This window comes from Sorex fumeus, unplaced genomic scaffold, assembly GCF_029834395.1.
Source record: "Sorex fumeus unplaced genomic scaffold, SorFum_2.1 ptg000095l, whole genome shotgun sequence".
NCBI classification, from domain to species: domain Eukaryota; kingdom Metazoa; phylum Chordata; class Mammalia; order Eulipotyphla; family Soricidae; genus Sorex; species Sorex fumeus.
Window position 1 is genome coordinate 693,488 of NW_026606152.1, and position 67,328 is coordinate 760,815.

Sequence of the window (67,328 nt, forward strand, 5' to 3'; positions counted from 1 at the left end):
CTCCCTGTGGTCGGAAGCAGTCGTTCCCTCTCCTGGCCAGCCAGTCCTCGGACCATCAGGACCCAGGCAGGAAGGTGGTACCTTGGGGTGCTTATAAGGGTGGAGACTGAAGACGGGAGGGCATCTGGGATGGGAAACTCAGCTCCCAGGGAGCACAACCCTCGGGAGGTGCCCAGCTGCAGCTCCTCTAATTGGTGTCTTGTTACTTTGTTTCCTCTTACTTTGTTTCCTCTGGGCCTGCTAGGGGCGGGAAAACGCCCCACGGCCCCATCTTTTGACTCATTTTTGGTGGTGCTGGGAGTCCCAGCCCCCCGGACAGGGCCAGGACCCCTTCTCCCCTATTTTACAGACTTTCATCTTGGCCGGGCCGCGGCCAACAGCAGCGCCAGGCTCTCGTAGAAACCGGGTTTTAATAGAATATTCAAGTCTAGCGTTCGCTATTTACAACAAATAAATATTGCCCCTCCCCCACTGGTAAACATTTTTCTTTTTGCCTTTTATACAAAGAGTCAGCGCCCGTCCAGCCCCACGCGCCCTCCTTCCCCAACGCCGGAGGCGCACGGTCTTGCAAGGCCTCCCAGGTCTCGGTCTCGGGAGGTTTCCGTGGTCTTCCCGTGGTCTCGGGGAGGACATGTGCTCCCGCAGCGGCCAGGCCGGAGTGGGCGCGGCTGCCCCGTGGCAGGATCTTTGGTGCAGGCGGCCTGGGCGGCCGGGGCGGGCCGTGGGCACAGCTGGCAGTGCCCGCCGGTTCCGGAGGGCGGAAGGCACCTACGGCAGGGTGGGCGTGGGTGGCCAGGTCGGCCCAGGGGCGTCAATCCCGGCGCGGCCCCGCCCTAGAAGATGCCCTTGGCCATCCGCAGCCCCTTCTGCTTGACGCGCGGGAGCGTGGAGCTGGCACCATGCCGCACCTTGGCGCCCTTGGCGCCCGGCCGCTTCCGCAGCACGAAGTCATAGTTGGCCGTGGAGTTCATGGCGTAGAACACATTGGCGTTGTCGGGGATCTTCAGCTCTGGGGGCGCAGGGGTGAGGGCAGGTCAGTGGCGAGTGCCTGGGACCCCTGCACCAGAGGCCGGCCCCTGACACCCACCTCCTCCCCGCAGCCTCGTCCTCCCCCAGCCAGGCCCTGGGACCCAGCACCCCTCATCTGGTCTGCTCCAGGGGGATTCAGCCTGCTTGTCCTTTAAAGGCAGGGGTCCCACCTGCCCTGCCCCCTTCACTGAGGACGTCTTAGGACAGAGCGTCTAGGGATCAGGGTGGTTTGTGTCTGGTGGAAGGACCCGGCAGTTGATCAACTGGCAAGAGGGAAAGGGAGGACCGAGCTAGGTGGCTGCCAGGTGCTCCTGGGGCCCTGTGCGGCAGGTGACTGTCACCCTCACGGCAGCCTCACCGACTCAGGACTCGCTGGCTTGGTCGTGTGGGGAGAGGAACCAGCGCTGAGGGCCCCTGCCTGGTGCCCGGCTGCTCTCTCTGCCCCTCTCGCAGCCTCTCTGCTGTGTCAGCTGCTAGTTTCGTGTCTGTGTCCCCAATTCTGACCTGGGACTTCCCTAGCCCTGGGTGTCCAGCAGCCCCCACTCACTTCTGTCCTCCGAAATGACCTGCACCAGCTCGTAGTCGTCGGGCTCCTCCTCATCCAGGTTGTGTTTGTCCATGGCCTTGCGGATGACGGCCGGAGCCTTGTCCTGGCTGGTCACCTATGGTGGGGGGAACAGACAGGCCATCAGCTCAAGGGTCCAGAGTCACCCCCGAGTGCAGCTCAGAGCCTTGGGCTGGGGCTGTGCCCTGACCCGGCACCTCCTGCCAGCTGGCCCCGAGCAGCACGTTCGACAGATCCCCCAGCCCTGGGTGGCGGAGGAGCTGGCTAGAGGCCTGGGGTCAGCAGTGCTGGTGGGGTCCTCTCGGGCCCGACATGACTGCACAGTGACCAGTGTACCGCACAGCGTGGGCGTGAGGAGGGGCACCTGGTGTGGCAGGCAGCACGTGTGGGGGGCCGGGCCTCCACCCCCAGAGCGGGCCAGATCCCAGTGGCACAGGCTCCGTTCCACTCAGCGTCTGGTCTGGCCACTCACCTCCACGGCCACCAGCCAGGGGCCCCACGTGCAGTGCCCCCCGCCCCAGATGCCCTTCCCCACCCTGGGCTGCAGGCTCCCTCTCTCCAGATCCTGCCCCCGGCCTGTTTCAGGGCCAGCGGCTCTGTGCTGCCCCCCATGCCACACGTCCGCCCGCCCACCACGGCTCACCAGGAGGCTCTTGTACATGTTGCCGTTGTCCACGTCCAGGCTGACCCGGATGATGCAGTGGTCGCCCACCTGCTGGTTATAGAGTGGCAGTGCAGAGGTGGAGCCGCAGATCCCCGACATGGACCGCTTGTGGCAGCGCGTGGAGGCCACGGGAGTGGTGGAGGCCGAGGAGGAGGAGGCGCTGCTTGAGGCGGAGCTGATGCCGGATGTCTCCGGGGACGATTGGGAGGCCACCTCCCAGAACTGCAGGAGGACAGTGTCAGCGGCCGCGGGCCGGGCGGGGGCCAGGGAGCAGGGCGCAGGGCCGGGCCGCACCTTCTTCTCCTGCGCGTCGGGGGACTCAGGCACGAAGCTCAGGTTGATCTCCTCCACGTCGGAGCTGGAGGAGCCGGCCGAGTGCACGCTCAGCGCGTCTGCCAGGTCCCCGCTGCCCAGGGAGGGCCCGCACCGCAGCTGGTCACACGACTTGGAGTGGGAGCTGCCGCCCGTGCTCGGCTCGGCACTGGGGGCCTGGCGGCTGAGGGAGGCGGGGGGTGAGCTGGGCGCCCCCCACCCTGGCCCACACCCCCCCACCGAGAGGCACCCCAGAGGCTGCAGGCACCCCAGCCCACACTCACTCGCTCCAGCGCTTCACGATGGCTGTGCTCTTCTTCACCTTGAGCGTGCTGCTGGCCAGCTCTGACGGGGGCTCCAGCTCACACGAGAGGTTGTAGCTGGGGGCGGGAGGCGGGCCGGCCGTGAGCCCCTGGGTCCCGCTGGGCGCCCCACCCGAGCCGGCGACCGCCCTCACCTCTCGGTCTCACTGAGCCGCTCCACGGCCCGGAACCAGGTGGCGAAGGCCTCCTCGGGCTCGATGCTGTAGTTGTTACAGGCCGACTGCAGCAGCTTGATCTGCGCGATCACCTCGAACTCCTGCGGGGACGCGGAGACTGCGGCCCTTTCTCGCCCTCCCCGGCCCCCCACCCAGCGGGGAAGGCTGCCCGGGCCCCGCCGCTCCCCGCGGGGCTGCTCACCTTCCTCCTCTTCTCGAAGTTGATGAGTCTGCCCTGCAAGGAGAGGCACCTTCAGCACGCTGCCTCACCCGCCACACCCCACCCCTGCAGCTGCACTGCCGCGCGCGGACACCAGGGGGCAGGGCCTTCCCACCACCCTCCAAGGGCCACAGATCCTGGCCCGGCGTGGGGGACATCTGATGGCAAAGGGTCGGGGAGGGACATGCCCTGTGTGGCCCAACTTGGGGGTGGCTCTGGCCGCAGCAGTCGTGTGTTCACTGCTGAGCTGGGCCCCCAGCCCATCCCCCTGCCACTCACTCACATAGAGGTAGTCCTTCATGGCCGTGTCCAGCATCACCAGGTCTGTGAGGAAGGTGCCCAGGTAGGGGACAGTGCCCTGGATGGTGCCCTGTGAGGCCGGGCGCGGCAGGTAAGCAGGCCAGGGCCCCTGGGTCCCCGGCCCCGCCATGGACCCTCCTTGCCCACTCAGCCCCCCAGGCTGCTCCTGGCACCTCCCTGAGCGCATGGTCCCCAGCAGCCCCTCACCCTGGAGCCTGCCCCCAGCCCGGGCTGCTCCGAAGGCACGGCGGGCATGCTTACCGTCTCCTTCGGGCGCTTCTGAGCTCTCTTGGGGTTCATTTCCAGAGTGGCGAACTTGGAGGTGCCCTCCTGCCGGGGTGCAGAGTGTGCTCAGCAGGGCACCTCCCCACGGCACCCGGGGGCTACTCTGGCCTGCCTCAGCTGTCTCCCCACTTATGGGCGGTGTTTGGGCCACACCTGGGTCTTTTCAGAGCTTGATCCTGGCTCTGTGCTCAGGGGACACCCCTGGAGGGGCCTGGGGGATCTGCATGGTCAGCACATAATCCCTGCCCTGCCTCCCCGGGTCCATTTCCCTACCTGCAAAGCGAGGCTGTAGCCGGCACAAGCAGTAAAGAAGGGGGGAGTCGGGGAGGGACGGGGACCCTGGGGTGCCACTGAGCCCCATTAAAGCTTCCCCTCCCCATGAGCCCCAGAGCATGGCCCTTGCTCAGAGCTCGACTGTGTGCCGCCTGGGCAAACATGTCCTTATTCTTAAGGAAGCATCTGGAAGGCGCCACCAGCACCCAACAGCCCACGGGGCACCAGTCACGGACGGGCGGTCCCAGGTCCCAGCAGCAGGGCCCTCCCAGGGAGCCCGGACAGGAAGGCGGGGGCTGAGTCTCATGGGGCCCCATGAACCACCATCACTGCCGCCCCCACCTTGATGAGCAGCTCTCTGCTCAGGGAGTAGTTGTTCTCATCCGAGAAGATCTCCGACAGCTTCTGGAACACTCGCAGGCTCTCCCTGTGGGAGGGAAGGGGCAGGAGGTTAGGATGGGTCCAGGTGTGCAAACGGGGCTCCCTGGGGCAGGGCGGGGCGAGCCCGCAGCCCTATGCCCGCCTCAGAGCAGTTTTGCGGACAATGTGGATGGCGAGTGCGGCTGGAGAGACACGGAAGCAGCACGGGCGCCCGGTGGCGGCTCACCGGGGAACTTCTTCCCACGTCTTTTTCAGGCGGTGGATGGCGTTGCTCTGCAGGGCAGACAGGATGGCGTAGAGTGATGAGAAGTTCTTGAGGGCTCGGCACTCCTAGGGGGGAAGGGGGCGGTGAGTCGGGAGACTCCAGGCACAGACCCCGATGGGAGAGACGGGGGTCCTCCGGGGCCTACCTTGGCCACCTCGATCCAGTGCTCCAGCACCCGCGCCCGGTCGCGGGCCGACACACTTCGGGCCCCCAGGCAGGTGGTGATGACGCAGTTGGCCACGCTGTTGAACTGGGCCACGGTGGCGCGCACGGTGGGTGCCAGGTGCTCCTTGCCCTTCTTGTCCCGCTGCGACCAAATGGAGCCCAGGCAGTGGTACGGGACCACCTTCTTGAACAGCTCCTGGGGAGGACTGTGGTCAGTGGGCACCGGGGAGCAGAGGACGAGGAGGAGCCCGTGAGAGTCCCCAGTTCACTCCTGCACACAGGCTGGGGCCACACACAGAAGGGGTCTCAGGGCCCCACCTGGCACCGTGGGCACATCTGAGGCGGGTCACTCCCACGCAGCGGGGCCCGGCCGGCTGCATCTCTGGGCACAGCCCCTCCGCTGAGTGCATTGGGGTGCGGGGGGGGGGACCCTTCCCGGTGAGGACAGAAATGCGAGGACCGGGGCCTGGCAGCAGGGCCGGTGCTAGGCTGGCCACTCACCGCGTCCATCAGCGTGAACTGCTCGGCCACCAGGTCCGCAGGGAAGGCCAGGATGTGCGGCCTGTCTGGCAGCCCATCCTCGGCAGCCGCGGGTGGGGGCCAGGGGGGCTCAGGCGCCGCACAGGCCTCCAGCTCCAGAGTCTGCAGCAAGGCGGCCTCCAGTTCCGTGGCCGGTGGTGTGGGGGCTGGCGCAGCTGTCTCGAGTTCCGGAGCAGGGCTGGGCGTGGGGGCCGGCACTGCGGCCTCCTCGGGCTCCGGGCTGGGTGCTCGGGCTGGTGACGGGAGGATTTCTGGCTCGGGACTAGGTGCTCGGGCTGGTTTAGGCGCTGCCTTGACCTCCAGAGCCCAGATGGACTCAGGCCCCGGAGCTGGACCCTGGGTGGACTCAAGCTCCGGAACTGGACCCGGCACCTGGGTGGACTCAAGCTCCGGAGCTGGGGCAGGCCTGGGAGCCGGGGCTGGCGGGAGCTCTGGAGCGGGTTTCACAGCTGGCGCTGGGAGACAAGAACACCGCCGCTGAAGGCGCTGAAGGCTGGTCCCTGCAAGTCAGGAAGCATCCAGAACCTTCCCAGGAAGGTGCCTCCCCCGAGGGCCTCACCCCCAGGCTCCAAGTCCGTGAGCTCCGCGTGCTCCAGCTGGGCCAGGAGGAGGTGGGCGCGCCGCTCCAGGTCCGAGCCGGGCATGTTGAGCTGGACATAGGCCACCAGCTGCTTGAGGCAGGGGAAGTCGGGCGGCTGGCAGAAGTCCTCCGAGTACTGGTCCAGCCAGGTGCCCAGGATGGAGGAGATGGTACTGGGGGTGGACGGCACTGTCAGGTAGGGCGGAGCACGGGGATCCCCTGCCCTTGCCAGAGAGGCCCCGTCCCCCAGGCCCGGTGCCCACTCACTTCTTGAGCTGGTCCTGAGGGCCGCCGTCCCGGCCGGAGTAAGGCAGGATGCATCCATATCTAGAGGGGGCCGTGAGGACGTCACAGGTGCGGTACCTGCTGGGGGCCGCGCGTTACCGGCGGGAAGGGGGCGCCTGATGACCCTGGTCCACCCGGGCCCCTCCCTCCCTCCTCCGTCGAGGCACGGGGCGGAGGGACTCACCTTTTGAAGAGCAGGTCAAGGACCCGCTGGGTGGTGGTGAAGGTGCGGTAGGTGCAGAGGAAGATGGTGACGTAGGAGAGGTCCCGGCCCTGGAAGGCGGGCACCAGGTGCTCCACCAGCTTCTCCAGCGTGCCCGCCTTCACCGTGCGCACCTTGCACGTCTCCAGCAGGCTGAGTGCGGACTCATTCTCACACTGCGGGTGGGGGGGCATGCCACATGTCAGCTGCAGCCTCCGGGCTCCGGGGGTCGGGGGGGATGCACAAGGGGGGGGGCCCGCCTCTCATGTTTGGTGGGGCGCCTGAGTCTGGCAGAATGGCCTGTGCTAGAACGAGGGGGGTGGGGGAGGATAGGGCCTGCAAGTGGACACAGAGAAGCATCCCACAGCGGCAAAAAGCTGGACGGCCACGGTCAGCGCCCTGCCTTCTGGAATATTCCATCCAAGTCAGGCTGCTTCTCCTCTGACACGTGGGGCTACCAGAGGGCGCCAGAGACCGGACAGAAACACACTGCAGGGCAGGGCCGGAGGGGGCAGAGGGCAAACACTGATGACCTGGCCTGACCCCTGCAGAACCCCGAGTGTTCGGTCATGGGGAGGGGCTGCAGCTGCCCTGGAGCCCGCCCCTGCACTTACCCCCAGCCAGCGCTGGCCCCGGGGGGTGCTGTGGTGCGCCTGGACCCTGCGGAGGGAGATGGAGTAGATGACCCCGTTCACCAGCTCCTCGCTGATCTCCTGCGTCGAACCCTGCCGAGACAGCGCGGGGTGGGCGGGCTCAGGGCCTGCCGCTGGGCCCTGGGCACGGGCCCCTGTGGGGCAGCCCCTCCCCCCCGGCGTGGTGGGAACGGAACAGCCCCCCAGCGCATTTGGTGAGCACTTGATGGGGCCACACTGGGGCCACCACGGCTGCTGGATTTGGGGGTTTGGGAAGGACTTGACTCCCCAGATTTGGTCTGGGAAGGAGTGGAGCGATAGCACAGCGGTAGGGCGTTTGTCTAGAGCGCAGCCAGCCTGGCCGAGCCGGGTTCGATTCCTCCGCCCCCCTTGGAGAGCCCGGCAAGATAACATGTTTGTCTATCTGGGGCTGTACCCAGGCATGCTCAGGGCTTCCTCCTATCCAGGGATCGAACTCGGGCCCACTGTGTGCAAAGCCAATGCCCTCCCTGCTGTACTATGGCCCTGGGCCCACGGGGTCCATCATTGGGCACACACAGCCGGTCGCGCCCGTGCCCTGTGAGTCCCCTGCCCTCCCCGCTCAGTACATCCTGGTGCCATGCAGGCAGCCAAGGGCTTCCCCATGCCTGCATCCACCACAGCATGTGTAGAACAGAGCCAGGGCCAGCGGGGGCCGGCGAGCCTGCCCCCCGGCTCAGGCAGAAAGGCCGTTCCCTGTCCTGGGGCCGAGCCCCCTCCTTCTGGTCTGCAGGTGCCGGGAGGGGTCCAAGGAAGGGCTGGGGGGACACCAGGGTCACCCGGCGAGTGGTCAGTGCAGGGCAGGAAGGGCTCGGGAAAGCCCCGGGACCAAGCACTGGGGCTCAGCTGGACCCCCAGATGTCAGCACCCCGGGACGTGACGCAGGGCCCGGATGTCCCTGCGTCTCTCTGCCTCCAGCTCCGGGAAGGAAGGTGTCCTCGGGCAGCCAACTTCCTCTGTCCCCACCCCGGGCTTCCCCCGCAGGACGGCCACGGAAATCCCTGCGCTGACCCCGCACTGCCTGAGCAGCTGCCAACGGGGTTCTCGGAAACGGGGGGGGGGGAGGCACAGTCCCCACAGGAGGGGCATCCTCCCCTCCAACAGAGGCCATCTCCTCCCCCGGCCTCGTGGCGACTGTCCAGCCCCCAGTTTGCCCGTGTCCTGGGTCCGGAGGGGCCCAAAGAGGTCACCTCGGGGCATCACAGCTGCGGCTGCCAGCTGCAAGCCAGACCCGGGTGAACGCCTGTCCGTATCACCCCGATGGCTTGGAGGCCCCAAGCAGGATCCGCCGCCCCCAAGAAGCCCAGCCCCCAACTGTTTCTCAACAGCGCTCCCGCACAGGGGGCCTCACATTATGCCCACCTGAAAAGCGGCTCTGCATCGTGAGAGCAAGAGAGAGACAGAGACAGAGAGACACACAGAGACAGAGAGAGAGAGACACATACATAAAGACACACAGAGACAGAGAGACATACACAGAGACAGAGAGACACAGACACACACACACAGAGACAGAGACAGACACACAGAAACCGAGAGAGACAAAGAAAGAGATAGAAACACAGAGAGACACACAGAAAGACAGAGACAGAGAGACACACAGAGACCGAGAGAAACAAAGAAAGAGACAGAGACAGACACAGAGACGGAGAGAGAGACAGAGACACACACACACACACACACACACAGATACAGAGAGAGGGAGTAGGAGCAGGCCTCTCGCAGCCAGCAGCTGGCCGGCCCGCCTGGCCGTCATGTGATCCCCAGCCCTGCCCCCACCCCCAAGGGGCCCCTTCTGCCAGCCAGGCGTGGGGGGGAGGGCGGGAGGCCACGAGCCGCACAGGCTGGAAGGGGGGCAGTGAGCACCCGTGGCACAGATGGGGGCTCGCTCCTCTTGAACTCAGGCCGGAGGTCTGGTGCCGCCACCCGCCAGGGGTGCCCCCAGCACCCCGGGACGCTGAGTCCTGCCCGCAACCCCACCGCGTGGATGCTCGTAGCTACTTGGGTCACGGCAGCCTGGTCCGGGCCCATGGCCCAGCTCCCCGGGCAGAAGGGGCTCTCGGGAGACGGAGGCCTGAGTCCCCCGGGAGTTGCAGGGGGAGCCCCCGCGCCCCCCTCGGGCAGGGATGGGTGATGAGCTGAGGCCCGGGGGTCTCCCCTCACCCCCCAAGAACTGGGGGTCCCGGGCAGGCCTCAGGCTAGCCTCGGGAGCACCGCAGGGGCTGGGGGCCAGACTGAGTCCTGCAGCCCGGCGGGGGGACCCTGCCAGCGAGGCCCAGCCAAGTCCCAGCCCATCTGGATGGAGCCAAGCACTGCCCCTTCACGCGAGAGCACGCAGGGATGCAGCCGGCACGGGGGGCACATCGGACCCCACGAGCCACGGCCCAGGGTGGCAGCTGGAGTTTAGGGTGTGGGGGGCAGCCCGAGCTGAGCCCAGCGGAGGAAGAGGGGTGAGGGTGGGAGGGCCCCACGCCCCTCCTGTTCCTGACCGCCAGCCCGCGTGGGAACCCCGGCCACAGCGTTAGAAGCCCCTGCAGATACCCCCAACGCCCACCCTGACACCTCACCACGCCCTTGGCCACACCCAGCCGGCACAGCCCAGGGCGAGGTCGGGTCATGGGCAGGCAGGGGCCGCCCCAGGCCAGGTCACTCACTCCAGGCCCTGGAGGAATCGCCTCAAGGCCCCCCCAGGGGAGCCAGGGCTGGACAGGGAAGGTTCCACTGCAGGGCACTGCCCCCCAGGGCTGAGCACGCTTTCTGTTTTGAGGGGGGCTGGGCCGTACCCAGCGGTGCTGAGGGTGGGAGTGGGCCTCCTGCCTGCGAAGTCCCAGCCCGGCGGCCAGCACCAGCCCTGGGCCACGGGACAGCAGGGCCCGCTGGGTGCCCAGGGTGGCGTGGGCACACCTCTGCGGTTCCCAGGGAAGCAGACGCGGTCACCAAGGCAAGCCGGTGGCCTGACCCGAACTCCCTGGACAGGCCCTGGGCCCTCCTTCACTGCCCAGGGCAGGCAGGGATGAGGTCAGAGCCACTCTAAGTGCTCTGGGGTTCGCCCTGGCAGCCCCATCGCTGGGTGGGGGAGGGGGGTCTGCACCATGGCAGAGCGAGGCTGGGGACCTCGGGGGATGGGGCCAGCAGTGCTGGGGTAGCTGGACTCGCTTGGAGTCCCCCTGGGGCCACCAGGCTTTGGTCCAGCCCGGCCCTCACCACCTGCTCCTGCACCCGGAACAGCCCAGCAGGCTGGCACATCCCCGGGGACGCAAGGGGGGTGGGGGCCCAGTCAGTCAGGCCTCCTGCTCTGGGGGCAGTGGGCAGCAGCCACTCCTGACTCCACGGGCCAGTGTGGGATGCCTGCGGTGTGCAAGCCCGGCCGCCCCCGACCCCATGAGGGGCAGTGACCGCCTGGTAGATACAGGCTGCCCAGCTTCCTGGGCCGCAGGACAGGTGCACAGGGCTCGGCGGGGCACTCCCACCCTGACCCCGGGCTCTCTGAGCTAGTCCCCTAGTGAGAACTTGGGGTTCAGAAGCAACAGGCCCATCGGGCCAGCACAGGCCGGCTTGGCACCCCCACGCAGAGCACGGCCAGATGTGCAAGGCCATGTGGACACGGCGACGGGGACTCGGGCCGGGGAGGGCCGTCCCTGGGGCTTTCCAGAGTGGACAGGGACCCTGAGGGAGGCCGGACCAGCCCTGGCACGAGGCAGTGACCAGGAAACCAGCCCGGGAGGGGGGGTGTGCTGGGCAGGGACAGGGACTTCCCCGCCCCCTCTGGGCCCTGCTAAATGGTCATTGTGTTGGTTTCCTGCCGCGGCTCCTCTCCTGCCAGGACCCCGCTTTCCTGGCAAGCCCTGACGCTTCCCCTTCGCCCCCAGCAGCGGCCACGGGCGAGGGGACGGGGGCACAGGACTCGGGGGCCTGGTCTGCCTCTCCGGGCGCTCGGGATGCAGATGGGAAGAGAGGGAGGAAGAGCGGGAGCCAGGAAGCTGCCCCGCTCCAGGCCGGCCCTCCCTGCACACAAAGCCGGGCGGCTGCCAGGCTAATGGAAGGCAGATGAGCGCGGCCCGGCTCCCCCTCCCGCCGGGGGTCCCGCGCGCGGCCGGGAGCACGGCGGGGAGCACGACGCCGGCTCCCCGCCCAGCTCTGGGGCGGCCCCAGGCTGCGGACCCCGAACCTGTCGGGGCACGAAGCCCCCTCGGCCCCGGCTGGGCACCTGGGCTGTGACAGAGCAGCCAGGGCCCCGGAGACGGGGAGGAGCCCCCAGGGGACCCGGCTCCCGAGCACCGGAGGCGCGAGAACTTTCCTGAGCGCGGGTGCCGCGCAGGGGAGGGGCCCCGACCTGCACCCGCCCCTCCGTCTCCCCGTCCGTCCGTCCGGGCAGTGACCCCACAAGCCCCGGCACCGCAGCGCCCCTGGGCCCCCGGCCCCCCGCCCGGCCCGTGCATCCTGGATCTGGGCGCGCAGGTGTCCCGCTCACCTGCGTCCCGTCGGGCTCGCCCCCCTCGAGGCGCGGCAGGTCGGGGTCCAGCTGCGTGAAGCTGTGCAGCACCACGGGGCAGCTGTCGGGGACGCCCACCTCCAGGCGCACGGCGTCCCACACGCTGCGGCTCCGCCGCGAGCCCGGAAACAGCGGCTCGGCGCCGCCCGCAGGCCCGGCCGCCTCGGCCCACATGCGCTGCACCATGGGCGGCTCGCGGCGCTGCGGGCGGCCGGGCCGCGGGAGCCGGGGCGGCGCGGGCGGCGGCGGCCAGCGCGGCTCGGCGCGGCCGACACTCTGCGCCCGCGGCCGGGCCCCGCCGAGTCAGCGCGGGGGCGGGGGCGGGGCTGGGCCGAGCGGGGCGGGGGCGGGGCCCGGGGCGGGGCCTCCCAGGGCCGGGGGCGGGGCCCCGAGGCCGGGCACAGGCCGGGGGCGGGGCCTCCGCTGGGCGGGGCCGGGTGCCGAAGGGCGTGGCCCGGTCCCGGCCAGCCCACAGCTGTCACTGCAGGCGCCCGCGCAGGGTGGGAGCCAGTGCCGCAGGGTGCGGAGTCTGTGCGAATGGCCGCGGTTCCTCCAGCCACCCACGAATTCTACTGGCGCCCCTCCAGCCCTCTGTGGGCTCTATCTCGGCCCTAGGGATGGGCCCTCGGGTGGCCCCAGGGGGACTCCCCCACCCAGAGACAGCGTGAAAGAAAGAACAGTGGGGGAAGGGGTCTGGGGTGGTCCTGACCGAGATGAGGCTGCTGCGAAGGAAGGCGACAGCCTCGGTTTCCCCGTCAGGGAGGGCAGGGCTGGACAGCACGTCCTGTCAGTAGGCCTCAGAGAGCCGTGGACAACGGGGCGCCAGCCAGCTCACCCTTGTAGGTGCCCACCTCAGCACCCATCCTTGCCTCTGAGCACCAGCAAAGCCTGCAAAGATGGTGGGGAGTTCCTGGGGCTCCAGAGACTTCCTGCCCTTTCACCCTCCAGCCCTGACCTTGGTGAATCCCCCCAAGGAAGCTAACCATCAGAGGTGTGGCCGTGGGATTCCATGCATGCCTCTAGCACCCACCACCCAACCAAACCACTCCAGCCCGGCCCAGGGTCACCTCTGGCGGACCCCAGCGGCGAGCGGGGGCGGGGTAACAGCACCCCGATGCAGAATGGGGGGACCGCAGTCACTTGCACGTTAGCTCAGAGGCACCTGCTCCCCAAGGTGACTGTTCCTTCTGGACAGCGCTTAGGTCGTTTCCTCTTTCCCTTGGAATTTTCTGATGTTTCTAAAATATTTTTATAGCCATGCAAATGTCATAAATGCTGGAGTGGTCTGTTTGTTTGTTTGTTTGAATCCAAAGATGGGTAGATTAGCTTAGGTAGAGACCCAAGGAGCCTGTTTCTGGCCTGGCTGCCAGGTGGGGAGGGCCTAGCTCCTGGAGGTGCCAGCCAAGGGGTGGCCTGCAGCTCCCCGGCTGGAGGTCTCCCCTTTATCTCTCGCAGGGAGCGGCCAGCGCCCATTTTATTGCCTGGAAGCAGGCCCAGAGGCCAAGTGACTCAGAGGGCAGAGGGGAGGGAATTCAAGGTCACTTCTGGCCTGTCCTTGAGGTGTTGGGGTGGGGGTGGGGGGCAGCGAAACTGCAAAGTGCTGGGGGGGCTCGTCTGCAATCACCCCAGCAGCCTCTCATCTGACCGCTGCCCCACGGAGGATGCAGGGGGGTCTCCCTCCCAATCAGGACCCCCTCTGCCACCTTCTCCCCCAGGGGCTCCCCTTGTAACGTGCCACTCGCTACCCCTGCTCTGCTGACACGTGTGTGTGCATCCAACCCCTAGGGAGGCCCTGTCTCCACGGCGGGGTCCCCCTGCTCACTGGCGTCATGAGAGAGCAAAGGGGTGCGCTCAGGCAGCCCCCTGCTCTGCTCACGGCCCCAATCTCGCCTCCTTCTGGGTCTCCCCAGGCTGGGGGTCAGTCCGTCCCAGGGCAGGGCCAGCATGGAGGCCTCCCTGACGGTGGCTGCAGGGTCCCCCCACCAAGGGCTCTCCCCACAACCCCCGTGAGCCAGGAGACCGCGGTGGGCAAGTGCCAGGCTCGGGGTCTGTCGGGCACCAACCAGCGGGCCCTGAACAGAGACACTGGGGCATGGGGGATGAGGGGGAGCGACCGTGAGATGTCAGAGCACCTCACGACAAAGGGACTAGACTGGGATCCACGCAGGGCGACTTTGAACACAGATCCACTGAGGGGGCGGGAAAGGCGCTCAGAGGGCCCCTTGAGACCCACCTGAATGGCCCCTGAACACAAAGCTGCGCGCTCCTGGGTGTGGCCGAAGACCAAACCCAGCAAAAAAGCCAGAAGTCATGGGCCCAGGGGTCCGTGGCGCCCCTCGGTCTGAGTGTTAGCCCCGGCACAGCACAGGGAGGCGGGGCGGGCCCTGGAGCACTCAGCGCAAGCATCCCCACCACTCTCTGTCCCTCGATGCCCCAGGCCTCGGGAGGGCCCACGAGCTTCAGGACCCATGCCAGGGTCACGCGGTGGGGGGCCCACGGGCTCTTCCGCGCTAAGGGAGGCCGGGCAGGGGGACAGCCTGGAGCTACAGGGCACCCCCCTCTGGGCTCTGCAGGAAGCGGGACTCCCAGACTGCCCCGCCCAGCCCCACTGGGGGGTCACCAGCAGCTCCCAGCCTCCAGCACAGGAAGCCGACTGTAGGCTGCGGGCCGACCTCAGGCCGAGAGCCAGGCCAGATCCAGCCCACACGCGTGTTTGGCTTGGCTGGAAACGTGTTTTCAAAGCTGGGAGCCAACAATGAAAGGTCAGGTGGTTTCATTGGAAAATTCGTGCTTCCGGCTTCCCCTGTGACACGGGCTCACCTGCTCATCGGAGTGTCCCAGGTACGGGGCCACGGAGGGCTGTCCCCTCCCACCAGGCCCTGACAGCACCCTTTTCTTTTCTTTTTTTTTCCATTTTGGGGCCACAACCCGTGGAGTGCTGAGAGCTCACTCCTGCTGGTGCTCAGGGGACCCTATGGGGTGCCGGGGTTGAACCCGGCCAGCCAAGAGCAAGGGAAGCGCCCTCCCCGCGGGACTATCTCTCTGGTCCCAGCCCTCTGCTGGGGAAAAGGATGCTCAGGACCAATCTCGGGGCTTTTCCTGCCTTCCACCTTCCAGCCAACTTAGGACACAGTACCCAGAGGGCCTGGGTCCAACACACATATACACACGCACACACGCACACACACACGCACAAACATACACACACTCTCACACACACACTTAAACATACACTCATACACTCACACACAGGCATATTCACATACACACACTCATACATATACATACATACACTCATACTCACATACAAACATACTTACACCCACAGACTCATATACACTGATACACTCACACACACATGCTCACACATTCATACACACATATGCACACATGTACACTCATACGCACTCTCACATATGCACACTGACATATCCACACATGCGCACAGATATACACACATACACAGTCACACATACACACACTCACACACTCATCTCTGCCCTCCGTCTGAAAACCAACCCGTCACCCCCAGCCTCACACGGCCACTGCCCCCCACTCCTGTGGCCCAGGCTCTCCCCACCCCCCACAGGCCCAACTGGGCAGGACACAGCACAGACTGGGGCCAAATCCCAGGAAACGGGGCTTGAGCGGGGCGGGGAGAGTTCTGGGGGGTCTGCCGGGCACAGCCCCTCAGAGTGGGGTGGGCCCACAGCACCGCCCAGGGGCCCCCAGGCCAGACCTCTCAGCCTTGCCAGGCCCAGGAGAATGCCAGGACTCCCTGGCCCAGTACCCCACGACAGGGACCCCCGGCCCGGCACCCCCCAACTGGGACCCATGGCTTGGTTCTTCCCTCAACTAGTACCCGCAGCTCAGTACCCCTTGATTGGGACCCCTGGCCCGGCACCCATGACTGGGACCCCTGGCTTACTATTCCCCACTGACTGGGACCTGCGGCTCGGCACACACAACCCGACTGGGACCCTCAGCTCAGCCCCCCTCCGATGGGACCCCTGGCTCGCTTCCCCAGCTCGGCCCACACCATGGCGCCCCTATCACACTGGCCCGGGCTGTGGCGCAAGTCCTTGGCCACTCCTGCGGGCGGGTGCGGTCGTCCAGTGTCTGTCTCTGTCTGTCTGTCTGTGCAAGCTGGGGAAGCCCTCTGTGGGCGGTGAGTGCACACCTTGTCAGCAGGTGACTCACGGGGAGCTCCAGGAACCTCCAGTCCCCCGCCTGGGCTGGGGTGGAGCCGGGGTTCAGGAGGGACGTGTGGGTCACGCCTTGGGAATCCGGGCAGCGTGGTCATGGCGACTCACAGTGGGACCAGGGGCTGGCTGGGCCAGACACACCCCAGCAGGGCCCCTGCTCTGCCCCTCGGGACGTCAGGACAGAGCCACCAAGTGACCAACATCCCTGTTCCGGGATGCTGGCCCCCCCGCCACCAAGTGCACCCCATGCATGGAGAGAAAACGGGTGACAGGCAGCCGGTGGCACAGCCGGCGGGGAGAGTGGCCGTGATGGCTGGGACAGGGATGGGGCAGCGCGGGCACACGGGCGGGGGAGCAGCCCTGACCTGGAGCCCCACGGCCCCCCTGGGAGCCCACGGATCTGAAAAAGGGGGACAGAATAGACAAATAGAGCAGAAGAGGGGCCCGCTGCCCAGGGGCCCCAGGGGCAGAGCACACAGCCACACAGGGAGCCCTCGCTAACCAGAAACCGGGACAGAGCCATAGCGCAGCCCCCCGACCCCCGTGGGGAGTCCGCGTGGACGGAGCCATGACCCCCAGCCCCTCCGACCCCCGTGGGGAGTCCATGTGGACGAAGCCGTGAGCACGGCCCACAGCCCATCGCCTGCTGCTGCCGTGGGTCAGCCGGCATCACAGCCCGGAGCGGCTGCTGAGCCAGCCAAACTCCCCCAACCAGTTCCCACAGGGGCGAGTGGAGAGGCCGGGACACTCCTCCCCAAGGCCCCGGGCGCCCCGGGACCAGGACCAGGACCGGCAGGCTTCCCGGCAGAGGCGCTCACTCTTCCCGCAGACTCACCTCGGGGGCTGGGGCCGGCAGCAGCGGGGGCCGGCGGGGGGGCGCACGGCGGGCACTGGCCCAGCGCCGGGCGGTCACGACCACGGACACGCAGGTGAGGGACAGCCAGGCCCTGCGCTCCCGGGGCCCCGCGGGTCGGGCACCCCGGGCCATGGCAGGTGGCACCCCGGCGCGCGGGAGGCCCTGGGCTGGTCTGCCCGTGTGTGTCCCTCTGGGCCGCGGGAGCCGGGGCCCCGAGTGCCAAGGCCTGGTGTCACCTGCATGGCTGTCATACCTGCCGCTCTGACGGGCAGCCCAAGAATTCCCGCTCGTCCCCGGCCACGATGTGGGGCGTGCTCTGTCGTGCGGGGACACGGGCCCGGGTGCAGCCTGGTGGCCATTCCCTGCCCCAGGCCCCTCACCAGGGCCAGGAAACCGGGACGAAACAGGACCTGGCCCGTGGGGAGGGACAGCCCGCTTACTCCCAGCCACCGTTTCATTCCAGAACCTTCCCTGCCCCCAACCCTCATTTCACAGGTGATGCCCCACTGTCCCCTAGAGCACAGTCAGGCAGACACTGTCTGGCCTCAAGCCCCCCCACCCCCACGTCATCAGGAAGTGATGGAGACCCCCACACATCCCACTGAACCCAGAAACGGGGGCACCCACTTGCTCTCTGTCTCGCTGCGGCCCACAAGCCCAGGACTGAGGCGGGGATGCCCCTTACCTTCCTGGGGCCCGGCTGGGCTACGGGCTGGGCACGCGGGCTTGGCAGCAGCTGGACAGGGACTCTGGTGCTGGCCAGCAGGCACATGGGGTCCCCGGGTCTGCAGGGTTGACAGGGCGCCCAGACGCCCGCCCGTCTCTACCCAAGCACTTCACATCCTCTTCCGGTGGCTTGGTGGGTGTGGGGCGGGGGGGGGGAGGGGGCGGCACCGTGCCAGGAGGAGGAAGCTTAGTTCCCGCGACCACAGCTTCTGCCTCGGGGGGAGGGTCCGGGAGCTTCCCCCACTCGCTCCCCAGGGACCTCTGTGTCAGCGGCACCCAGGAAGGAAGAGACAAGCGGGTTCCCAGTGGACCATGGCAGTGGCCAACCCGCCCCGAGGCCACCCCCCAGGGCTGTCCCGTCTCCCCGGGCCCCACAATCCCCCCGGCCTCTGGAGGGGCACTGGGCCATCTGGGGTGCCAGGTGCTGCCCCCAGAGGGGGTGCAGAGGGGACGCAGAGGGCGGTGGGCACGTGCCCCCCCTGTGGCTCGGCCTGGCCTGGGGGCCCAGGACTAGCTGCTCCTTTTTACGGGGGAGGGAGGTGTGGTCCCCAAGTGGCTCAGAGACCAGGCCAGCCTGTGTGGGCACAGGGCTCGGTGCTGGCGGGGAGCACTGCGGGGCTCGGACCCGGGGCCTTGCACACGCCCGCTCTCCCACCCCCTGAGCATCTCTCCCTGAGTCCAGCGGGGCTGCTCAGAGGACCCGAGTCCCAGGGGAGGCGGTGAGGACCAGCTGTGCCCAGAAACGTGGGCAGCCTTTGGACAGGCGCCGGCCTGAGGGTGGGCAGGGAGGGGCCACTGGGTGTGGAGCCCCCCCACTGCAGGGACCCAGCCAGGACCCCCAGGTCCTGCCCACCCCGCCCGAATCTCCACGCAGGTGCCAGGTGCTCTGGGGGCGGTCTGGGGGGAGTAGCCGTGTTTACAAACACAGGAGCCGTGCGGCTGTCGCTAGGGCCGTGACTCAGCCGCGCCACTGTTTACTCGCAGACATCCTGCCCAGGAAACAGGCGGGGACCTCGCACCCGCTTTCCTTCAGCCCGAGCTGGGTGGTGAGGGCACCCCAGCTGCCCCCACTCTGGTTTCCGGGAACCCGAGGCTCCAGGCAGAAGCTGACGGCTCCTTTGGTTCGTTCCCCCCAGTCCCGGAGCTGGGGGAGGGTGGTTCCTGTGACCTCTGACCTCTGACCTCCAACCCCCACCCTGCCTCCTTCTCTGATGATTCCCCCAGGGAGTAGCCCCTTGGCTGGTTTCCTAGGCAAAGGTCCCCCGGGAACAGAATCTGCTGGACACCCCACAGCCCAGCCCAGCTCAGGCCTCTTGGCTGGGAAACAGAACCAGGAAGTGAGAAGTCCCGGGAGGAGCCCTGTGGCGGAAATGCAGAAATGTGGGCAGTCCAGGCCCAGAGAGGGCAAACTACTTGCCCAAGGCTGCACAGCACAGGCGAGCCAAAGCCAGGCCCACCTCCAGCCCTGCCTGGCCCCAGGGCAGCCTGCAGGCAAGCTCAGGGGCGTGGGAGGTATCTGTCCCATCTGGGGACCACCTCTGGGTCCCTGCAGCTGGGGCGCTGATGTGGGCGTGACTCCACGTGGTGGCTGGGACGCGGGGCGCGGGGCTCCTGTGAGCTTTGGTGGGACCCCTGTACTAGGAGGGGCCTCGCAGTGACTCACCTTTCCCGTCCGGGGGAACCTGGGGACCCCGGGGTAGTGCCGGCCCAGCAGCGGCCCAGGAGAGGGACGGCTGGGCTCTGCCCCCCGTCCTGGGGCATGACCTGGCAGATGCTGTCCTGGGCAGGGTCTCTGCTGACCGCCCGCCCATCACCTGCCAGAAGCTGGTCCTGTCCAGCCGCTCCTGCTGGCCTGTGCCCATGGGCCTGGCAGTGCCAGAGCACCAGGAGCAGAGGCTGCCCCCCCCATGGAGCCAAGTGCAGCGGGAGCGAGCGCAGCCCCCAGTGGGGCCTAGGCATGGGTGGCCAAGACGTCACCCCTGAGCAGCCCAGGACCCCCTGGGGACCCTCCTCCCAGCCCTCCTCAGGCCAAGACCACACCAAGGGCCCTGCCAGGAAGGACGTGCGCCCCTCACTCCTGTGCCTGCACGGGCAACCCGGCCCACCAGGACACGCATGCAGGCGCCAGGCCCAGCCCGAGGGTCGGTCACACCCCGGGAGCACAGAGGAGCCTCTGGTCTGGGGTGGGTGGGCCAGCCCACGGCCACAGATGCCCAGCGGCCATGCCACACACACAGGCACTCAGACACGGGCAGAGGCAGGCACACACGCATACGTACACACACGCATGTGGGCTCCCAAGTGAGACAATGATAGACACATACATGCAGTGGGCACACATACATGTAGAAATGCACTGAGAACACACACGTAAGGCACCGTGTGGACATATATGCACACACGTGTAGACACCACTACAAGGCATACAGGCACATGTGTAAGCATACACAATGCCACGGACACACATGTAAGTACACATGCGTGAGAACACGCCACGTAAGCATGACATATAGACATGTCACAGGTCCACACAGAGCAGGTGGCACCTCCCGTCCACCTGGGCGGTACAATCGGGGACACTTCCTGCTTGTTTACAGCGGCTCTGCGGGGACAGGGTGTGGGCGACTCACTTTTCAGGGAAAGGGACAGTCAAACCCACTTAGCTGTGGGTTAAGCGGGCAGGGGGTGGGAGACTCGTCCCTCTTCCTGGAATGGGAGGATGGCGGTGGGGGGCTGGCCAAGGAGGCACGGAGGTGGCCCCGGCACCTGAGAGCTGCTCTCAGCACAGCAGGTGAAGAGACCCGCCAGCCTCACAGCTGCTGGCCTGAAGAGGGCACCAGGAAGACTTCCTGGAAAGAGGCAGCCTGGTGGGGGAAGGAGCTGCGGGAAGGGCACAACTAGGCCAGGCAGGCGAGGTGGGGGGGAGCAGGGCGCTCACGCCTCTTTCCTAGAAGTGGGGTGAGGGAGTTCCCGGGGCCAGAGGACACCCCAGCCTGGGGTGCCCTCCTTCCCAAACCCCCACCATGGTCTGGGCACAGTCTGCCCGGGGTAGGGCGGCCAGTCCTGGCCCCTCGTCAGGCCCGCTGAGGCCACAGTAAGCCCTGTGTCCAGCAGTGCCCAGCGCCCGGGACTTCGGGGCCAGAGGCACGGGGACAAACGGGCCCTTGTGGAGTGCAGAGCGCCGGCCGTGCCAGGGACACTGCGTGCTCGGTGCCACCACCCGCCTGTGCCCACCGCGGGGTCTTGGCTGGGAAGCCAGCTGCCCTTTCAGAGGGCACCTCCGGACTTGGCCTGGCCCCCCACACGCTCCTGGGCTCGGCTGGCTGCCGGGAGGCGGTGGGCAGGCGCCCTGGTTCCCACAGCTCTGTGCCCACCAGTGGCCGCTGCCCTCTCTGCCAATGCCACCTGGACTCACACACACACACACGCACACACACACTCACACTCACACACACACACACACACACACAGTGCCTCCCCGCATGCGTTTCCTTCCACCACGGTGGGGGCGCGGAGCGGAACCTCCCCCAAGGGACCCCCACCTGGAAGCGGACAGAACAATGGGACCCACCGCGCTCCAAGCCCTGGGCACCCCCACCCCACAGCGGCCCTCCACCCTGCACACGGCCTCGAGCCCATCATGTGCAAGCCCCACCCCACACAGACCCCCACCCACACTTGAGCCCCCTCCACTCATCATCCCCCACCCACACACAGGCCTCCACCCCCGCATCCCCCAGGACACATCCCCTGGCCCGCCACCTAGCCACGCCCCCGCCTGACCCCAGCCCAGGAGGACACTCCCCAAAGCTCCTTGCAAGCGCGCGGGAGGGCGGGCAGAGGCGGCCCGTGGGCCGGAGGAGCCCTGGACACGGCAGGTGGGGAGCTCCAGGCGCCGCGTGTCTGAACGGGGCAGGTAGCTGTGGGCCTCCCACACCCGCATTCCCAGCAGCTGGCGGCCCGAGGGCATCCCCGGGGCCTCAGTCTCAGGGAGTGGTCCCATTGGGCAGCCACGCCAGCTCCCACAGGTGGGACCCCAGCATGGGGCGCAAGAAGCTGCAGCTCCCGCCCCGACCTCCAGCAAGCCAGGCCCAGCCCGGGGGCGCGGGTGGAGGGGGTCGGCCGGCCCACCGGGCAGGGCAGATGCAGGGCGGATTCCCACCACCCAGGTGGCCCCGAGGCAGCGTGGGGGCGGGGTTATGCTCAGACCCCGCCCACTGGGCGGGGCTTCCGGGCCTGCGGCCACTCACGGGCCAGAACAGGCTGGTCCCGCCGAGCAGAGGCGGGGTGCAGCCCAGGCTGAGGGTGGGGGGCTCTCCCACACCCCGGTTTCCCCTGGCCTGCGGGTCATTTCCCACACCCGCATTCTCCTGGGCATTGGGGTCCCCTGTCTGGCCTGCCGCGGGGATGGGGGCCCATAGCTAACTGCCCCGGTCAGCAACTGCCTAAGCTCCCCCGTCCCCAGAAGGATCTAGAGTCCCCTCTGCCCCCCAACCCAGACAGGCCCAGCTCAAGGCAGCACGGGAGGTGTGAGCCTGGTGAAGGTCCGCAGGGAGTGACCACCCACAGCCCATCGAGCTGGTCCCCAGGCCCTTCAGGGGCCATCTGCACCCCCCACCCCTTGTGCGGCTGGACGCCCCCACCTGGGTCCTGCCTGGTGGGGGTGGAGGGCACAGCCCACAGACGGCTGGAACCTGCAGGGCCAGCCGGATGGGCCCCAGCATGGTGTGAACATCAGGTGTGGCCAGACACTGAAGTTCATCCCCTAGGCAGTGGCCATGGCCGCTCACCCCCTGATCCTGAGGTGAAGCCACCAAGAGGATGTGGCTGTCGGTGCCCCCGAGGGGGATGTATGCCCCGAGCAGGGGACACACAGGCAGGGCAGAGGGCCACAGGCGGGATACCAAGGACGTGGAGTCTGAGGTCACCCCAGGAGGGGGCCCCCTCGCCCCCGGGGCTCCTGGCAGCGGGGGCACCCACAGGTGCCTGCCCAGCCACACTCTGCTGGCACTGAAAGGCCCCACCCAGGGTGCCCTGTGCCTCCTGGCTCTGGGCCAGGGCCAACTGCCACTGGGCGCCCAGGAGGGAGGCACCGTTGCTGAGGGCAGCCCAAGGCAGGAGCCTGACCACAGCGCCGGGCAGGGGTGGGAGGGTATGAAGGGGCTGCTGAGGCCACCCCCCACCCCTAATCCAGAGTGAGCCCGGCCACGAGGGTCACACACAGACCTGGGAAAGCCCCCACTCGCGCCTGCCCGCAGGCGAGTATTTTGGGGACCTGTGGTTGCCAGGCAACGTGTCAGGTTGCCATGGGAACCCTCCCTTCTGCGGGGCTTTTTAGGGGGACTTGGTTACTTCCACCTCCTGCCCTCACCTCGGCTGGGAGGAGTCCTGGGGCCCAGCCCCTCGCCCCCTGTGCAGAGCCCCCCCACGCGGGGACCCCAGAACAGGCCGTTCGGCGCTCCAGGCTGTGATTAGCGGGGCGCGTCAGTTCTGTTTACGTCTGCGCCCCTAACCACACCTGGCTCCAGCCTGCCCGGCCCTGCCCGGAGGCCCGTGCCCGGCCCCTCCACTCACAGGCGCCCCGACGCTCACACAGGAGCACGGAGTCCGGGCAGAGGGGGACGCGTCCCTGACTCACAGCCCCTGCTCTGGAGCCGGGCCCTGCAGGTACCCCTGCACCCCCTCACTCTGCATTCTCCTGTGGGAATTCTCCTCTGCCCAGCATTGCGTCCCCCATGGCGCGAGACTCAGTGCCCCCCACCCCATGCGTCTCCGACCGCCCCCGGCCCGTCCTATCCCCTCCCCCCAGCCCGGCCACCCTCGTTCCACCTGCCGGGGTCCGTAGGAGTACAGGGAAAGCCAGACCAGTGGGCGGCTGACGATGCCCACCATGTCTGCCAGGCAATCCCACCCGGACCCTGGGCCCTGCTTTGCGAGATGCCCTTGGTGGGAACACACCACCAGGCCACAGCGCCCCCTGCTGTTCCGACCCCGCCTCCCCCAGGGTCAGCTTTGGAAGCAGCCTGGAGCCAGTCCCCTGGCAGAGGGAGGTCCTGCCCCCCCCACCCCCCCCCCAGAGAACAAGTCCCTGTTGTGCTGAATGCCCAGCTGGTGGGACTGTCCCAGCAGCCCAGAAGAACCCAGTGAACCCAGCCCAGTGAACCTCCCTGGCTGGGAGTACCCTCCATCTTGGCCCCCAGAGCCCCAGGGTCCCAGGCAGTGAAGGAGACTGGGGGTGCCAAGCAGAGACACACCTCCTTCAGGAGCACCCTTCAACGCCCGCCCTGCCCTCTGCTCGAGCTCTGGGCACACACCCCGAGTGTCCAGCTGTTGGGGTGGGCACCCAGGAGCATGCTGTTGGCCTGTACAGGGCCTTGAGGCGGGAGGGGACCGCGGGGAGCTGGTGGCCACAGGGCGACCGTTCAGGGGCGCTCACGTCCTCAGCCCCTGCCTTGGCAGGGTCTCGTCATTGGGTCACACTCCTCCCTGACCAGACCCTGTGCTTCCGGGCACCCTCCTGGCCCTGGGCACTGCTCCAGCATCTTCGGCCTAGAGACGCCGTCGGGTATGGAGGAGCTGACACAGGGAGAGGTGCTGGGCACACGGTCCTGGGTCCAGGAGGGTCTGGCACTACCCTTCCCTTTCTTCCTGCTGAGTACACCCCTTCCTGCCCCCCAGCCTGCCTGTGGGTCTCCCCCACAGGTAATGCCCCCCATCTTCCTGGGACACCTCTGGGGCACAGATGTCACCCTGGTGGTCTGGGAGGGACACCCCGGGCCGGGCCTCCCACAGCACCTGCTCATCATCAGCTCTGCTCTTTTCCTCCTGGGGGGGTCCCGGCCTCTGTCCCCCCTTCTCTAAGGTCACGTGCTCGGGGAAGGCCCAGGCGGGTCCTACCCACCCATGTCAGCGCAGGTGTGTGTGGGGGGCGGCCACAGAGCCTAAGGAACAGAGAATCTCTGTGGACTGGGAGCCAGAGGATGCAGGGGGATGTGGATGGAGGGGTTGGGGGTGGGGGTCCCAGGGTGAGCCCCGGCCACTTCCGGCTGCAGGTGCGCCAAGACGCGGGCTCAGCGGGTGCAGCCCGCCCCCTGGCGGTCAGCCCCTGCACTGCAGCCACCCGCAGGAAACCAGAAAACAAAACACACCCCTTTGTTTGGGGGTAGTCAAGGCAGCGGCTCCCCGGGGCGCGGGAGGGCAGAGAGGCAGAGCCTGCAGGCGGCGGGCCAGGGGCCTCCAGATCCGCCCGCCCCCGGCGCCCTCCCGTGCCCGGGCCCCGATCAGGGCAAGGCCCCCCTTTGCAAACGAGGTCTGCACAGCTCCCACCGGCGTGCTCCCGGCTCTGCTCCCGAGGAGCGGCCCCGGGGGTGGGGGGCTGCCGCCTCCTGCAGTCCCCGTCCCGCCGCCGGGCACCCGCGGCCTCTGCCGAGGGGCACCAGAGCCAGGAGCATCTCCAAGGACGGCCCCCAGCCCCGCAGGCTCTTCCTGGCACCGGTGTCCGGCTCCCCCCACCTCCCCCAGGCTAGAGATCCCCTGGGGACGCGCCGCCTGTGCCCCCTGATGTATGGGGAGTCGGGGGCACGTCCCGTTTGCAGGTGGCCAGAGTGGGGGACGCAGAACCCCGGAGTCTGTCCTTCCCAGGCTGCCTGGGGGTGGCCCTGGAACTTTGGGGCCCCTGACACTCCCCCTGGCACCTCCTGCTCCCCGGCTGTGGGCTCCGGCGCCTCCTTTCTTCCCGCCCGTCCCCGTGTCAGCGCCCTCTGACCCTCCCACCTGTGAACTCGGCGGAGTAGCTGTGGGCACCCACGGGAGCGGCCGGGTGCAGCCCGAGGGGCCGGGGCTTCCCGGGACCTCAGAGAGGCTCCTCTCGCAGGGAAGGGGCTGGGCCCAGCGCCCCGGGTCCCGGGGGCGGGTCCCGGCTCTCCGGCCTCAGTTTCCCCCTTGCACCAGGCGAGCAAGAGCAGAACTGCGTACGGGGACCGTGAGCACGGCCGCGCTGCCGGGACCTGCCCGCGGCGTGGGTCGTGCGGTGGTCGCTGCCGGCGGCGCGGGCTGGGCGGGCACTCACCTGGCAATCTACCATCATCCTCAGCCCTGGCAGCGCATCGCCGGCCTCAGGGCGGGGCCCGGGGCTCGCTGAGGCCGTTGGCCTCGGGCCGCGCGCGGCGCAGGGGGGCGCCGGGCGGCGGGGCTCATGGCGTGGCCTCCCGTCCCCGCCGGGCCCGCGGCTCCGTCGCCCGCGCCGCTCCCATTGTCTGCGCCGCGCCGCGCTGCCGGCCGCTCGGGCCCCGCGTCTCGGTGCAGCCCGGGCTCCCGGGCTCCGGCCCGGGGGCGGGGACAGCGGCGGCCCCGCCCCGCCGCGGCAGGCCCCGCCCTCCCCGCGCAAAGGCCCCGCCCCTCGCAAAGGCCCCTCCTCTCACAAAGGCCCAGCTCCTCCTCGAGCTAAGGCCCCACCCCTCCAGGCCCCGCCCTCCCCGCGCAAAGGTTCCGCCCCGCCGCGGCAGGCCCCGCCCTCCCCGCGCAAAGGCCCCGCCCCTCGCAAAGGCCCCTCCTCTCACAAAGGCCCAGCTCCTCCTCGAGCTAAGGCCCCACCCCTCCAGGCCCCGCCCTCCCCGCGCAAAGGTTCCGCCCCGCCGCGCCAGGCCCCGCCCCCTTTACAAAGGCCCCGCCCTTCAAGGATCCGCCCCCTCCGCCTGGATGGGCTATAGGCCCCCCCGCACACACGAGCCACGTCCCACCCACACCGCGCGCCCTTAGGTGAGAGGCCGGGCTGGGGTCGCGCTCAAGGACTGTCCTCCCGCTGTCCTCCCGCTGGCGGCCTCGGGGTAGGGGTGTCCCCCAGTCCAGCAGGCCTGTGCATCCACGTGAGCCTGAGCCAGCACACACCGTCGTGTCCCCTGTCCCCGACGCCTGCTTTGCTTCCAGGCCTTCAGTGTTCCCAGGCGGTCCCCTGGGTGTAGGCAAGGGGGTCCGTGAAGATCTGGGGATGCTGCAATCTCAAATATACATACACCGAGCAGCCACCTGAGAGGCATCTCGGGCGGGCCATGGCTGTGTCAGGCCTGGGGGGGCAGGGGAGAGAGGCAGGGCCAGCCCCACCCCCCTCCCACCCCACCCCTCTGTGCCTTTCACTGGGGACAGTCTTCCCTGCGCCTGGTGTTAGAGGGTCAGTTCTTAGCCTTACTCTACCCTGAGTATCCATGTCCAGCTGTGGACTTTCTCGTCCTGTGCTTGGGACCCATAGTCCCACAGCCTCCCGGGGGTCAGGGTTGTGGAACCCCACATCCCATCAGGAGGCAGAGGTCCTGGCCAGCAAGCTTGCGGTTCCCAGACAGTGGCAGGCACGGCACCGGAGCCCGAGGAGGGGGCTTCTGAGCTGCCCTGGACAGCACTAGGGGCTGAGGTTCCAGAAGCACCTTTCCCGTCCCCAGCAAGTGCTTGTACGATGCAGTCCCCTCATGAAGCCTGGTGCCCCAGTTTTTGAGGAGGGGCCGTGGCAGAGTCTGCCTTGCCCGTAGGGGCTGGACATGCTACCAAGGGTCCAGCCGAGCTGCCACACAGGAGGCCCCTGGCCAGGATCTCCTTTGCTCTGCCTCCCCGATGGACCAAACCAGGGCTCTCACGCATCTCCGCCTCAAAAGTCATGCCACACATCCATGCTGTGGGGGCCTCCTGGGGTTTGGGGACCACTTGAAACCTGGTCAGACACTGTTGGCATGCACCTGCGTGGGACTGGCCGATGAAAGAGATAGGACAGAGATAGGCCGGAGAGTAAGGGACCCGAGGGGGAGGTCCCTTACTTATGAATGGTGAAGAGGCATACATCAAGGAGGGCTGCCTGGAAGAGGTGGTCTGGCATGAGTTCCCAGGAACTGTTTGGGTAATAGAACAGAAAGCCTGATTTTTGGGGTGGGGGGCATAAACCGAAGCTGCTGGACCAGGCCCTGCAGCTGATCAATGGAGTTGGACTGGGACTGGTGGGAAGTGACCAGGAGCTCACAGGAGGCTGTTTTAGGGGCCATCCTCGCAGACATTGCCCAGCTATACAGCTCTTTTGGCTCCGCCCACAGTGCTCAGGTCTCACTCCTAGCTCTGCACTCAGTGGTCGCTCCTGATGGAGCTTGGGACCCTGAGGGATGCCAGGGGTTGGACCCAGGCTGGCCACGCTCAAGGCCAGCGTCCTCCCAGCTGTGCTCTTTCTCCAACCCCAGGTGTGTTTCTTCCTGAAAGTGTGGGGCGTTGCTCAGCAGTGGGCAGCCTTGCCTGGCGAGGCCACGCCCCACCCAGCGGCCCCCAGGAGAGTGCACAGCCCTGTCACCTGTCACCAAAACAAGAGCCAAAGGAGGGGAAGGCAGGAGGGTCGGGGAGAGGCGGTGTGAGCAGGGGCGCTGTGCCCTGCGTGTAAAGGACCCGGACAGACAGTACGAGGCTCCGAGGTGACCCATGAGGCCAGCTGGGTTTAGCTGCTGGCCTGAGAAGCAGTTTGTGGCCAGTCATTCTGGGGCCTCCCCCAGGCGTGCTGGGTCCATCCACAGCAGGGAGGTGCCTCTGTCAGCTCACTGGCCACCGGAGCCCCTGGACCGTCCAGGGTAGCGCAGTGGTCAGCCTCAGGCCAGGCAGCCATGGCTCAAGACCGCCCCAGAAGTGCTTGGGGCTGGTATCCGGCATCTGAGAGGCAGTGACGGTTCGGGTGCCCTCCTGCCCTCCTGTTGGCAGGGCGGTGGGGAGCGGCTGGGCGCACAGGGGAACTCTGGCGGGGGCTACAGAGTGGTCGGGGAGGGCCACCCGTCCCCCTGAGGGTCCAGGGACTCGGGAAGGCACGGCCCTGTGAGGAAGGGTAGGCTGCCTCGCTGTGATGATGGAGCAGCCTGAGGGGAGCACTGCTTGGCTGAGTCCCGGAAGGGGCGCAGGACACAGGTGCAGGTGGGCCCAGAAATGCTTTGACCAGGTCACCGCCTGGGCCCCAACGGCTGGCACATGCCTCCCCGCGGCCAACCCGAACCTGGGGTCCCTGTGTCCAGTCCCCGCGATCAAGTCTGGATGCCTGACACACCACAGGGTGCCACACCAGCCCCTCGAGTCTAGGGGACACTCAGAGAGCCCCTAAAGGTGCAGAAGACCTGGGGCACCATTTTATAGGTGTGTACACACTCACACACTCTCACAACTCACATTCACACATATATTCACACACTCATACACTCTCACAACTCACATTCACACACTCACACACCCATACACACTCTCACAACTCACACATTCACACACTCATACAGTCACAACTCACATTCACACACACTCATACACACTCTCACAACTCATATTCACAGACAGTCACACATTCACAACACATTCACACACTCATACACTCTCACAACTCACACATTCATACACACATTCATGCACATTCACACACATTCAAACACACAGTCACACACAGTCACACACATTCATATACTCATACGTATTCTCACACACATTCACACATATTCATTCACACTCTCACACGCTCACACACATGCATATATACACTCACACAAGTGCACATACAACACTCACATTTATACACACACACTCGAGACCAGAGGTGGGTGAGGGGCTGCCGGGGGAGCGGGGTGCATGGGGGCACAGTGCTGCAGGCTCGGGCGAGCAGCCCCCATAGGCCTCGAGGGAGGGCCTGGTGTGGGCCCCTACCAATGGGGCGGGGAGTGGGCCAGGCAGTTGTGGGGTCCTGGAGTGGGCCAGCTTTGTGGGGTGCTCTGGGCCAGGCAGGACTGGACTCTCTGGGGGGAAGCAAAATGGGAAGGAGGGAGGGGGGTCTCCCTGCGGAAAGTTCCCGCCTCATGAGCCTGGCCCACTCCAGGACCCCTCCTACTCACGCCCTTGCCTCCAGGAAGCCCTCCAGCTTCACCTCCCAGCATCTGATTCTGGAGCCCGATGCCCAGGTGCTGTCTCCCCATATCCCCCAGGCCTCCCACCCCTGCTTACCCCCCCTCAGCAAATACAGTGAGCCTGACGGTCAGGTGCAGCGCTGGACATGGGCGCTGTGGCAGCTCCCGGCTCTGGGGCTGACAGTCCCCTGGGAGATGGAGGAAGCCAACCAGGGTGCTCGGGCACGGCTGGTGGTGCCCAGGGCTTCGTTCTGGAGCGGCTGGGCGAAAGCCAGGTCAGCGGGTTTAAGTAAGTCGAGCACTCTGCCTGCTGTGCTATCACTCCCAGCCCATCTTGCTTACCTTTTTTTTTTGGTCACACCCAGTGATGCTCAGGGCTTCCTCCTGGCTCTGCACTCAGGAATCACTCCTGGCGGTGCTTGGGGGACCCTATGGGATGCCGGGGATCAAACCTGGATCGGCATGCAAGGCAAACGCCCTCCCTGCTGTGCTATCGCTCTGGCTGCTTTGCTGGAGGTAAAATACAAACAACGAAGGTCTGCTTGTTTTCTTGTCTTGGGCTCCACCCAGTAGCTCTTTTTTTTTTTTTTTTGGTGTGATAGGGTGCAGAGGGGGGTGACATCCGATGATGCTCAGGTTCTGCACTCAGGAATAACTCCTGGTGCTGCTTAGGAGACCCTATGGGAGGCCAGGAATGAAACTCAGGCCTGCCGTGGTCAAGCCAAGCGCCCTGGCCACTGGACTATCATCTCTCCAGTCCCCTGGGTTTCTTCTTTCTTTCTTTCTTTCTTTCTTTCTTTCTTTCTGTCTGTCTTTCTTTATTTTTTTAAGAATTATTTTGTCGTTTGGGACCACACTTGGCTGTGATCAGAACTTATTCCTGACTGTAAGGAGTCACTCTTGGAAGAGCTGAGGGAAGCATATGGATGCCAGGGGTGAAAGCCGGGTCAGCCATGTGCAAGGCAAACGCCAGACCCACTGTGCTGTCACACCCAGCACTTCTCAGGGGACACTCCTGGCTCGGTGCTTGGGGTCACTCCTGGTGGTGCTCAGGGGTCGTGCGGTGCCACGGACCACAGTCACACGCTTGGTGTAACCCTTGGGGTCATTTCTCTGGCCCTCCGGACCCTCACCCACCTCCTCCCCAGGAGCCACCACTCTCCCCTTCCCACTGGGGCCATATGCTCTGGCTAAGGGGAGTCTTAACCCGCACAACTGGGCGACCCACCTGCACTTCGGATTCAGCAGCCTTTGGAGAGCAACCTGCCCTTTAGGCCTCTGGCAGGCTTCCATCCACACGACGACCTTTCTGGTCCCTGCTAGGCACAAGAAAGGCCAGAGAAGGGGGTTGCGGGGAAAGGCCCAGGCCTGGCTCGGGCCAGCGCCAGACTCACTTCTGGGCCAGCCTACCTGTTCCCTGCCCCCAGGCCTTCGCTGAGGAGGCAGAGCCTCCGGGGAGGCCACTGCTAGGAAGGCAGAAAAGGCAAATGCAAAAGTGACACAGAAAGCGAGAGAAAAGAGGTGAGGCCATTTAAAACAAAAATCTCTAATGTCAATCCACTAAATAAATAAATAAATAAATAAAATCATTTCATGGAGCCCACAGGTGGCAAGAAAAAGTCAATTAGGCGATGAAGCGAGCACCGGGCAGAGAGGGGCCCCAGAGGCACCCCAAGGACAGGGGAGACTGGGGTCAAAGGGCAATGGGCTGGGGGTGGGGGCACAGTCGGCAAGGTGAGCCAGGTCAAAGCTGGTGATGGGGAGGCAGTCCCCACCTCTGCCATCAGCAAGGACTGGGGGTCTCTTCCTAAAGCAGGGGTAAGAGTGAGGGACCCCAGGAGGACAGTGGGGAGGGGGTTTGCCTTCCGTGTGGCCAATCCCTGGCAGCCCATATGGTCCCCTGAGCCTGCCAGGAGTGATCCCTGAGTACAAAGCCAGGAGTGACCACTGAGCATTGCCACATGTGCCCCCCTACCCCCAAAAAAGAAAAGAAAAGGAAAAGAAAAAGTGCCTCATCCTTCTGGAAAGTTCTCTGAGGGCCAAAGGGATCAAGAACCTTCCCATACCTCTGGTCCTAGGGCAGGATCTTTCCCACACATGGAAATAATTTTCTAGCCAAAACTGTTCTGGACAAACTAATATGAAACCAAGGCACAGAAACAGACCCCCACAAGGTGGGTGGTGGGACTCGATCCAGAATCCGGAGCCAGCCCCTGAGTGGGACAAAGTGGTCCAGGGAGAGACCAGCCACCTGGAAGATGAGGCCAGGTGGGCATGGGGCACTGCCTGCCAGCCCAGAGATGCCCTCTGCTCTCTGGTTGCTCGGGAGAATGCCGAGGAGAGCAGCTCTACAGAAGCCAGGCACCCGCCCCCACTGCAGCCCACCCTACTCCAGGGGCCAGCACCCAGCTCGGCGGGTGCTCATCCCGTTTCCCTGGTGGGGCCTTCCCTCTTCTCCCACTCTTATTTTCTAAGTAAAAGTCTTTGACTTCACCCTCATGTCCTGAAACTCTTTTCTGAGGTGATGACCAGTGAGTGTGGGGTGGAGGGGAGGCTCTGGGGTCCTTGCACATGGGGGCTGGGGCCGAGCCCATGAGGCGAGCAGGGTGGGCGCTCTCCCGGCCCTGACCCCACAGCACCCACTCTCCCCTCGGCTCCCAGGAGGAAACGCTCCCCTCACTGGAGTCCACGCAGACACCAGCCCTGGGCACAGCTGCAGTGGCATAAAAATACGAGAGGGGGCCGGAGCGACAGCACAGTGGGGAGGGCGTTGGCCTGGCATGCGGCCGACCTGGGTTCAACCCCCAGCATCCCGTAGGGTCCCCTGGGCCCACCAGGAGTGATCACGGAGCTAGAAGCCCTGAGCACCGTCGAATGCGCCCCCCCCCCCCCCGACCACAATCCCCCCCACCCCAAAAGGAAAGAACATAAACGGAGCAAAAGTATACGCAGGAGGGAACAGAACAGTTCTGGTCTGCTAGCCGAGGAGGGCAGTGAGGGTGGGAACAGAGCAGGACATCGCTGCCTCTTTACGTTTCCCGCCAGGGAGCCCTGTGGCTCTGGACGTGCTCACTGACTGTCCATGTGCCTGGCAGCCGAGACAGTGGCCGCGTGGGGGGAGCCTGTGGGTGGGGGACGATGTTTACCGAGTGAATGTCCACGCTGTGAGGCTGGCTGCTCAGGTGACCCTAAAGATTGGACAGTCTGCACACATGTTTGCCTCCTTCTCTGGCACCAGCCCCCCCGCAGGGCTGTGGCACCAGCCTGGCAGGACCCCTGACAGCCAGAGGGACTCAGCGCCAAGTAGCCTGCTCCAGGCCTGGCCAGGAGCCCAAGGTCCGAGATGGGGGATTTGGCGCCCTACCTATGTTTGGCAGATCCGAAATCCCCCAAATAAGGCATCCTGATCCGAACCCAGACCAAGACCCGCTGGCAAAGTGACCTAAACACGGTCCAGTCTCCCCCCAAGGGAACCCCAAACGGGCAGGGGGGAGGCTATGGAGGGAGAAGCAGCTGTGGGTCCCCCCTGCGGCTGCAGTCAGTGGGAGCGACAGGGTCCCCTCACCCCTGAGTCTGGTGACCTGAGGTCACTATTCACCCCGCAGGCCTTCTGTCCAGGACAGTCACAGAGGGGGAGGGAAGGGACTCAGCCGTGGGAAGGGGTGAAATGGGGAGGGCTGGAGCAGGTCCAGGCAGAAGGGAGGGCAAGTGGCAAAGCCAGAAGGAAGCAAAATCCGGAGTTGCAGGGATGGGGGCATGGCCGGGGGAGGCGGGCGCGGGGGAGGTGGGAGCGTCCGGGGGTCTCTGAGAGGAGGCAGGTTTGCCATCTGCAGCGAGGGAGTCCCCAGGGTGCCGCCAAGAGCGAGGTCACCACCATGGACCAACGACGGTGCCCACCAGCACGCAGCCCGGGCCACGGCAGCCTGAGCGGGGCAGCGTCCGGGCCTGCTCCCTCCTCGGCGTGGGTCCGGCGTCCACCAGCCTGGACAGCGGCTCCTTAGAGCAGGGGCCCCTCTCCCCGAGGACTTCGTGGAACCACAGGTGGGCGGGAAGATGCGCGACTGCCCCCTGGGGTGCAGACTCACCCCTGCGGCCGGACTAATGTGAAGGACAGGACGGGTGCTAGGAAAGTCGGGGTTCAGCTCCCCACAGGCCTGAGATACCGGGGTGGGGGCACCGAGCGCGGGAAAGCCTGGGGGGTGGATGGGTACCTGGATCGGGCAGTCTGCAGAGCTCAGCAGGTGGGAAGCCCCGCCCACTCACCGGCTCCGCCCTCTGCTGAGGCCCCGCCCGCCACAGAGGCCCCCCCCAGGCCCCGCCCACCACCGCGGCCCCGCCCACGCACGGCCGCGGCCCCGCCTACAGGCCCGCCCTGCCCTCAGCTGTCCTCTGGGATATTTGTGTCCTTGGATACAAGGGTTCCCACCATCACTGTGGAGCACCCCAAAGAGTGGGACTTAAATAGGACAGGGCGCCAGGCAGTAGGCCACAGCCCAGAAGGCCGTTTTCTCAACGTTTTCCACTACACAGATGGGGAAACTGAGTCTCAGATCCTGACCTGGAACCACCAGCTAAGACGAGGTCCTGGTGGACCCTCACCACCATCTCTGTGCCTTTCCTGACCACCACTGTCTCTAGGGATGTGGGGCTTCTGGTTCCCCAAGGGCAGAGACACAGCCTTACAGGTGCTCCTGAGAGCCCCACTGGAATCAGGAGTGCCCCCAACCCCCCTGTCCTGAACTGGGCATGGTGGCATAGGGGGCCAGATGGTACCAGCCCCTGGATCTGGACAAGCTGGACAAGGTTCCTGGAACTAGGGCTCCCGAGGTTCTATCAGGGCATGGGGGATATCTCTAAGCCTCCTCAGACACGGGCACAGCCCAGGTCCCTCCACTGAGCTGCAGGATCCTGAGACCACTCACTTCCTGCGGGGTACAGGGGTGAGTGCACTTCCTGCGGAGTGCTCTAGGTTGGGGCTGGGGCTTCTAGAGGGTTGTTGGCTGGGCAAGCAAATTAGAATTTAAACAGATCCACGGCCCGAGGGAGAGGGGTCTGTGTTCCCACACAGGCGAAGGCCCCTTAGAGGCTGAGAGTCGGTTCCTTGTACAACTCAGATAATGTGATTGTCCTCAGAACTTCCTGCAAACTTTTTGGAATCTTCCCCAAGCCTGGAGCCTCCACTCTACAGTTGCACCTGGTCTGATGTGAAACCGAGAAGCAACAGAACTTCCCTTAGGACTGGGAGGGCCACGGCCTGAGGGAACCCAGGGCAAGATGAAGGAGTGAGCTTGCTCCTGCTTGTGGCTGGGCCAGGGAGCTCATGAGGGCCTGGGGTGGCCCCTGCCCTTGCCACAGCCAGGGGGCACCAGCCGGGGGGCCCTTTCCCCTGAGCAGCCCGGAGGCGCCACTTGGCACCAGATCTCTGGACTCCCGGTAAACAACCACACCTGCCCCATGGCCCCGAGTCATTTCCACAGACTGACAGCAGAAAACAAAAAGCAAGGCACACTTTGGGGTAGTTGAGGCAGTGGCTCCCCGGGGTGTGGGAGGGCAGAGACGCAGAGCCTGCAGGTGGTGGACCAGGGGCCACCAGATTCTTCTGCTCTTGGCGCCCTCCCGTGCCCCGATCAGGCTCCCCTTTGTAAACGAGGACGGCACGGCTCCCACTGGTGTGCTCCTGGCTCTGCTCCCGAGGAGCAGCCCCGGGGGTGGGGGGCTGCCGCCTCCTGTAGTCCCCGTCCTACCGCCGGGCACCCGCAGCCTCTGCCAAGGGGCACCAGAGGCAGGAGCATCTCCAAGAACGGCCCCTAGCGGCTGCAGGCTCTTTCCGGCACCGGTGTCTGGCTCCCCCCACCTCCCCCAGGCTAGGGATTCCCTGGGGACAGGCCGCCTGTGCCCCCTGATGTATGGGGAGTTGGGGGCACGTCCCGTTTGCAGGTGGCCAGAGTAAGGGGATGCAGGACCCCAGAGTCTGTCCTTTCCAGGCTGCCTGGGGGTGGCCTGGGAACTTTGGGGCCCCTGACACTCCCCCCGGCATCTCTTGCTCCCCGGCTGTGGGCTCCAGCGCCTCCTTTTTTCCCATCCGAATCACCCTGACCATGAGCTGCGAGCATGAGTGTGTGTACATGTGTGCAATGTGCTGTGTTTGTAAGTGTGTGTGCACGTGTGCGCCCCCTTGCTAAGGCTGCAGAGAATTAGCTCACTCGCCGTGCCCCAACCACACTATGACAGCTGCTCGCTCGGAATCTCGGGGTACCCACCCGGACATGGGAGTCCCGCTGCTGCAGTGCACCTGGCAAGGCCAGGTCCCCCCACACACCTGGGGGCGGGCCTCCAGTTCGAAATTCCTGGCCCAGATGTTGGTGGACATCTCAGGCAGGGAGAAGCAGAGAGGGCCAGGGGACCCTGGGACAGAGTCAGGCGGGTCCCCACTAGAGCTGGGCGTTGAGTGCCCCCCTGGCTGAAGCCAGCCCTCTCTAACCACTCCTAGGTCCAGGAGCGTGCCCCGATCTAAGCCTGGTTGGGGTCTGGGCTCTGCCACGGTGTGACCTGTGAGGGACTCCTTGTCCCCAGAGAACCCACAGCTCCCCTGCTCAGCATCCAGCAAAGAACAGTGCTAGGGGCAGGGCGCCATCTCCCCAGACACACAGCCACGTCTCAGGACGGGTGGGCACTCGCCCGTGGCCTCCAGGGGAGCTGCTGTGGGAGAGGGCACAGAGCTGGTGACACGCACGCCTGTCACCGCCTGGGACGCAAAGGGCGCCTGGCTATCACGCGGGATGACTCCAGGCATGAGAGTCCCTGGAGCTCATCAGCGTGGTCTGCCTGGGCTGGTTCCAGTGCATTCCGGGGATGTGGATGTGTCGGGTCCTGGCTGGTCATTTCCGTTGATCTGTTTGTTTCCGTGCTGCTGGTTTCCTGTCAGTTCTGCTCATCTCTGTGTCTGCTGCTTGTTTCCAGTCAATTTCCCTGGCAGGGTCAGCTGCTGGCTCCTGTCACTCCCACTCATCTGTCAACTCCACTGATCCACCTTTTGTTGCCGTTCACATTGCCTGTATCCTGTTGTTCTGAAATTACTATTAGCTTACGGTTTTAAGGCCACAACCAGCAATGCTCAGAGGTTACTCCTGGCTCTGCACTCAGGAATTACTCCTGAATTGCTCTGAGAACCAAATGTGATGCCGGGCATCAAACCTGGGTTGGTCACATGCAGGGCAAATGCCCTCCCTGCTGTACTACTGCTCCAGCCCCCCAAATCTTTTGTTTTTGCTTTTTGGGTCACACTCGGTGATGCACAGGGGTTATTCCTGGCTCATGCACTCAGGAATTACTCCTGCAGTGCTCAGGGGACTGTATGAGATGCTGGGAATCAAACCTGGGTCGGCCACGTACAAGGCAAACACTATTACCCACTGCGCTATTGCTCCAGCCCCCCAAAATCTTTTCTTTTTCCTTTTGGGTCACACTTGCCAATGCTCAGGGGTTACTCCTGGCTCTGCACTTAGTAATTACTCCTGTTGGTGCTTGGGGAATATATGGGATGCTGGGAATTGAACCTGGTTCAGTCGTGTGGAAGTCAAATGCCCTACCCGCTATGCTATCGCTACGGCCCCCTCTGGGCCCAAATCTTGTGACTTCCTCCTCTGTTCCTTCTCAATATTGAGTTGGTGATTCTGGTCCCTTCGTGTACCTTTTCTTTGTTTGAGGGCCCCCAGCTCTGTGCTCAGAGATCAATGCTAGTGATGCTCTGGGATGCCAGGGAACTGAACCAGGTCAGTTGCATGCAGGTAAGTGACCTCCTGCTTGTCCTTTCGCTCCAGACCCTTCCCACTAAAATTTTCGAGCTGACTCACCAAGCCCAAGGACTCCAGTGCGTGGAGGTCTGTCCCTGGGCCGGGCCGCTCACCCCCACCTGCCCCGCTGCTTTCTTCTAGCCGTTTGCACCTCGCAGGCCATGTTGGCGCCAAGTGCTTAACTGTCTGGACAGTCAGGAAGGGCTATTCCTGACTCTGCTCCGGGAACACTCCTGGCGGTGCCTGGAGGACCACACGGGGTGTGTGGGTGTCAGACCTGGGTAAGCCGAGTGCCAGGCAAATGTATGAAGTCTCCAGCAGGACTCATTTTATTCCTCAAAGTTGGTTCCAAGGAGTGTCAGCCTAGACTGAGATTTTTTTTTTTTTTGCTTTTTTGGGCCACACCCGGCAATGCACAGGGGTTCCTCCTGGCTCTGCACTCAGGAATTACTCCTGGCGGTGCTCAGGGGACCAGATGGGATGCTGGGAATTGAACCCGGGTTGGCCGCGTGCAAGGCAAACACCTTACCCACTGTGCCATCGCTCCAGTCCCTAAACCGAGATCTTGAACTAAATTGATGGGGCGGTGTGTGAGCCCTGACTCCTGTCCACTCCGCCTGGGTCTGGAGGCACAGAGACTGGACTTTAAGCCCTCCAGTCCATGCGCCTCTCTAGTACCTCTCACCTTCCAGACTCGGCTCCGCCCATGCGAATGCACCTGTCATGGGGGCGAGGAAGATGCAGCTATTCCCGCTTAGGTTACAGGGGGGTCGGACTTGGTGCTTTTCCTCCCAGAGCACAGACTTTTCCAGAAGCTCTGCACCTCCCTCTTCCTGTGCTCCCCTCCCCTGGTCAGGAAGACACACAAACCAGAGCCCCCAAGCCTTGCTGAAAGGGACTTGAAGGAACCACCTCAGTCCCCTGAGTGTCAGCATCCTGCACTGTTCTACTGCTGAGGCTGCAGGCAGGAAACCACTCGTGCACACGAACACACACACACACTCTGGCATGGTGCATGTGGCACAGACACAGACACACACACTAGTCTGAGGACCCTCTGGAACAGTGTGTACAGTACACACACACACTCTGGCACAGTGCACATGGTGCACACACACACACACACACACACGCACACACACACACACACACTCTGGCATGCTGCAGTTTACTAGGGAAGGGGGAAGTTCTGTCTTACAGTTGAAGCGGAGCGGACCCCCAACCTGGCCCTCCCAGCGACTGTCCCCAGCAGGCAGGTGCAGGAGACCACCAGGCGCCTAGCACCTCCTTCCTGGAAGGCCCCACACATGAGCACTGGCCGGCGTGAGCACCAGCCAAGGCCCTACGCACCAGGGTAAAGCCTGGCTAGCCATTTAGGTTGAGCCTCCCCCAAATCCCCCTTTGCCTTGCTTGCAGATTGGCCAGGAACCCCGGTACTTAGGGGTGTCTGGGAAGTGCCAGCAGCTGGCGGTCTGGACCAGACTCCAACCCACATCAGCCCCCAAGGAAGCAAGCCCCATGCGGGGCACTGGTCTCCACGGCCCCCTGAAGGCCATCCACAACTCACCCTCCCAAACACCCCCGAAACCGCACAGTGGGGAGCACCCGTCACCTCTCCATCCGGGGACGAGGACGCCCCAAGGGCAGGCCTGGCTCTGTGCCCCCTGGTGATCTTCAGAACCCTTCCGGACCCCAAGGCGCAAGGCTGCAGGGCGGCTGGAAGGCCCAGACGGGGAGGAAGGGGCAGTGCCAACTGAGGCTCGGCGGCATTTATTGGGAAGGAGAGTGGGCAGACCCAGGGGCCGGGTCCGAGTCCCCGGCGGCCGCGGCACCCTGCAGTCGGTAGAGCGCCTCCACTTGCTTCCGCTTCTCCTTGGCGCGGAGGATGACGGTGCGGAAGAGCCTACAGAAGAGGCTCACGGCGGGGGGCGAGTCGTCGTTGCCGGGCACCGGGTAGGTGATGAGGCAGGGGTTGCAGTTGGTGTCCACGATGCCCACCGTGGGGATGCTCATCTTGGCTGCGTCTCTCACGGCCACGTGCGACTCGAAGACGTTGTTGAGAGTGTTGAGGAAGATGATGAGGTCAGGCAGGCGCACCCCCGGGCCCAGGAGCAGGGGCGCGTTGGTCAGCAGACCGCCCTTGAAGTAGCGCGTGTGCGCGTATTCCCCGCAGTCCCGGGCCGTCCTCTCGATCAGGTGGCTGAACTGCCGGTTGCGGCCCACGAACAGGATGATGCCCTGGCGGTAGGCCACATGCGCCGTGAAGTTCAGGGCCAGCTGCAGGTGGGCGGCCGTCTGCTCCAGGTCGATGATGTCCTGCCCCAGGCGGCTCCCAAAAATGTAGGGTTCCATGAACCTGGGACATGGCCGGCTGGGGTCAGCCAGGGGCTGGCCACTGCCGACCACCACTTCTTCCTGGGACTCAGACGCGAGGCTGACTGGGAGGTCGCTGCATCACTGTCCTGGCTGGTGACTGACTACAGTACTGCCACTGCCTTTGGGACTTTAGGTTCTGAGGCCCATCAGGGCAGGAGTGCAGGCCTGGAGGGGACCCCCACAGGGCTGGGAAGAGGGGTCCCGCATGTACACGGGACCCTAGTCACACCCCAGTTTAATCTTTTGCTCCCTCCTGAACCAGGTTGGCCATTTTCTTTTAGCTGTTGGGTCACACCTGGCCTGCTCGCTCTGGGGTCACTCCTGGCTCTGCACTCAGGAATCACTCCGTTGGGGATCGAACGCAGGTGAGAAGCTGGCAAGGCAAGAGCCTTCCTGGCTGTGCTATCTCTCCAGCCCTTGGTCATTCGGGGGTTGTTTGTTTGCTTCTGGCCACAGCCAAAGTGCTCAGGGCTTCAAGTTTGATTCCTGGCAGGGCTCAGGGACCATATTCAGTGCCAGGAATCAAACTTCAATTGGCGACTGCAGGACCCCGCCTGCTCTATCATCTCTCTGCCCCCGCCCCCCCAGCTCACCCACAACATGGGCAGTCTTCCTCCCCATGGCACCTTTTCTGGACCCTGGAATCCGGGGGTGTCCGGGGTCCTTCCCCCTGGGCCCTCCCTTCTGCTCCCCCATGTGCATTGGAGCAGGGCCCAAGCCTGGGGCGTCCCCATCCCGTGGGTGCTGGTCACCCCGGCAGGATGGCGCTGTGTCCGTTACCGCTGGTTCCCCACCTCCAGCCCACCTGGGTCACATGCACTACCTCCCCTGGGGCGTCCCCGACCCTCGTGCCCCCACGGCCGGCCCTTGCTCAGGGGGTGCCAGGAAGACGCCCTGGGCCCCGGGACTGTGCAGAGGGGGGCTCGCACCTGTGCCTGCAGCCGGCCTTGTGGCCCAGGTGCACGCGCGCGTCGAAGAGGCTCCGCACGGAGAAGAGCTCCTTCACGTTGAAGAAGTCGGCGTGCTGCAGCGGCTCGCGGAGGATCCGTAGGCCCGGGGCTGCGGGGGCGCGCCGGGCGGCTCGGGCGGGGACCGGGAGCGCCCCCGGCCCGCCCCCGGGGGTCCCCCCTCTGCCCGCGCCCCCGGGGAGGACCCCTCTGCCCGCGCCTCCGGGGAGTCCGCCCTCTGCCCGCGCTCCCGAGGATCCCCCGCCCGCGCCCCCCGCCCGCGGCCCCCCGACGCCCCGCGCGCGTTACCGTCATCGTCCGGGGCCGCGTGCAGCGCGGGGGTCGCGGCGCCCGCGTGTGTCCCGCGGCCCGGGAGGGGACGCAGCCGCAGCGCCGCGGGCCGGACGCCTGCCGAGAGAGCGGGTCAGCGCGCGCCCGCCCCCCGCCCCGACCCCGATCCCGGACCCCCCGCCCCGCGCGCGCCCCCGGCCTCACCCGCGCCGAGAAGCCGCGGCCACGCCGAGCCGGGCGCCATGGCGGACGCGGAACCCGGCTCGGCCGCACCGCAGCGCCGCCTGCCGGCCCGGAGGAGCCACCGCGCGCCCGCCCGGCCCCGGCCCCGCCCCTGCCCGCGCCGCTCCCGGCCCCGCCCCGCCCTCGCAGGCCCCGCCCCGCAGGCCCCGCCCCCCGCGCCTGGGCCCGACCCCGACCCGAGACGGCAGGCGGGCGGGCGGAGATTCTCCCCCAGTTCTTTTTTTTTTTTTCTGTTTGGGTCACACCCGGCAATGCACAGGGTTTACTCCTGGCTCTGCACTCAGGAGTCACTCCTGGCGGTGCTCAGGGGACCCTATGGGATGCTGGGAATCGAACCCTGGTCGGCCGCGTGCAAGGCAAACGCCCTACCCGCTGTGCTATCTCTCCAGCCCCTCGCCCCCAGTTCTAACTCTCACGCTCACCAGCGTGGTTTCGTGTTTTCCGGGTGTGAGGAGTTGCCCATGAAGTTAGCAGGAGTCCAATTTACATGCCAGGAGTTTATTGGGGTGATGTTACGGGGGAGCAGGAGCACCCCCAATACTTGGTAGGCTTCAAATTAGGGCTTGCCCAGCGGCGAGTCTTATTTCCACTTGCCAAGTCCCAGGGCCTGGCGTTGATTGGCCCAGAAACTCCTCCCTGCATTGGGGGAGCCCCGCCCGCCCGCCCAGGGCGCCCCGCGCGTGCCCAGAGGGGACTTAGCCGCCCGGCCTCAGTCGGTCACTCTCCCCTTCCCAGCCTCACGCGCGACGTTTCCATCCTGCGTGGAGAATCGCAGGCCTAGCGCTGTGCGGATTCGTTGCGGCCCTCTGACCGCTGGCCCTGCATTTGGTGGTCCGCAGGTGTGCAAAGGTCGAAGCCCACTGCCTGGACTCCCTGCGGGGGACTGGGCCTCGGAGGCACTGCGCCTTTAAGGGCGCCCCACCCCCACCCTGGCTGGCCGCCAGGCCGTTGCTTAGCAACGGGACCAACTCCCGACCCTGGTGGCCCTGCGGGGATGGCACTTTCTAACCCTCTGCTCTCCCTTCCAACCTCTTCCTCCCACGAAGCCCCACCAGAGGTTGGCAAAATGTCGGAGGAGAGACCCCAGGAATGTGTGAAGCCAGTGTCACTAGAGGCCAGGGAAGACCCCCAGAAACTGGGACCAGGCGCCAGGGTGAACCCCCAAGGATTTGCAAAGCCCAGTGTCACCAACCTCCAGGGGAAAACCAGCGACTACTACCGCGTGGCAGAGAACCTGCCGGCCAGGTTCAACAACCCCTCCTGCTTCCGAGGCTACAGGTGAGGAGCGGCCCTGCCCAGGCCACACGCGGTGTTGCCTGCCCAGGGCAAACCCGGAGGCTTGATCGTCCCTGCAGGTGCTTTACTGAGGCTGATTCACAGCGGATGTATAATTCACAAGGAGTCAGTTATACAGGATCCTGTGGCTGAGTCTGCACAGAAACCCAAGCCTGCCCCAGCAGGGTCCGCTCAGTGCCACCCAGACAGAGGGCGCACATGAGCACCGCGGGGGCTGCCCTCCAGCCTGGCACCTCGTCCCCAGGGAGTGGCTTCCCAAGGCAGTAGAAGGTATCCGGAGGTGCTATAGGGTGCCAGGGGTTGGACCTTGGGTTGGCCTTGTGCAAGGCAAGTGCCACCTCCTCACTGTATCATCCCTCCGTCTCCACAAAGGTCCAAAGTTTAAGCCACAACATTTCCTAAACTTGGCACACTCTCTTGTCTGAAATGTGTCTAAGAGCCGCTTTCTAAACTGTGGCTTCAGGCCAGAGCCACTGCGTGTCCCAGCACCCGCGTGGCACTACCCGCTGGGCAGCTGTGGCTGTGGGCCCAGAGGAGAGCCAGAAAGTGCCCCACAGGCCCAGGTGCCCTGTCCACGGGGGAAGGGGGTGTCAAGCCCCAGCCCCGCCTGCTCACCCACCCTGCTCTGCAGGGGGTGGGGGGACTGTCAGGCCCTGGGCCTAGGGCCAGCGGGATTGTTAGTCTGGGCCACCCGGCAGGGCCACCAGGGTCCCCGGGGAACTTCAGCAGAGCACAGCCGCCCGGACGCTGCAGGGCTGGCGGGATATGGCAGCGACGGCCACCAAGTGTTTCTTCTTTGCAGGAGCAAGAAGCCCGTGGCCCTGTACAGGACCAGCAACCAGACCTACGGGGGCCAGGCGCCCACCGTGCACGAGATGCCTGTAAGCGCAGGGTGGTGGGGCAGGCCCCTGGTGGGGAGGAAGGGGGGAGCAAAGGATGTGGCTCGGGATGTCTGAAAGGGTGAGCAGGGACCATGCATGCAGGAGGACCAGACACACACACACACACACAAAAGCACACACGCACACACTAATACACAGAGACACATACATAGACACACACAAGCATACACAAACACACACAGTCACCCTCATATACGCACACACATTCACCCTCATACACACACTCACTTACACTCACACTCATGCACTCTAACACACTCTCCTTCATACACACACTCACCTTCTTACACTCACACTCATAGACTCTTACACACTCATGCACTCACACACTTCACACACTGACACATTCACAAACACACTCACTGTCACACTCATACAAACACATTCACCCTTATACACTCACACACATTCATAGACTACACACACACTCACACACTCTTATACTCACACAGTCTCATACACTTGACACACTGACACATTCACACACATACTCAGGCACACTCATACACTTACACACTAACTCTTGTAGACGTTACACACTGACACATTGATACACATACTGCTACGCTTTCACACCCTCACCTTCACACACACACATACACAGACTCACTCATACACTCTGACACACACTCAGGAGACCCTCCTACAAGCCCTGTTGCTTCTCCAGCTGAGGGTGGGGGTACCAGCACCCCCTAATAGCAGGGCGGATTCTTCTAGTCAGAACTGACCCCCGGCAGATGGCTTGCTCAGGGGTTTTCACAGCAGGCGGGCTCAAAGGGCTGCTTTGCATGTGGGAACCCCGGGTTTCCTCCCTGGCACCACATGGTGTCCTGGGCATTGCTGGGAGGACCCCTGAAACATGGGTGTTCCTGAGTACCGCTGGTAGGACTCCCAAAAAAACAAAAAATAAGTGTTCTCATGTACCCTTAATCCTGCCACCCCTTTCTCTTTCAGCAAGTATTTTATCCAAGTTCGAGAAAGTTTTCATCACAGCTTACTATTGGTGGAATGTTCCAGAACAACGCTTTGAACGTCTATATGGAGAAGAGCATTGTGACAGGTCCCGACAACTTTGTCACCTTTGACGACCGTCTTAACTTCCACCCCAGTTACAATGCCAGCAAGCCGTCCTTCTGCTGCTGATGGGCAGGGCCGACCCCGGCAGTGTCCCCACCCCCTGCTCTGCTACAGGCCACCTGTCAAGGCAGTGTCCCGGCCTCCTTCCCCTCAGAGTGCTTTTATTCCCTGCGCTGGAATCACGGGCCCCGGGCTGGACGTCCACTCTCTTACATTCACCTCCAAGATGTAGGAAAGATGCTCGCGGCCGGCGTCTTTCCATTAAAAACGTCACACCTTGGGTCCCTGGCTCATTGATGAGTGGAGAAGGGCCTTGGGGGACCCCACGTCTCGGCCTTGACCCGGGGATGTCTGCATCCGGAGTCTTCTCTGCTGCCATTGTGAGGGAGGAGTTTAGAGCAAGCTTCACCGACTCTCACCCGTGACCCCTCCGAGCCCCAGATCTTTATGTGACCCTGTGTTTGTAGGATAAAAAGGTGTACAAGTCAAACATTTACTGATAATACATCATAAAGAAATTCATTCTAAACAAAATATTTAAAAAGTCCCATGACCCCTTCTGGACCGTGAAATAGGAACAAATAGGAGCTGGAGGTCCAAGCGACAGTCCAGAGGGGAGGGCGCTTGCCTTGCATGTGGGCATGGGAGGCTCTGACTGAGGGCCAGCAGCCTGCATATGCAGGGACCAGGCCTGGCGGTGGTGTTCCGCATGTTCCAGTAATGGTCAAGACAGTCAAGAGCCAAGACGGGGGCTTGCTCCTGGCTCTGTGCTCAGGGCTTACTCCCGGTTCTGTGCTCTGGGCTTACTCCCGGTTCTGTGCTCTGGGCTTACACCCGGTTCTGTGCTCAGGGCTCACTCCTGGCCCTGTGCTCAGGGCTCACTCCCGGTTCTGTGCTCTGTGCTTACACCCGGTTCTGTGCTCAGGGCTCACTCCCGGTTCTATGCTCAGGGCTCACTCCTGGCCCTGTGCTCAGGGCTTACTCCCGGTTCTGTGCTCAGGGCTCACTCCCGGTTCTATGCTCAGGGCTCACTCCTGGTTCTATGCTCAGGGCTCACTCCTGGCAGGAGTACAGATGGGCAGTGTTGGGGATTGAATCTGGATTGGCTGTGGAAGGCAGACTTCCAGCCCGCGGTCCTATCGCTCTGGCCCCTGTTTACCAAGATTCTTACCTGAAAGGCTTCCCCTCACAGTTGAACCTCGGGCAGAAGAAAACACTGCGACCATCTTTGATTCCTTAGGAATCGTATTAAGCCAGACAAGCCAGCGTTTTGGCACCAGCTGGATGTCCAGTTCAGAGGTGGATTTCAAGGAAAGCATTAATAAAGAGAAGGGCGGCTGAGCTGGCCACCAGCCGTTCCCAGCACGTCTGGCCTCCCGCCCCATCAGCTGCCTCCACAAAACAGACCCACACTGCAGGAACAGCAGGAACCGCCTGCTTTGGGGAACTTTGGGGAACACTTTTACCTGCATATTCCCTCAGCTGGGGAGCCGGGAGCTGAGGGGGGTCAGGCCTGTCACTGTCACTGTCACTGTCCTCCCGTTGTTCATCGATTTTCTCAAGCGGGCCCAGTAATGTCTCCATCGTGAGACTTCGTTGTTACTGTGTTTGGCATATCGAATACGCCACGAGTAGCTTGCCAGGCTTTGCCGTGCGGGCGAGATACTCTCGGTAGCTTGCCAGGCTCTCCAAGAGGACTGAGGAATCGAACTTGGATCGGCCATGTTGGCTGCGTGCAAGGCAAACGCGCTACCCGATATGCTATTGCTTCAGCCCGGGGGGTGGGGGGGTGGGGGTGGGAGGAGGGTCAGGCCTAAAGGGTCTTTAATCACCCCAGGTGGAGAATGGCCCAGCAGGCCCTGGAGACGCTCTGAGGGCTGGGCACATGCTTGGCACACAGGCCCCCCCCCCATCTGACCCACAGCCCCCACCCCCGGCCCGGCCCACAGGTCCCCCATCCCGGCCCAGCACTTCAGGTTCACTGAGCACAGCCAGGAGTGGGGACGCTGAGCTCTTCTGGTGCAGAAGTAGTACAGCAGGCTGGGATCTCGCCTTGCTCACGGCTGACCCAGGTTTGATTCCTGGCATCCCATGTGGTCCCCTGAGCCCCGCCAGGAGTGAGCCCTGAGCATGCCGGCTGTGACCCACAAGTAAAAACCAAAAAACTCTGAACTCATGATTCTAAGAACCCTGCAGTGTGGCTTCTTGAAGAGAGTCGGGAAGAACGTGCGCCTCAGGACAGCTTCCAGACCGCCCAGCCGAGCCGCCCTGGCTGGCAGGTGGGCAGCTCCCAGGAGGACCCACTCCTGCCTGCGCCTTCTGGGGCCACCAGGGGCTCTGCCATTAGTGGGCAGACAGATGCCAGGGCCCGGCTGGCTTGGGACTGTCCCATGGCTCGCTCATCAGGCGCTTACTCCTGCTGTGGCCGGGAAAGCGGCCGTGCAGGGTCACCGTCGCTGGACAAGGAAGACTGGGACAGTGAAGACATAGATCTTTGCCCACAAGCCTGCCTGTCGTCCCGGGGCGCGGGGTCCCATGGCCGGGTTCTGCCTGCAGCCCTCGGGCACCGCCTGCCATGAGGTCACACTCTCCCATTTTCTGCTGCCTTGTGGCTTTCAAGGGGCCTTGATGCCACCTCATCTGAGCCTCATGTCCAGGGAATATCTTAATTCTGAATCCCATTTTTTTCTAGCAGCCAAAGTGGGTAGAGGCCCTGGGCAGTATCCTGCCTTGAGGATGGCCCCAGGGTAGGGGGATGTTCTGGGCAGCGTATCTGACCTTTAGAGTAATCCTCACCTTCTGCACATTGGCATGAGTCCCCGCTGACCCGGGCAGGGGGCTGTCTGTTAGCCGAGAGTGGGTGTCTGTGGAGCGAGTTACACTGCAGAGCTTGGTGGGCTTAGCCCCACAGGCTGGACGTGATCACGGCAGACACTGTGGACACAGGGTGTGGCAGCGACCCACAGGGCCACGGAAGCTGCCGTCCCCGCCGCCCTCCACCACCAACGCTCCATTCCATTCTGAGTCGGAACACCGAGAAAACTTTCCCAGCACCAAGTCGCCCTGGATTTAGCTGCTGTCTCTAGGCTGGGGACTTGGCTCGACCATCCAGCACCCCCAGGAAAAGCCCTATCCCCACTGCCCCCCACAATGCCACTGGGGTGAACCCAATAAAAAAACCAAAGCAGAAACTCCTCCCTGTACAAGTACCGGCTCTCATGCCGCTCTTTCCCTTTAGCGATTTTTTTTCCCGGCTTGTTGGGTCACCCCCAGCAATGCTCAGGGATTCCTCCTGCCTCTGCACTCAGGAATTATTCCTGGTGGTGCTCGGGGGACCATATGGGATGCTGGGAATCGAACCCGGGTCGGCCGCGTGCAAGGCAAACGCCCTAGCCGCTGTGCTATCGCTCCAGCCTGCTTTAGCAGTCTTTTAATGATGGTCATAAGTGGTTTTAAAATCAAGACTTGAAACAAAACCTCTATGTCCCGCACATAAAAACCAGGAGACTCAAAGACCCCGTGGACAGCGCCTGGGGCCAGCCCAGGCTGGCCTTGGTCCTGGGCTGTGGGGCGTCGGCCCTTAGCCCCATCCCAACAGAACCAAGCTCACTTCAGGGAGGGGAGCGCGCTGGCCCTATCTGCTTATTTGGGGGTCCTATCCAGGGCGCTTGGGGCGCCCGGGGGTCTGCGGGCAGGGGTAAGTCCCGGCTCCCGCCTGCTGAGCCGAGCTCCGCCCCTGGGTGCTTTGGTGTCTCTTGGTGTAGATCAGGGGCAGCTAGTGCTGCCGAGTCTCTGACTGGCAGCCTCCACCCAGCATGCGGGCTGAGCAAGGCAGGGACAGGGCTGCGGCCAGGGAGAAGGTAGCCAACTGGACTCTCCTAGCCTGGGGCCGGGCCGGTTCCTGCTCTGTGGGGACTTCTGGCAAAGGGAGCACTTCCACAGAGAATCTGGGATGCGGGAGAGTCTTCCTCGGGGCACGCAGACCCCCAGCTTCCCGGAAAGGTGAGGGATGCTTTGGCTTGTCTGCAGCCAGAGAGCCCTGGCATCTTACGCCCCCGGGCACTTCCACGAGTCATTCCTGAGCACAGAGCCAGGAGTACCCGGAGCATCACTAGGTGTGACCCCAAACCCCTCCCCCAACAAGACTCCGTTGGAGCAACCTCACATGGTGGGGCACACATGCTGCCTGAGGGGCCTGTGGTCAGCCATGTGTGTGTGTGTGGGGCATTCCTGAGGAAAAGGGAAAGGTCCAGGCAGGAGGCCGGGGCGTCCACCCCCAGCACGAGCCGGGGCAGGCGTCCCGGGAGCTCACAAGCTCATGCCTGGGCCCCGTCACTGTGGAGCGGGCAGGCCTCCTGCCAGGGACTGCAGGTGTCCCCTCCCTCACTCCCGAAGCTGGACCTCACCTGAACGAGGACAGAGTGCACACAAGCACATCTGCGTGTGGGAGCTCCCCCACCCCGGGGTTCCAGGGGGTCCCTGAGGAGGGCTGAGGTCGGCTGAGTCGTGCAGGAAGAGGGGAACCCCCACGCGCCCCTACCCCAGCCCTGCTGCATCGGGCACCCTGGCCCGCTGGCCACGGCACGGGCAGACGGAGGGAGGGTGACACGATGGGTGCCAGGGGAGGGAGGGGCGGGGGCAGGCGGGACCCGGCGGGTCGCAGGTGCCGCTTCGCTCCACACAGCCACGAGCACCCGGCGGAGGACAGGACACACCTGGAGCGTGAGCAGAAACTGATTTATTAGCCTCGGAAACTGGTTCTTCCCTCCTCAGCTTGCCAGCTTGTTTGGGTCTGTTGGCAGATCGCCATCAGAGAGAGAAGAGAACAGCAGAGGGGCCCCCGGGGGTCTGTCACACAGGCCGCGATGGGCCCCGATGCTGTGTGGGCACGGCATGTGAGACACTCAAGCTCGGGGACGCCCCCCCACCCCCCCGGCTGGGGGGCCTGGCCGCAGGAGCCACTGCTGTGGAAAGCCCCGTCCACCGGGGATTCAGCGACGCCTTTGGCACTGCAGGGGGCCAGAGATCACAGAAGCCTGCGCCCCTTCCCTCCCGGCAACCAAACAAGGACCCACACGAGGCGACTGAGACTTGGCGGGTGAGACCCAGCAGGGTGGCCTGAGGGCCACAGCCCTGCCCGGGGCCAGCACGCAGCCATTGTGCTTTGGAATGTGTTTCCTGGGGGTGCGGTTGTGTCCAGGGAAAGCTGCTCCTTGAAGAAGCACCAGCTGGGAGCCCCAAAGCCCAGCGGGGATCCTGGGGGGTGAGGCTCAGGGCTACGGGCGTCTGCCAGCCTGAGACCCCCTGTGCAGGCCAGTTCGGGGTCTGCCACCAAGACTGGCACAGGATGGACAGCAGGGGCAGCGGGGACCGTCCTACAAAAGCCAGTGACTCTATCTCCCAAAAATATTTTGTACAGCACTTTAAATAATTTACAAAAAAGCTACAAAAATCATATTTACCAGCACACACATGTTAAATAAAAACGCTTCCTGTCACAGAAACCGGACTGGGGACCGCGTGGGGCCAGTGGCCTGGGCTCTCAGAGCTCCAGCACTTTGCCCCTCGCCAGCGGGCTGCGTGTGCCCTCCTCCATGGAGCTGTCACTGAGGTCGCTGGCGCCACTGCCCAGGGTCTCCTGCTCGTCCTCCTCCCTGGCTGCTGGCCTCCCTCCGCGCCTTGAGTCCACGGTGCCCCCCTCCGCGCCCCGGCGCCTGGCGTCGTGCCCACCACGCCCAGCTGGGGCTCTCCCCGGCGGCCAGCATCCCCCGTCCCTCTTCAGGAGCACGTGGGAGCTGCCGAACACGGGCCCCTGGGCAGCCTGGGCACCCTGGAAGCCCGAGAAGGAGGGTCCCTGCAGGGGCACGCCCAGGGGGCTGCTGAAGAGGCCAGCGGGCTGGCCCCCCCAGGAGACACTCCTCCCGAAGTGGAACAGCTGCGTGGGCAGCAGCGGGGAGAAGCCGGCCAGGGCCAGGCCCTTCTTGGCGTCCAGAGCTGGGCCGGGCGGGCACCTGGCCTGGCCCTCAGCCCCCTGCCAGGCCCCCCCACCGCCCTCGGGGCTCAGGGCCCACAGGCTCTGTAGCCGGCTCTGCTGGGCAAAGTCTGCCCACGGGAGGGCCAGGCCCGCGGGGGCTCCCACATCCCTGTCAACCGCCAGACCCCGGCTCAGGGGACGCAGGGGGCTCAGGCCTGGGCAGCGCGCACTGGGGCTCTCTGCCGGGATGGCCGCCACAACGCAGCCCGCGAGTGTCCCCAAAGTGCCGTCCCCAGCCGCAGGCTCGGCCACGCGGGGGCTCTGGTCTCTGTGGGCAAAGAAGGGCCTGCGACCGCCGGGCGAGCCCTTGGTGCCCCTGGGGGGTGCCAGGTCTCTTTGGGCCGGCTCCATCCGAGGGCTGCTCCTGCCGGCCTGAGCGAAGGTGCTGGCAGGGCTGGCGGCCCCCCGGCCCCTCTGGCTCCGGGTGCACATGCCGGCAGGCAGGGCCTTTCGGCAGAGTGGCTCGGGCCGGGGGCTGCCGCCTGTGCCTGGGGTGCTGGGCCCCCCCAGGGACTCCTTGGCCTTCTCGGCCAGGAATTTCCTGATCTCCAGCTCGATGCTGTCGTCGCTGTCCACGGAGCTGCTGTCCTCCTCGGACGCGGAACTGGGGCTCGGCGCTGGGTGCCGCAGCTCCTGGGGCCCCGAGAACAGGGTCGCCTCTGGGCTTCTCCGGGTCAGCAGCCCCGGGGGCCCACCCTCAGCGTCCACCTCCTCCCCTGGGCTTCTCCGGGGTGCACTGCTGGGGGTGGGCTCCCGGGACATCCCCCGGGACCCCCTGGGCTTGGGGAAGCAGCGTCGCCACAGCGCCGGGCCTTTGTGCCTCCAGGCCCTTTGCAGCCCCTCCAGCTGGTACAGGACCTTCGGCGCGGTGCTGAGTCGGACCTTCAGGGGGGGCGCGGCCCGGGGGTCCCCACAGCCCTTCCTGCGCTTCCGCTTGGAACGCAGCAGGTCCTTGATGGCTGTGTCCAGGTCCTCGTCGCTGTCCAGCGAGCTGCTCTTGTCGTCTGAGCTCTCCTTCTCCTCTGCCCTGGCGGAGCCCAGGGACACACTGGGGGGTGCGTCTGGGGCCTCCAGCTCACCCCCGAGCCCCCCTGTCCTGGGGAGTGGGGCGTGGGCCCTGCTCTCTCCCTCCCTCGCGGGGGTCTCGCTCACCCTCCCCTGCTGGGCACTGGCTTCCTGGGTCCCCTCCAGTGGCATCTCCCTGGGGGTGGCCAATGCTGGCACGTGTCCACCTGCTCTGCGTCTTCTCTTGTGGCTCAGTGACAGGGCCAGGGTGCGGGGCAGCGGGGCCCGGAGGCTGCCAGCCTGGCCCGGGGGTCCCTGGACAGGGGCTGGGCTGGTTTCCACTGCGGCCGGCGCCACGCCTGCCTGCGCCTTCAGTGCCAGGAAGGTCCGGATCTCCTGCTCGATGCTGTCATCGCTGTCCACGGAGCTGCCGGCCCCGTCCGAGCCAGAGGGCACGTGTGGCGGGGAGCCGGGTAGGCCGGCAGCCAGGGCTCGCTCCCTGCCCTCGGTGGGGGTGGGCAGGATGGTTTTGGAGATGTCCAGGATGGCCTCAGCGCACAGCAGCTCCGTGGACGCGTCAGCCGGGCACGGGCCTCGCCCTCCTGCCTCCCCTCTGCTGGGGTCTGCGGGCGGCCTGGCAGGCGGGCTGGGATCCGGGGCAATGGGGCCCGGGTCTGCGGCTTTCCCAGCCGGCGGCCTCCTTATGCTGGCCGCTGCCTTCCTGTGGCTCTCGGGCATGGTGCCCCTCCTCTTCTCCAGCTGGTAGAGCCGAATGGCCTCCTCGATGCCGTCGTCACTGCTGGAGTCCGGCGCCTCCTGCACGACGACTGCGCTCGGGCCGCGCCTGCTCCTGCGCCCAGGGCCGCTGGCCCTCCGGACCCCGCCTTTGGGCTGGGCCGGCTCAGCAGAGCGGCAGGTGGTGGGCCTGGTGCCTCCCAGCCCCGGCTCGGGGGTGGCCTTGGACCTGAGGCTCCTGGGCGGGGCAGGTACCTTGGCAAACCTGGGGGGTTTCCGGAAGACGAACTCCTTGGCCGCCGCGGTCAGCTCCGGCTCCTTCCGGGCTCTGGGCGCTGGCCGGGCTGCCAGCTCCTCGGACTCCTCCTGCCTGTCCACGCAGCCGGCTGCTCCGGGGGCCTCCAGCAGCCGCTTCTCACTCAGGAACTGTTCGATCTCGTCGCGGATGCTCTGCTCGAAGGAGTCCTCACTGCTGCCGCTGCCCGGGGAGGCAGAGCCCAGGGGCTCGCAGGCCCTCTGGGGGCCACCGCTGGGGTAGCGGGCCGGTCTGGGGGGACATGACGCGGCCCGTGGGGGCTGCTGGGGGCAGCGGAGGTCGGCGTGTGTGGCCCTGGGGGGCCGGGGGCCGCTGCTCCTGGCCCTCAGGTACTCCTGGATGGCCTCTTCAATGCCCCTGTCCACTGAGTCGTCGCTGTCTGAGTCTGGCACGGGGGGGCCCGGGTCTGTGGCTCCCTCCCCGGCCAGGTGGGGGTCAGCAGAAGCAGGAGCACTGGACACCGAGTTGCGTGGCAGTGGCGCGGGTGGGGCGGGGCGCTCAGGCCCCTGGCGTCTCTGTGGGCCGCGCTCAGGGCTGGCGCCCAGGGCCGCTGGGTCACCTCGGCGCAGTGTGCGGATGAGCATCTGCACCCCCGCACTCACCGCGGCGTCCCCCACACTCCCCGCAGGCCCCGAGAAGCAGCCAGGAGCCCTACAGCCCCCGGGCGGGCGGAAGGCCTCCCATCTGGACTGCAGAGCGAGCACAGGGGGGGCGTTCATGAGGAACATTCTAGCAGGCGAGGAGGCGCGGGCGGGCAGGCGGTGCTGGCGAGTTCTGCTGCTTCACACCCTGGGGGAGAGAGGGCGTATGGGCACGGCTGCTGGCCAGGGCAGGGCGGCCCTTCCCCAGAGCCACGCGTGGCCCATGTTCTGGGCTTGGGGTCCTTGCTCCAGCCGCCGGCCACATGCGCGGCAGCATGGGCCAGTGTCTCTGCCCTCCCTCCCAAGGCTCCCCAGGGCTCACTCACCTCATCAGGGGGTCCCAAGGTGCCAGCTTGGCCCTGCCGCGGAAGTCCCTAGCTGTGGGCCCGGCAGGAGCCCCCGGCAGCCCATGCCGGCAATGAGCAGCTCCTGAAACACACAGGACAGCGCGTGGCAGGCGCGACTCCCCAGGCCGACCAACACCTTTGCTCTTGAGTTTTTTGGGTTTTCTGCAGGGACAGGGGGACACACCTGGCTCTATACTCAGGAATCACTCCTGTTGGTGCTCAGGGGGTGCTATGGGGTGTCGGGGATTGAACCCAGGTCAGCTGTGTGCAAGGCAAATGCCCTCCCCACTGTGCTATCACTCTGGTCCCTGCTCTTGGTTTTTATTGTTGGGGGCATCAGAACCACCTCAAAGGGTCCTAGAGGGACCGCATGTGCCAGCCTGTGGCCCCCATCACACCAGGCCTGTTCTCCCTGACATCCCAGGGCCGCCCCTCACTTAGATAGCTCAAGACTCGCCGAGGTTCAAGCAAGCCCTCTTCCTTAAAATGGTCAGAGGCCGGCCCGAGCAACAGCACAGTGGGGAGGGCGCTTGCCTCGCACGCAGCCGACCGGGGTTCAATCCCCGGCACCCCATAGGGTCCCCCGAGCACCGCCAGGAGTAGTTCCCGCGTGCAGAGCCAGGAGAAAGTACGGAGCACCATCGGGTGTGGCCCCCAAAACAAAACAACACAAAACAAAACACGGTTGGAGGCTCCTTGGCCGGGATCTGCGGGCTCGGCCTCCTTGCCCCACGTCTGGCAAGAGTGGCTGTGTCGGCGGAGCTGTCCCCAGGACCCCGGGAGCAGACTCTGCAAACAGCCTCCTCCCCACAGTCTGGGCAGGACACTGATGACCACTCAGGAAGACCCGAGGACAGATCCCTCCTGGCCCGGTACTCGGTTCTGACCGGCCCTGCCCTGCATGGGGACAAAAAGTGGCCGAGAGGAAAAGGAGCATCACCACACGCCAGGGAGTGGGAACCCGGCTGTGACAGGGGCACGACCCTGCACACGAACCCTGTACCCCAAAGCCTCGGTCCCCACAGCACCTCACCACACAGCCCCGCACCCGACGTCCCTGCACCCCACAGCCCCACACCCCAACCTCCCTGCGTCCCACAGTGCCTGACCTCCCTACACTCCACATCTGACCTCCCTGCACCCCACAGCCCTGAATCCCAACCTCCCTGCACCCCACAGCCCCGCACCCGTCCTCCCTGCACCGCAGCAGCACTGAGGCCAGACCGATGTCAACCCCCAGAGTCCCAGCCCAGTGTGAAGGGTTACCTGGACGTCTCTGCAACCTGGAGGCGGGAGGCGGCCTCTTGCCCCGCGGGACGGCAGCTGCTGGAGCCAGCCCCTCCTGCACCTGGGGAGAGAGGCAGCGCTGGCCTCGGGGCTCGAGGAGATGCAGGAGGCCTGTCCCTGCTGCCACGCTGACGGCTCACTGGGAGAGTGTCCTCCACCTGGCGACATGGAGGGAGCCTGAGTCTTGACCCTGGCAGTGGCCAGAGCTGAGGTGTGGGGACCCCTTCCTACTGGAGACCCTGCCCCCACTATGACTGCCGTGCTCACAGCGCTGCCTCAGAAAGCAGATGCCCACAGGCCAACTCCAGCCCGTCCCAGCGCGACAGGACAGCAGCAGGCACTGGACACTGACCTGGGGGCTCTCTGCCCAGCACCACTGGGAGTGACCCCTGAGCACTGCTGGGTGTGGCCCCAAGCAAACCGAAACTAAAGGAATCTCAGCCTCAGACTCCAAAGAAGGCCACATATTGAGCACCCAGTGCCTGCCTGGCACCCACAAACTGCGAGCAGCTTGTGCATGCTCTTCCCCGCACAGAGGTGCTAAGGTGGTTCCCGCTGCCTGCAGGAGGCAGCGGGCTGGGGAGGGACCGGGCAGGGTTGACCCAGCGGGGAACCCTCAGTGGCGAGTTCCCGCCCACTCCGAGTACCCGGCAGCCAGGAAAACTCCCTGACAACCAGGAGCCAACGCAGGAGCGGGCCCGGAGCTCTGGCTGTCAGCACGCGCCCGCCGCACCCCCGGGGGACTGTGGGGCTCCCCGTGCCAGACCTCAGAGTCAGCTGGCGCTGAATCTGAGTCAGCCGGCCCTCTCCGCGGGGTGCCCAGCGATCCCTGCTCGGCTCTGCCGCCAAATCACACAGGATGCCCCAAGTACCCCCCAGCCTGTCTCTTGTTGTTTGTGGAGGGGGCCCCGGGGTTCTCAGGGGTCACTGCTGGCAGGGCCGGGGACCATCTGGCGAGCGCTTTATCACATGTCCAGGGGGCCCTCCTGCCCTGTTAGAAGGCCGGCCACCAGGTCCCGACTGGGGGTCTCTGAGGGAGGCTGTCCGTGGCCTTCACGCTGACCTGGCCATGATCTCGGACACAGCTCGGCCGCGGCGGCGGGGCCGGGGCAGGGCAGCGCCTCGCGCGGGCCAGGTGGGGCCTCGGGCGGGTCTGCGCCGCTGCGCAGCGGTACCGGGCTGCGGGCAGGGGCCGCGGGCACCCCCAGCGCCCGGCCCCTGCCGGAAGCGGGGCCGCCGCGGCCCTCACCTGCGCTCACCTGGCCCCGCCGCCGCGGCCCGCGCCCCCCGCGCGCCCCGCCCGGCCCGGCGCCCCGCCAGCGCCCCGGGTCCAGGCCCGAGCGGCCGCCGCCCCCCGGCCCCGCGCCGCCGCCCCGCGCGCTCACCTCGGCCCCGCGGCCGCCCGGGCCCCCCTGGCCGCCGCCCCGCCCCGCGCGCGGGTCCCCCGGGAGGCGCGGGCGGGCGGGGGGCGGCGGGGTCCCCGCGCGGGGCGGGGCGGGGCGGGCGCGGGAGGGCGGGGCGCGGGCGGGGCCGCCCCCTCCGACCTACCCGGCGCTGGCGGCCGCCGCGCTCCGGAAGCCGTGCCCGTGGCTGGGCATCATGGGAATGGCACGGCCGAGTTCCGGGGGACGCGCGGCCGCCGGACCCCCGCCCGCCGCGCCCCGCGCCCGCGCCGGCGCCCGCGCCCTCTGCCCGCCGCCCGCCGCCCGCCGCCCCGCATCCCCCGCCCCGCGCCCTCTGCCCGCCGCCCCCACGCCCCGCGCCCTCTGCCCCGCGCCCAAGCCCAAGCCCTAAGACCCCCGCCCCAGCCCCGCGCCCCCGCCCCCCGCCCCGCGCCCTCTGCCCGCCGCCCCCACGCCCCGCGCCCTCTGCCCCGCGCCCAAGCCCGAAGACCCCCGCCCCAACCCCGCGCCCGCCTCCCCACGCCCCCCCCGTCCCGCAGCCCCGTGCCCCCCCCGCCCCGCTCGCGCCTTCTGCCCGCCGCCCCCACACCCCGCGCCCTCTGCCCCGCGCCCAAGCCCTAAGACCCCCGCCCCAGCCCCGCGCCCGCCGCCCTCTGCCCCGCAGCCCCGTGCCACCCCCCCGCCCCCGCTCGCACCCTCTGCCCTGCGCCCATTGTCCCGCTTCCCTGCTCTGCTCCCACTGCCCCGCGCCCCCCGCCTCGCGCCCAGCGCCTATCGCTCTGAGCCCTCTGTCCCGCGCCCGCCCCGCTCTCGGAGCCCCCGCCCTGCGCCCCATCCCGGCCCCCTCTGACCCTCACGTGGCGCCCGCCACCCAGCGCCCCTCCACCCCCACCCTGGCTCCTGCCCCCCTATGTCCTCTGTCCCACATCCTGCACCCGCTGTTCCCGCCCAGAGTCCTCTACCTGGAGCCCAGTACCCGCTGCCCCATGCCCACTGCCCTGCACGCTCCACCTTAAGGTCCCCCACCAACCCGCTGGGCCTGGGTCCGCCACCCTCTATGCCCGGGCACCCAAGTTATTGGATGTGGGGGTTGGACACCCCAGCAGGAGCTTCGAGTTTTAGGAGCAAGGCATCACCCAGCAGGACCCACAGCTCTGGACAGTGGGGGGGACCTGGGTACCAAGTGCTGTGGTCACTGGAAGTGTGAGAAGCTTGGTTTAGGGGGTTCTCAGCACTTGGTACCCAGGTCCTGGAATCCCTTTCCCTCCCGTGCAGGGCAGGGAGCTGATGCTTCTCAGAAACTTCTCCATCTTCACCCAGTCCCCTCCACCCCCCGTGCCCCCTGGCCTACCGCTAGTCCCCTAGTCTCCAGGGACACCCCCCCCCGTCACTCCATTTCACCTGTCACCCCCCCAGGATTATCCTGGGCTGTACAGTCTGGCTGTTCAGTAAGGAAAAGCCCCCAACTCTCCCCTGCAAACGCAGCCCCCCCCAGGTCTCAGCTGCAGGAACTGGGGTGGTGCCAGCCCCACCCCCACTGTCCAGATGAGTGAGTGTGTTCACCCTCAGAGTTGGGGGTGTGGATCCCCGAAGCCTGCCTGGTCCCTGGGACTCTGCGTTTTGGACTGTTTGGAGTTTGAATAGCTGCGGGGGACGGGGGTGGCTCAGGCCTGATCCCACACTGGGCGGGGGGTGGGTACCCTAGGCAGAAGCCCCGCAGAGAGGCCTGGGATGTGGAGAAACCCCAGCGCCGGCAGCCCAAGGCTGGGTTCCTCCTCTGTGTTGACAACTGCTGACAGTCGTCCAGAGCCCTCGGGCCCCTGGGGCCCAGAGTCAGGCTTTGGTGCCAGAGGAGTAAACAGGGGTGGAGGAGTAGGGGAGCAACCAAGAGAGCTCCGCAGTGCCCCCGGGGAAGGGACTTTCCCAGGGGCCAGTGTCCCCACACTGCCAGACGACAGTGAAGGCTTCCTCCAACTGATGGGGAAATGGTGCTTTCAGAGTCGGGAGATGCGCTCTTTTTCCCAGAACGCTGGTGTCTCGGGGGCTCCTGGGCTGTAAGATGGGCCGGAGGCTTCAGGGCAGGCATGGGGGCCTGCACCTCCTTGGTCTGCCTCACAGGTACCCCCAGGGACACACACCTGGAGGTCCCTGTGACTGGGACGATGACAGGAAGAAGCTCTGCTAGTCTCAGCAGGGGCCAGAAGGGACGGGATCCCGGTGGCATCCCGCACCCGCCAGGACTGACAGACCCTGACTGGCCTTTTGAAAGCAGAGAGGGGTGCTCCCTCCCGGAGGGTCAGCCCCTTGCAGGGGCAGGTGGGACAGCGTAGGGGCTGATGGTTGGCACTGGGGACCTGGAAGAAGAGGCAGGACAGGGAAACAGCCAGAGCCCCAATGAACGGTGGCACTTCCTGTTTGCCAAGTGAAGACCCCAAAGACTGGAGCCGTAGGACAGTGGGGAGGGCGCTTGCCTTACATGTGGCTGTGCTGGTTCGATCCCTGGCATCCCATATGGGCCCCTGAGCCCTGCCAGGAGTAATTCCTGAATGCAGGGCCAGGAGTCAGCCCTGAGCATCGCTGGGCAAACGAAGGCACCACAAGGCACTATGGGTAGGGCTTTGGAGAGTTCAGAGGTGAGCATGTGCCTGAAGGCAGGTACATAGGAGTGCACGTGTGCATGTGTGTACACATGTGTCTGAAGGTAGGATGCACAAGAGTGCATGTGTGCATGTATGTGCATGTGTGTGCATGTGTCTGAAGGCGGGTACACAGGAGTGCATGTGTGTGCATGCATGTATGTGTACATGTGTCTGAAGGCAGGGTGCACAGGAGTGCATGAGGTATTTGCTCCCTGACCCCCTCTGGCCTGGGCCCCCTCGGAACCAAGCTCCCTCACCCAAACTTCCTGTTTCTGAATTTGGTCGTTTCTCTGAGCTGCCGTGGTCAGCCCAGCGTCAGGGGCCATAACGAAAGTGACCAGTGTGGCCCAAAGACATGAAACGTGCCTGGCAGACCAGAAGGGCAGATTCAGTGAGAAGCAGGCACTGGCCAGCAGTGAGAGGAAAGCGAGAATGGCCAGGCCCAGACTCAGGGTGCCTCAGAGCCGTGGGTGGGGCCCCGGGACAGCAAAAGCCTTGGCTGGGCTGGGGCGGGCCACAGCCTTACCTGGGGCCGTTCCCGCTGGGGCTCCAGGACTATAAGCATCAGGTGGTGTTTGGGGGATACCTGGAGCCAGGGACAAACGCGAGCCTGCTGCGGGTCGGGCTCTCTCGGGCCCTGCACACAGTGTGGCCTCATGTTAACCCAGCGTGAGGCAAGTGTGTTAGTCCAGCCCGTGGCCCCCTGAAGGGCAGCCCAGAAGCTTCTCCCTGCAGGCCAGCCTCCCGCCCCCATGGACCCCTGGAAGTGGGAGAAAGGGCAGAACTTTCCAGAACTCAGCGTGCTTCATTCATGCCTCCAAAGAGAGATGGTGGTTTCCAGCGGGGGCCGCTGTGGCTCTGAGCATCTCCGAGTGAACTGAAGCTGCTTCTGAGGCTGTGTGGAAGACAGGAAGGGGGTGGGCCTGTTCCAGCCCCCAGGGACAGCGTCAGGTGAGCCGAGAAGGAAGGAGGGATCCCGCTCAGAGAGCACAGCCGAGGGGAAGTGAGGGAGAGAGGGACCCTGGACAGTCAGGGAGCTGGACAGCAGGACTGGACAGCAGCAGGCGGGACGGTCCAATGACCCTGAGCTGCAGGGACAGGCCTGAGCGAGGCAGAGTCTCCCTCCCTCCCTTCCTTTTTCCTTCCCCCTTTTTTTTGCGTTTTTTTGGGTCACACCTGATGATGCACAGGGGTTACTCCTGGCTTTGCACTCAGGAATTACTCCTGGCGGTGCTTAGGAATCGAACCCATGTCGACAGTGTGCAAGGCAAACACCCTACCTGCTGTGCTATCACTCCAGACCCTTTCCTTCCCCTTTCCCTCCCAACCCCGGGTGGTGCTCAGAGCCTGGAGAATGCAGGTGGGATCTAGTGGTGTAGAGACCCCCCCCCAGTCATCATGGCAACGTTGGGGCCCCCTGGGCTGGGGTATCATGCGTGATGCGGAACCTGAACCCCGTTGGTCCACAACCACTGTGCTATCCCCTGGCCCCTGTTTTTTGTTGTTACTGTGGCCCAAGCCCCAACAAAAAAAAACTTGAAGGTAAGGGGAGTGGAGGGGAGAGAGAGAGACACAGACACAGACACAGACAGACACAGAGAGAGGGAGATAGTGCTGAGAACACACATCTGAGTTTGAGATGCAGTGAGTCTTCAAGACAGAATGCCTTGCCTTGTTTTTTACATATATTTGAATCATCCTGAGATACACAGTTACAAAGTTGTTAAAGATTGAGTTTCAGTCATGCAGTGAAACCGGCTCAGCATGGGTGCGGAGAGATCTCTGGCGAACTGCTGTCTTCCAGGATTCACTGCTGAGTTTCTGGATACCCCCTTTATTTTTATTTAAATTTAAATAAGATGAATTGTTTTGGGGGCCACATTAGCTGTGCTCAGGATTTGCTCCTGGCTCTGTGCTCAGGGATAATGCCTGGGAGTGCTCAGGGCACCGGATGGGATGTTGGGGCTGGAACCCAGGTTGGCTGCATGCAAGGCAAGTGCCCTCCCCACTGTAGTGTCTCTTGATCCTCTGCTGTGTTATTTATTTATTTATTTATTTATTTATTTATTTATTTTTGCTTTTTGGGTCACACCCGGCAATGTTCAGGGGTCACTCCTGGCTCTGCACTCAAGAATTACTCCTAGCGGTGCTTGGGGGACCATATGGGATGCCGGGGATTGAACCTGGGTCAGCCGTGTACAAGGCAAACGCCCTCCCCGCTGTGCTATTGCTCCGGCCCCTGCCATGTTTTTTAAACAAATGAAGCCCACCCCCTTTCCTCCCCACCCTGGCTCACATGCATGGGAATGAGTCTGTGAGTCCGTCTCTGAGCTCGGGTTCCCTTAGGAGCCAGCGTCCTCTTGGTTTGAGTGGGGGGGCCTGGCCATCTTCCTCCACTGACAGACTGTGAGGGTCTCCATTGATTCCTCCAAAAAACAAAAGCTCAGGACACTATCCCTGGGCAGCTTTGAAGGGCCCCTGTGTATGGAGTGGGGCCGGGGAGTCAATCACCACAGACCTGAGCCCAGAATGGAGGTTACATCTAGGAGCTCCTGATGACATTGTTGGGGGCCTGGGGTCACTCCTGGTGACACTCGGACACAAGGTCAAGTGGGTCAGTTCAGTGCTGTGTTGAGCCACGCCCCCAGCCTTTCCCTGCAACATGGTACAAAACCCAGTGCAGTTCAGCTCATTCACACGTCATGATCCAGAGGCTCAAATACATCTCAAAAGAGATCAACAAGTTGCAGAGATTCTTCCAGACCCTCCAAGGATGAGTCTCAGGGAACCCTGGGGGGGGGATGAGCCCATGCCTGCCCAAACAGAGCCCCGACAGCCGAAAACCTCCATACTCCACAATCACCGCCATGCTGAGGGCCGGAACCCACTGCTCAGAGGAACCTCATCCACAAATTAATCTGTTGGAAAACTCAGGTATGTGAGTGGGTTTTGTGACTGAAATCTCCAGGCTTTCACACAGTGGGGGATGGGCTACCTTCCCCAACTCGTTCTACTTCTGGAAGCCTGGCAGTCATGCACAAGCTCCAAATCTGCCACCCAGTTAAAAATTTAACTCGGGGCTGGAGAGATAGCACAGCGGGTAGGGTGTTTGCCTTGCACGCGGCCGACCCGGGTTCGATTCCCAGCATCCCATATGGTCCCCTGAGCACTGCCAGGGGTAACTCCTGAGTGCAGAGCCAGGAGTAACCCTTGTGCATCGCTGGGTGTGGCCCAAAAAGCAAAAAAAAAAAAAATTTAACTCTAGCTGTATCACCCATTAAAAATTTTGGACTTCCTGGAGCGCATGGCTGGAAATGCAGCCGCGTGACATCTCAGACCCCACACACTGATAAGCCAGGAGTAGCACACCAGGCTGGATGGGATGTAATGCAGAAGGCAGCCTGCTATGGGGGCAAGCTTACGAGGTGGCTGGGAAAATTGGAAATAATGGTGCTGGGAAGGTACAATGGTGGTGGGGTTGATGTTGGAATATTGAAAATCAGTTACAAATCATCATAAACAACTCTAAACCACAGTGTTTATATAAATTATAGGGGGAAATAAAAAAACAGTGCAGGGGCTGGAGCGATAGTACAGCAGGGAGGGCGCTTACCTTGCATGCACCCGGGCTTGATCCCTGGCACCTCATATGGTCCCCTGAGCCCTTCCCAGGAGTTACTCCTGAGCACAGAACCAGGAGTAACCCCTCAGCATTGCTGGGTGTGCCCCCCAAACCCAAACCAAACCAAACAAAAAACCCACCGACCAGGGTGATTGCTGGGAGGGGTCTCTGGATGGTCAGAGCAGACTGGGGAGCCCCCAAAATCCCATGAGCTGATCCCAGGGGTCAGCTCGTCCTTTCCTGAAGCTGGCCAGTGTGTCCTGGACACTCCCACATGACTCATGCTGGCACCCACACTGGGAAATCCATGTTTTCATGAGCACATGTCCACTGTGATGTACACGGAGGCAGTGGGCAAAGCAGCACCCCCCCACACTTCCCAGGAACAGATAAGTGGGGGAGGGAACAGCTGCCCACTTGACAAAGGACAGATCAGACTTCTGGGCTCCCCTGCAAGGCCCTGAGGGTTGGCACCCCCAGGAAGCGGGGAAGGGGGGGCTCCTCTGAGTTCCTGCCCTTCTCCCCAGGCCAGACTGGAGGATGGGGCTGCCCAGGCCCTCAAGGGCCATCTTCAGATCTGTGAGTGCTTCTCAGACCTCTGGGAAGCCCCTCCTGACAGGAGAGACCAGACATACTTCCTGACTACAATGACAATGACGTCCTTGATGTTCAGAATCAAGACCCAGCGCACAGAGGACAAGGGAGAGTTTAGTAAGTCTGGAGAGCTGGTTTGCCTTTACAGCAGGCACAGACAAGAAGGGAAGGGGAGAGGGTTGAGAGTGCAGGGCAAGGGTCCTACAGGTGTGTGTGGGGGTCCTGGGAGCCCAGAGGGGGAGTCCTTTCCTCCCTGCAGCTGTCCTCTGAACCTGACCTTTGTCTCGTGGGTCACTTTGTTCTTTTCTCTAGATGTCTTGAGATAAAGTTTCTAAATCTGGGTTCTGGCCCACCCTCGGCCCCTAATCAGGTGGCACTCATCCCTTCCCAGCTTCCCTAAGCCAGGCTCCCCAGGGTGAAATTGCTTCGTGCTTCCGGAATTTTCCCCGAGAATGCTGCTGGCGCCACCAAGGGGGGTCTCCAGTTGGAGTGGTGGGGTTTCCACTCTCCTTCCCCGCTGGGTGTGACAGAGCCCCAACATCTCTCAGAAAATAGGGAGGGAGACGAGGGGCTGGAGCAATAGCACAGCGGGTAGGGCGTTTGCCTTGCATGTGGCTGACCTGGGTTCGATTCTCAGCATCCCATATGGTCCCCTGAGCACCGCCAGGCGTAATTCTTGAGCGCAGAGCCAGGAGTAACCCCTGTGCATCGGCAGGTGTGACCCAAAAAAGCCAAAAAAAAAAAATTAAAGAAAATAGGGAGCCGAAGGCCCAGAGGAGGTGGGGGGTGGGAATAGGGCGTGGCATCCGTGGGTGTGGCCTCCACGAGTGGGTGTGGTCGCAGAGGCGTGGCCTCATCGGTGGGTGTGTCGTCCGGGGCGTGGTCTCTGGGTGGCTTCTGGGGGCGTGGCCTCCGTGTGTGGGTGTCGCTTCCGGGGCGTGGCATCCATGTGTGGGTGTGGCTTGTGGGGCGTGGCTTCTCTGGACAGTCCCCCCAGCACTGCGTGGTCCTCACTTCCTGGAAACAGTGGCTGGGTTGTCTGAGCTGGGAGTGGAGGTGCCTGCAGCCTCTGCAGGCGTCCGGCAGATCTCAACGAGTGTGGGCAGGGTGCCTCCCGCCTGCTCCCCTGAGGAGGACAGAGGATGGACAGAGCAACCTTCACCGCCTCGTCCGAGTCACAGTGGAACCAGACACTCCTGGGTCCCGGGGAGCCGTCTCACCCCCGATCCTTTCTCAGAACCCTCCGGAATCCTTCGGGCCCAGTCCGGGACGCCCTGCGGACAGTGGCAGGCACAGCCGTGGGGGTCCTCCCTCAGCCCCCCCACCACGCAGACAGCTCCCCCTCCGCGGGACGCCCGCCCCCTCCGCGCAGTCACTGCCCCGCCTGGCCGGTGCCCGCGCCCCAAGGGGTCACTCCCGGGCCTCCTCCGGGCCGGGGAGCATCGCCAGGGGCTGCCGCGAGTGGCGCGGGCGTGCTGTGGCGGTGCCTGTGCGGGAGAAGCTCTGAGGTTGGAGGAAATGGAATTACTTCGGCGCGAAAGGGCAATTTACTCTCGGCTGCGTCGTGGAGAAACAGGGAGAGGAGAGGAGAATGACAAAGCGACTGTCGCACGCTGGCGGTGGGAGCCGGACCCCGGAGGGTCCCTGGCACGCGTGCTGAGGCCCGTGGGACGAAGGTGGGGTTCACGGCCTCCCACGCAGCGGGGTGGGGTGGGGGTGCCTCCAAGTTCTGCCATTGGGCTTGGCTGTCGTGGGCTGCCCGCTGCCACCTCTCCGCAGCCAGGCCCCCTCCGCACCCCCCACCCCCCCGGGCTGCTCGTTTCCTTTTTTTCCTTCTTTGATTTGGGGGCCACGCCCGTCAGTGCTTGGTATCTTCGCTCAGGGATCACTCCTGACGGTGCTCAGGGACCACAGCAGACGCGGGTCGAACCCGGGTCCTCCACCTGCCAGGCGAGCGCCTTCCCAGCCGTGTTCTCTGGGGCCGCACGTGCCTTTGTTCCTGTCTGCCTGGCCCCTCCCCAGCGCTACACCCCCTCACCTGCTGGCTTCCTGCCCTACCCAACGCACTGCCCGCAGGGCTCTCGGGTGCCCATGAGTCTTGAGTGCAGTGGGCAACCCACGGGGCTGTCCGGAAGCCACGCCCCAAGCCACGCCCACGGAGGCCACATCCAGAGACCACGCCTCCAAGCCACGCCCATAGAGGCCACTCCTGAAGCCATGCCCATGGAGACCACACCCAAGCCACACTCACGAAGGCCACTTGCGAAAGCCACGCCCATGAAGGTCACGCCCCCCACGCCATATCCACGGAGGCCACACCTCCAAGCCCTGTGCTGTTGCTCTGGCCCCAGCTCCGTCGTTTCCACAATGCCCAGAGCGACGTCTCCAGCAGCTGGTGCATCCCTAGAGCCCCCACGGATTCTGATACCTCATTTCCCCTGCTTGTGGATCCCCCACCCCACAGCAGGACAGGTGGGTCACCTCCTTGGACCCCTAGACCCCACTTGCTGGTGACAGCACCCTGTCCACTGCAGATGTGCTGGAAACCATTATCAAAGTGAGTCCCTAGACTTGGTGACCAGTGACCCCACCACACCCCAGCTTCCTGCCTGCCCTCATCCCTCCCCCAGCAGAAAGCATATCCCGACCCTGGGCATTTCGGGGCGTGACATTACTTCTCAAAACAGTGTGGACATCCAGCTCAAGATGACGCTCCCTCCCCCCCCCCCCCCCGAATTCAGGGCAACCTTGGTTTGAGGGCTAGCATTTCATTACAGCATTTTATTTTATTTTGCTTTGGGGCCTCATCCAGCGGTGCTCAGGGCTGACTCCTGGCAGGCTCAGGGGCCATAGGGATTCTAGGGATAGAACCCAGGTCAGCTGCAGGCAAGGCAAGGGCCCTAGCTGCTGTGCTATTGCTCCAGCTTCCTCTGCGGTATTTTAGCCTTTAACTAAAGTGTACAGAGGCTGAAGATGTACTCAGATAAAGTTTAACCAGGCCATCCCAGTAGAATCAACACAGACATGGGTGTGATTTGGGGGGCGTTTGGGCCACACATCTCGGTGCTGGGGGGACCATGTGGTGTGGCCATGGGTAGTACATGCGTCCCCACGTGCAGAGCACACACGCCAGCACCTCTCCCCCCATAGTTTGGGACCATGTCCAGCAGTGCTTGGGAGTCCCATGCAGGGGCTGGGGTGGGACCCAGGTCTCCTTCCCCCACACAGAGCCCGAGCTGCAGTCGCTGAGTTCTCTCTGCACCCCCCCTCAGCTACAGGGAAGAGGGTCGGGACTCGCCTCTGGCTCCCCAGGGGCTCAGACTCCATAAGGGCTGGGCGGGTGTCTCCCAGGCCCATGGGGAAGGAGGCCGACGCTTCCCACACCTCCCAGAAGAAAGGGGACACAATGCGATTCATCTGCACACCCCAGGAGGCTGATGTAGAAGGTTCGGTCCATCCCGACAAGGTAGGTGGGGAGACCAGGGGGTCCCCAGAGAGGCAGACTTGAGAGATGGAGCCCGCAGCCTGACCAGGCCAGCCCTCCCTGCTGGAAGGGTGCCTGCATTCTGTTCTGGGGGGCGGGGCTCTCTGGAAGGGCCTTTGCTGTGCTTTGGGCCCTCTGGGACTCCCCTCAGAGCAGACCCCCTTAGTGGGAAGGGCTGTTGGGGAGGGAAGGGCAACTCCCAGACTGGAAATAGCCCCTGAATACTTGTGGGTGTCCGGGGATGATGGGTAACGTGCCCTCAGGTCCCAGTGGCCTGCTGGGACACTGAGGCACACTGGTCCTTCATAGCATCGTGAATCCGGTACTGGCTTCTCTGTGGAATGGACGCCCTGTATCTTCCTGGGCAGGGAACAGGATGCCTCACACTGGGTGGGGTGGGCGAAAGAGGGGGAGGGGACAGGCCATGTGGCTCAGGGAGCCCCGCCCGGGGCACCATCCGCAGAGCCCGGTAGCTCAGAAATTCCCAGTTGCTTTTTCATCCTGATCGATTTAAGGCGACGGGAGAATTAATTGGTTTAAATGTTCCAACCTGAAGGCGGAAGGCGAGCGTCGCCTGATGGATGCGCGCGTTGGGCGCAGGAAGACGCTTAATCAATGTTTGTGTGCGGGAGAGGCCGAGCTCCCGGCCCAGCTCCCTGTCTGGGCGAGCCGCAGGGGGCGGCGCATCTGAGGCTCAGTGCTCGGGGAGCACCGTGTGTGCCTGCCACACCTTCGCAGGGGGAGAGGCGGGAAAGCAGTGCCTGCCCCAGACCCTGCCCGCCTCCCAGCTGTGATCAAGTGGTGGGAGCGCTCTGTGCCTCAGTGTCCCTGGGACCTGGCAGAGGCTTTTGTGGAAACTGCTCCTTCTTCCCAGGAAGTGATAAACGAGGTGCCGCTGGGCCTGGAGGTTC

General features: G+C 64.6%; 4 protein-coding genes across 11 annotated transcripts; 1 reads left to right on the forward strand and 3 right to left on the reverse strand.

Annotated features, from left to right (window-relative positions):
- Positions 1–393: 393 nt before the first annotated feature.
- Positions 394–25,786, reverse strand: RALGDS (ral guanine nucleotide dissociation stimulator). Of its 7 annotated transcripts, none has more exons than XM_056132856.1 (18): positions 11,687–11,942; positions 7,159–7,269; positions 6,527–6,720; positions 6,325–6,423; positions 6,037–6,230; positions 5,439–5,932; positions 4,918–5,133; positions 4,734–4,837; positions 4,469–4,553; positions 3,830–3,898; positions 3,552–3,638; positions 3,251–3,283; positions 3,028–3,149; positions 2,855–2,950; positions 2,553–2,754; positions 2,238–2,480; positions 1,577–1,691; positions 394–1,009 (listed from the first exon to the last, which is right to left on the reverse strand). In XM_056132856.1, exons 1-18 carry the CDS (start codon positions 11,891–11,893, stop codon positions 834–836), a joined length of 2,847 nt encoding a protein of 948 aa, XP_055988831.1. In that variant the 5' UTR covers positions 11,894–11,942; the 3' UTR covers positions 394–833. The 7 variants fall into 7 exon arrangements, with proteins under 7 accessions (XP_055988831.1, XP_055988834.1, XP_055988833.1 ...); XM_056132859.1 differs by having other exon boundaries at positions 6,325–6,384; positions 11,687–11,941; XM_056132858.1 differs by having other exon boundaries at positions 6,325–6,420; positions 11,687–11,941.
- Positions 25,787–38,938: 13,152 nt separating this feature from the next.
- MRPS2 (mitochondrial ribosomal protein S2) lies at positions 38,939–41,109 on the reverse strand. Of its 2 annotated transcripts, XM_056132867.1 has the most exons (4): positions 40,997–41,109; positions 40,811–40,909; positions 40,484–40,613; positions 38,939–39,534 (listed from the first exon to the last, which is right to left on the reverse strand). In XM_056132867.1, the coding sequence occupies exons 1-4, from the start codon at positions 41,034–41,036 to the stop codon at positions 38,949–38,951; spliced, it is 855 nt and encodes a 284-aa protein (XP_055988842.1). In that variant the 5' UTR covers positions 41,037–41,109; the 3' UTR covers positions 38,939–38,948. The 2 variants fall into 2 exon arrangements, with proteins under 2 accessions (XP_055988842.1, XP_055988843.1); XM_056132868.1 differs by lacking the exon at positions 40,811–40,909 and having other exon boundaries at positions 40,997–41,054.
- Positions 41,110–42,013: 904 nt separating this feature from the next.
- PIERCE1 (piercer of microtubule wall 1) lies at positions 42,014–44,497 on the forward strand. Its single transcript, XM_056132869.1, has 3 exons — positions 42,014–42,313; positions 43,134–43,212; positions 44,188–44,497. Exons 1-3 carry the CDS (start codon positions 42,030–42,032, stop codon positions 44,374–44,376), a joined length of 552 nt encoding a protein of 183 aa, XP_055988844.1. The 5' UTR covers positions 42,014–42,029; the 3' UTR covers positions 44,377–44,497.
- Positions 44,498–49,580: 5,083 nt separating this feature from the next.
- On the reverse strand, positions 49,581–53,470 carry PPP1R26 (protein phosphatase 1 regulatory subunit 26). Its single transcript, XM_056132669.1, has 2 exons — positions 53,368–53,470; positions 49,581–53,189 (listed from the first exon to the last, which is right to left on the reverse strand). The coding sequence occupies exon 2, from the start codon at positions 53,126–53,128 to the stop codon at positions 49,853–49,855; it is 3,276 nt and encodes a 1,091-aa protein (XP_055988644.1). The 5' UTR covers positions 53,129–53,189; positions 53,368–53,470; the 3' UTR covers positions 49,581–49,852.
- Positions 53,471–67,328: the final 13,858 nt, after the last annotated feature.

Coding starts and splice junctions, on each gene's coding strand:
- MRPS2 (XM_056132867.1), bottom strand. CDS start 41,036: ATGGCGCCCGGCTCGGCGTGGCCGCGGCTTCTCGGCGCGG. Junction 40,614..40,810: donor CGCGGCCCCGGACGATGACG/GTAACGCGCGCG, acceptor GCGCCCCCGCAG/CCCCGGGCCTACGGATCCTC. Junction 39,535..40,483: donor AAGGCCGGCTGCAGGCACAG/GTGCGAGCCCCC, acceptor GCCATGTCCCAG/GTTCATGGAACCCTACATTT.
- PIERCE1 (XM_056132869.1), top strand. CDS start 42,030: ATGGCACTTTCTAACCCTCTGCTCTCCCTTCCAACCTCTTCCTCCCAC. Junction 42,314..43,133: donor TCCTGCTTCCGAGGCTACAG/GTGAGGAGCGGC, acceptor TCTTCTTTGCAG/GAGCAAGAAGCCCGTGGCCC. Junction 43,213..44,187: donor CCACCGTGCACGAGATGCCT/GTAAGCGCAGGG, acceptor TTTCTCTTTCAG/CAAGTATTTTATCCAAGTTC.
- RALGDS (XM_056132853.1), bottom strand. CDS start 11,893: ATGGTGCAGCGCATGTGGGCCGAGGCGGCCGGGCCTGCGGGCGGCGCC. Junction 7,270..11,686: donor GCGAGCCCGACGGGACGCAG/GTGAGCGGGACA, acceptor CTGTCTCGGCAG/GGTTCGACGCAGGAGATCAG. Junction 4,554..4,733: donor ACGTGGGAAGAAGTTCCCCG/GTGAGCCGCCAC, acceptor TCCCTCCCACAG/GGAGAGCCTGCGAGTGTTCC.
- PPP1R26 (XM_056132669.1), bottom strand. CDS start 53,128: ATGTTCCTCATGAACGCCCCCCCTGTGCTCGCTCTGCAGTCCAGATGG.